The 72089-nt window shown below is 41.7% G+C and overlaps 1 protein-coding gene across 1 annotated transcript; it reads left to right on the forward strand.

Annotated features, from left to right (window-relative positions):
• The first annotated feature begins 22723 nt into the window (after positions 1–22723).
• Positions 22724–37645, forward strand: LOC134396709 (G-protein coupled receptor 54-like). Its single transcript, XM_063123258.1, has 5 exons — positions 22724–23102; positions 27433–27557; positions 27717–27852; positions 28571–28809; positions 37286–37645. The coding sequence occupies exons 1-5, from the start codon at positions 22802–22804 to the stop codon at positions 37643–37645; spliced, it is 1161 nt and encodes a 386-aa protein (XP_062979328.1). The 5' UTR covers positions 22724–22801.
• The last annotated feature ends 34444 nt before the right edge of the window (positions 37646–72089 follow it).

The raw sequence follows: 72089 nt of genomic DNA on the forward strand, positions 1-72089 counted from the left end.
TAACCAAGATAATTTTTTCTCCTTTAACAAATCTTCCATATCTTCTCTTGTATTTATATCTCTTAACCAATCCTTTAATTTCAATTTGTTTTTCTCTTTTAATATTTTACTTAATCTACCTTTCAGTTCCTCTGGGAAATTCCTCTGGGATATTACTGGTGATAAGGGAGAGTTGCTCGGAAGCAGCTTCCCTTTAAATTTACTCCAAATTTCCCATTGAGACCTCAGGAGTGGATTATCTATACTTTCAACCCATTTTCTCCCTCCTTCCTTAAAAAAGACATTTTCCAAGCTCATCTCCACATTACTTGTAGTTTTATCCTCCATCCAATATAGATCTCCTACTCCTATAATTGCTTCTACAATATGTCTTAATCTATTTGCTACATAGTATAATTTTATATTTGGGAGACCCAATCCTCCCTTTTTTTGGCTTAAATACCATTTATTCTTATTTACCCTCGCTTTCTTTCCTCTGTTACAATATTTATTAATAATATTTTGCCAACTTTTTATCTCAATTTCTGAAATTTTTATTGGTAACATCCTAAACACAAAATTAATTTTAGCTAAAATCTTCATTTTTATTAGTGCTATTCTTCCAAACCAAGATAGATTTAATCTTTTATATTTTTCCAATTTTTCTATTACCTCTTTCTTTAATCTCATTAAATTCTCCTTTTCTAAATTATCTAAGTTTTTTGTAATTTTAGTTCCCAAATATTTAATCTCCTCCTTAACTCTCATTTCTATTCCCTTATGTTACCATTCTTTTTCTTCCTTCTTAGTATAGTTAAACAAAATCATCTCTGGTTTGGACTAATTTATTCTTAACCCTGTAGCTTCTTCAAATTCTCTCAATTGAGATTTAATTCTATCTATTTTTCTTATTGGGTTCTTAATAGTCAGTAAGATATCATCCGCAAACATATTCAATTTTATTTCCCTTACCTCTCCAATTCCTTCTTTCCCTCCATCATCCCTTAATGCATTTGCCAATACTTCCATAACCATTACAAACAGGACCGGTGAGAGCGGACATCCTTGTCTTGTACCTCTGGCTAGTCGTATCTTTTCAGTGAGTCCATCGTTTACCACCACTACAGCTGTATTTTGGGAATATAACTGTTCTATTATAGTTTTAAATTTATTTCCAAATCCCATTTTATCTACAATAACCTTTAGTGCCTGCCAGCTCACACAATCAAAGGCCTTAAAAATATCCAATGCCAAAATTCCTGCCTTAATATTTGATTTCTTTATTGCATGTATTGCGTTTAAAATTCTTCCCACTAAACTATGCATCTGCCTTCCTGCCACAAATCCACATTGATCCTCTCCTATATATTCTGCTATAAATTTATTTAACCGTTTAGCTAAAATAGATGAAAAATTTTTAGCATCCTGATTTATTAATGAGATAGGTCTATATGAATCGGGAATAGTCAAATCTTTATCTGGTTTTGGAATTAATATTATCAATGAATGTTCCCATGATTCTGGTATCTTCTCTCCTAATAATATAGCATTATAAAGTTTCACTAATTTCGGAACTAAAAACTCTTTAAAAACTTTATAATATTCTGATCCTAAACCATCTGCTCTCGGTGATTTACCCACTTTCAAATTATCAATTACATCTTCAACTTCTCTTTGAGTTATTACCTTCTCCATTTGCTCTTTATGTACTGTTTTTATTCCCTTCTTTATATACCTTCCAATATATTCCTCCAGCTTCTCTTTTTGAATTTCTTTACCCTTATATAATTCCTGATAAAATTTCTGAAATTTTTTTATTTTGTCCTTCATTGTATAACAATAATTCCCTTGATTATCCTTCAATGCTTCTATCCCATTTCTCCCTTTTTCCTTTTGTGTGAGCCTGGCAAGCAATCTGGAATTCCTATTGCTATTTTCAAAATACTCCCTTTTCATATATATTAAATTTTTTTGAACCTCCTCTAAATTTAAATTTTCTAATTGTTTCTTCTTAGCTTGTATTTCTATTAATTTATATTTATTTTTACCCTGCCAATATTCTTCCTCCAAACTTCGAATTTCTGTCTCTAGCTTCTCCTGCTCTGCATATTGTTGTCTTTTTAAACTGCACATTTCTCTAATACAAATTCCTCTTACTACAGCCTTCATGGTGTCCCAAACGACTGACCCAACTGTTCCTCCCTTTTCATTAATTTCCCATGACTCTGACAATTCCTTCTGAATTTTTTCTACCACTTTATTATATTTCAATATTTTTGTATTCAATTTCCATCTATACGCCTCCTTGTAATTCTTCTTAATTGCAAATTCTAAACTTAACAATGCGTGATCAGTTACCTTTATTACCCCAAAACATAGTATACATTATTAAACCATCCTAAAACCATCCTAAAATGTCACTGGATAGGCCTGCTGGAATATATTAGTCTTTATAGCTTTCTTAAATGCTAAATGTTAAATATCAGGAAGGAGCACCAAAGTGGGAGCCCGAGGCCTCGCAGCGTCAAGCCGCTGCTGTCAAGACGGGGGCCTGGTCATCAGCACTGTCCTGAGCACTTATATCTCAATGGCAACGGTGCCAGAGGTGGGTATCCTCCACATTGTAGTGGCTGAGCTGTTCCTCTGCCTGCCTCTCTAACTTCTCCTTTTCCACCTCTCAGGTTTCAAGCCCACTGGGTGTTCCTGTGGAATGGCCTGTGGTTCCTGGGATATCCGTGGTGATATTACCTGTCATTGTCAGTGTGCCGGAATAGACTGGACTAATGCCCGGTGCTGCAAAATCGTTAATGGTCACTAAAGGCTCCTCAGCCGCCTGCTGGCTTTCTGGCTCCAGCTTCTGTGCTCAATAAAAAGGCATCTCTATTATCCTCAACTGTCTATTGCTTGAGTCTTTTCCTGGTACCCATCTCGAGTGGTAGCTCAGCTGTGCAGAGATTAGAAACTGGGGCTGCAAGGAAAAAGGCAAATGGTCAAGCACAAAGGTTTGAGTTCACTATGTGATCAGGCTAAGGCAGGAGTGGACAAGATAGCAGCAGCAGCAGCAGCAGCACTCTCAGCAGGAGCATAGGCCAGGGGTTTTGGGCAAAGGCAGTGCAGGCAGAGGTTGGGGAGAGAGACACCCAACCCAGCTGCCAGGATAACGCTGCAACATCTGTGCAGCGTTACCTGGTGGAGCCCATGGAGGACTGCTCCATTGACCCCCTGGCCTACTGGTCATCCTGCAGACAAATTTGGCCCGACCAGGCTCAGGTGGCCAGGGATTGACTCAGCTGCCCACTGATCAGCGTTCCAAGCAAGAGGGTATTATCCATGGCGGGCGACGTGGTGACAGCCCACCACTCTTGCTTGGATGCTGAGTTGGTGGAACAGCTGGTCTTTGTTAAAGTCAAATTGCCCCACCCTCAAGCCCTTGGGGGAGTAACAGGCACACACGCTTTCCTTTCCACCAATCCTTATTTTGGCAGGTTTTTCTCTTTAAGTCAGGCATCATCATCATCATCATCATCATCATCATCATCATCATCATTATTATTATTATTATTATTATTATTATTATTCAGTGCTTACAGTTCAGTAACTCAACTCTGAAGGAAGGAACCAAAAGGGATCATTTTCCCAGCGTTTTTGATTAAGGGGATGCTTTGCAATCTCTCTTTCCTATTAGAGACCGGCAGGCTCTTATTTCAACATCATCATCATCACCACCATCATCACCACCATCACCACTGTAATTACCATGGAGTAAGTTAACTTTAGAGGATCCTCCTAGTCTCCTAGCGTTTCTGATTAAGGGGATGCAAAAGCATCTCTCACCGTCTATGTTTCAAACTGCCAATGTGCCTGCATTGAGGGGCCAGTTTGTGTATTTCTTGCTTTGACTCAGGGCATGAGTCATGCATTGTTATGTAACATCAGCTGCATTTAGAATGTGCTGCTGCCATCATGAGTGAATCTTCTTCTACTACTTTATAAGACTCCAGCTTCTGTGCTCAATAAAAAGGCATCTCTAATGTCCTCAACTGTCTATTGCTTGGGTCTTTTCCTGGTACCCATCTGGAGTGGCAGCTCAGCAGGGTCCATGCTGCCACTCCAAACTATTCATAAGCATTTAACTCTCTCCACTTTGTGTGGGCCTCTCTGCATGACTCTGGCACAATAGCGTGACACAGTTCTACTTTGCCAGGAAAGCCATTTAACCACAAATCCATATCGTAGTAGGGGAGGGTGGGAGGGGCTTGATCAGGGTCATGAAGGACTCTTACTGCACCACAATTTGAATGGACCTGCCAAGACTTATAGTAGGAATCAGGTTGATCTATATGAGCACGCATTGTGTGGGGAGATGGGAAATAACCCACTGTGGTGGTATCCCACAGACATTATGCTAACCCAACATGGGTTGTTCTGGAAAATGGCCATCATGGGTTTCCATGTTGTGTGAACCTAGTGTCCGCACATTGTATGGAGATGGTTTAGATGTAATCCTGCAAAAAAACTGGGAAATACTATCTGTAATCTGGCTATTAGCGAGCCTGGGATTGATTCTCACATCCACCCTCTCTACAGCTACTTTTTCTCAATGCCGTGTGCCTCTTTTCTTTACACCCATAATCTCTTCACAATGACACAACTCTCTGAGAGACTGAAGGAGGCAACATGTATTTTCTATGCCTGTTATCCCATATACATGGAAGACAATCAAAACCACCGTTTCAGGTATAAGTTAAGGACATGCTTTGTCCTGGGAAAAATAGTATACCAATTTACCCATTCTACACAGAACACAATAACTGGAGCCCTTTTCACACATCCTTCCTCTTGCCTCCTGTGCCCCCCCCCCCAGCATAAAGAGCATACACATGTGCAAACTGTACATGCCCTGGGACCTTCCCTTCTGTCCTTGGTCATGTGGACAGGCCCTACATCTGGACAGTTTTAATGGTGTAGGTTTTTTCACAAGTTATGCTGAATGTGTGTAGGAGGAGGGGACAAGGACAGGATCTACACTGCCACTTTAAAATGGTATTGAAGTGCACCAACAACTGTTGGTACCCATTTACCTTTTTCAAAGTGTTATATCCTGGTTAGTATAGATCTAGTCTTAGATGGCGGACCAGTTCTGGACTGTACTACTTTGGAATGCAGCGGGGAAAGGGCTGAGTTCAATCTTTCTCCCTCATGTGCTACTTTTTTACAGGCCAGGAGCTTTCCTCCTGGAAAAATATGACCACCCTTCCCTGCAAGCTGAAGTGGTTCAGTCCAAACTCTCACCGTTACATGTAATGTGTAAAATGGCTCTCAGAGACAGGCCTGTACTGTTCACACATTTAGGCAGGTGTTATCTGATGCATCTTGTCAAATGAGGACCTTTGGAGTGAACTGGATTATAATTTTGAGCAATTATTTTAGCCCATGGCATCTTCCTGACACTTGCCACACAAAGAGCTACAATTGCATCGAACAGATTCTCCATTAGGGATGGGTTTTGCTCCTTTCCCAGTGCTTTGTGTTCCAGGCTGCAGCAGTTGCTGGAGGACCTCTTAGGCATAATGAGGCCCCTGTGATGAATGCTAGGGTGACCATATGACCGGATTTGCCTGGACTTGTTCGGGTTTTGATGGCAAATCCGGGAGGGGAGGGGAAATCCGGATTTATCTTCAAAGAGTAGCTCTAATGGGAATTAACAAAAATGCTTATAACTCTGTCATTTTTTAAGATAAAGACATGAAATTTGGCACAGTGGTAGCTCTTAGGAAGGGCTTTAGTCATACCAAATTTGAAACAGATCCGTTCATCCATTGATTTTTTAGGATTTTTTTTAAAAATTGAGATTTTAAAATTATTATTTTTTAAAATCATCATTTTTAAAGATAAAGAGATGAAACTTTGCACTGTGAAAGGATTTAGGTAGAGCTTTAGCCACACCAAATTTGAAAAAGATCCGTTAATCCATTGATTTTTTAGGATTTTTTTAAAAATTGAGGTTTTAAAATTATTATTTTTAAAATTGTCATTTTTATAGTTAAAGAGATGAAACTTTGTACCAGGATAGGATTTAGGTAGAGCTTTAGCCACACCAAATTTTAAAAAGATCCGTTCATCCGTTGGTTTTTTAGGATTTTTTTTAAAAATTGAGGCTTTAAAATTATTATTTTTAAAATCGTCATTTTTAAAGATAAGGAGATGAAACTTTGTACCATAAAAGGATTTAGATAGAGCTTTAGCCACACCAAATTTGAAACAGATCTGTTCATCCATTGATTTTTTAGGATTTTTTTAAAAAATGGGGTTTTAAAATTATTATTTTAAAAACTGTCATTTTTAAAGATAAAGAGCTGAAAGTTGGCACCATGATAGCTTTTAGGTAGAGCTTTAGCCATACCAAATTTGAAACAGATCTGGAGCCAGTAGCAAACCTTGTTAACAATAACAGCAGCTTGCAATGAGTGAAGATACAGTCAGAAAAGATATTTGCAGGAAGGGAAGAATGTAACACACAGAGTATAGCAAAAGCTTCAAAGTACAGCAAAACCTACAAAAGTAGGAGTGAGTGAAGTTAATTTCAGATACATTGAATCTCTCACTTGTTCTTTATTTCAGTGATTTTAACATTAAGATGTTATGTAGAACAGATTTGTCTTAAATGTGTGCTGTAAAATCAGACATGTGACCAAGGCTATGTTCGGGTGGGCACGCCCCCTTGGTGCTGGACACGCCCCCTTGGGGGCGACCATGTTGTCCTCCTTTTTGGTTTCCAAAATATGGTCACCCTAATTTTCCTCACCATTGCAATGTAACTGGGGTCAAGAACTTTTGTGATGGAAGAAGCCTGGCCTTGACTAAGCACTGAGGAGTCCATAACCTTTTAATTTTGGGGTTGTTGTTTTTTAATGACAGAAGAGTTATACATTTGCAGGTGAACATGTGCAAGCAATCTACTTTGCATTATTCATTTCATATTTGCCTTGCCGTTTAGATTCTCTCATTTTAGTCATTATAAAATGGAATCTTAATAAGAAACAAATAACTAAATTAGCTTTCAAACAGCAATCCAAATTGAAAGACTGAGACAAACCAAATGTACAATATATTAGTGGATTTCAAGAGAAACACCCCTGCCCCCCCCCCCCCAGTATGTCTATGCATTTAAGAACAATGCTTATTTTTCCATTTCTACCATAAGCCATTCTGCTGTACCTGCTGATTTGAGAGGCAGGTGTAGGGGGGTTTTCATGACCACAACACCAAATATTTCTAGCTAACAATTTAGCTCATTTACAAAACTGAATATCCAAATTTCTTTTTTTTTTTTTTTTTTTTTTTTTTTTTAATTTTTAAAATTTTATTCAACAACATATAACAACAACAAAACATCAAATAAAAAAACACTTGTTACATATACATAAAATTACCTTAATATCAAATATTCAAATTTTGCCTATTAAACATATTTATACTAAACATAACAGTGCTCCCCCCCCCCTCGGGATCTCATTCCTGTTTCCAAAAACTCATAGTTTCTTCTGTTGGTGGTTTCCCACTGCCTTTAGAAAATACAAACTCCAGGAACTTTTTCCATATACCCTCAAAATCATTTGTTTTTGCTATACCTTTTTTCATTTTAATATTACATGTCAATTTATCATTTATAGCAATGTCCCACACTTCTTTATACCATTCTTCAATACAATAGTCTCCTTGCATCTTCCAGTTCCTGGCTACAATCAGTCTCACAGCCGTCAACAGATTCGTTATTAGCTCTTTCGTTTCTTTATTACATTTAAGTTCTTCTTGCGGTGAAAGTAGTGCAATCCTTGGTGTGACTTCTACTTTAAATCCCACTATCTGCTCAATCTCATAAAAAACCATCTTCCACAACTTTTGCACATGTTTACAGTCCCACCACATATGTAAATACGTTCCTTTTTCACCACATCCCCTCCAACAATCTGCTGAAAGCTGATTATTAATCTTATTTAATCTGACCGGAGTTAAATACCACCTCCATACCAGTTTGTAGTAATTCTCCTTTATTCTTACTGACATATTTCTCAACACTCTCTGTCTCCATAATCCCTCCCATCTCTGCTGTCCTATCTGTATCTTCAAATCAGTCTCCCAAACCACTTTCCCACTGCTATCCCACACTCCTTTCTCAGTTAATATATTGTATAGTTGACTCATTAACCCTTTTATCCCTATATTTTGTCCCTTATCAATCCCTTTTTTTTCAATTAATTCCTCAAATTTCGTCTTCTCTCCACACTCTCTATTTTCTTTTACCCAATTTTTAGTCCATTGTTCCAATTGCCCATAGTTTAACCATGATAATTTCAAATCTTTTAAAACATCTTCCATCCTCTCTCTTGTATTCATCCCCTTTAACCATTCACTTAATCTCATTTTATTTTCCTCCTTTAAAACTTTACCTAATCTATTCTTTAAATTTTCAGGAAATTTCTTTAGCATTATCACTGGTGTTAAAGGGGAATTAATTGAAAGCAATTCCTTTTTATATTTATTCCAGAGTTCCCAATGGAACTTCAAAAAGTAATTATCTATTTCATTAAGCCAATTACCCTTCCCTTTTTCCTTAAAAAAAACATTCTGCAAATTTAGCTCAATATTATCTAATGTATTTTCTTCCATCCATTCTAAGTCCCCTACCCCTAGAATTGCTTCAGCAATGTGTCTTAACCTGTTTGCTATATAATAGTACTCAAGGTTCGGGAGACCCAATCCACCCTTCTTTTGATTTATATACCAATTAGATTTGTTAATTCTTGCTTTCTTCTCCGCATTGCAGTAATTATTTATAAGATTCTGCCAACTTTTTAACTCTAAATCTGAAATTCTTATTGGTAACATCCTGAAAATAAAATTGATCTTTGGCAAAATTTTCATCTTTATTAGAGCTATTCTTCCAAACCAAGAAAGATTCAGTTTCTTATACTTCTTTAGCTTTTCTATTACCTCTTTTTTCAATCCATTTAAATTTTCACTTTCCAAATCTTCTAAATTTTTAGTAATCTTAATACCCAAATATTTAATTTTTTCTTTACTATTCAAAACTGAAGCCTTCCCTTCCCATTCCTTCTCTTCCTTTTTAGTGTAATTAAATAACATCAACTCGGATTTTGCCCAATTTATTCTTAACCCCGTAACTTCTTCAAATTCTTTTAACTGCTGTCTAATTCTTTCCATTTTGCTTATCGGATCTCTAAAAGTCATCAATGTATCATCTGCAAACATATTCAACTTAATTTTCTTTCTAGTACCTATCCCCTCTATCTCCCCATCTTCTCTTATTGCATTTGCCAACAATTCCATCACCAATACAAACAGGACTGGCGAGAGTGGGCATCCTTGTCTTGTCCCTCTGGCTAGTCGTATCTTATCCGTTATTCCATCATTTACTACCACTACAGCTGTGTTTTTAGAGTATAACTGCTCTATTATTGCTCTGAATTTGTTACCAAATCCCATTTTGTTTAAAACCAACTTTAACGTTTGCCAACTCACACAGTCAAAAGCCTTAAAAATATCTAGCGCTAAAATACCCGCCTTATTCTTTGACTTTTTTATCCCCTGTATTGCATTTAAGACTCTCCCTATTAATGTATGCATCTGTCTGCCTGCTATAAAACCACATTGGTCTTCCCCTACATAATTTGCTATAAATTTATTTAATCTTTTGGCCAAAATAGTTGAAAAAATTTTAGCATCTTGATTTATTAACGAAATTGGTCTATATGAATCAGGGAGAGTCAAATCCTTATCTGGTTTCGGGATTAAAATTATTATAGAATGCTCCCATGACTCTGGAATCTTCTCCCCTTCCATTATTGCATTATATAATTTCAACAACTTTGGCACTATTAATGTTTTAAATTTCTTCTAATCTTTATTTGTTCAAACAGAATCTAGAGGTTACTTGTTAACAGTGATATGCACAGGACAGATACTTCTTTCCACAATGAAAAAATTAACTTGTGAAATTACTTAGCAGAAGATGGTCTGATGGCACCTAGGTACCCATAAACAACCACGAGTAAGGAATGACGAGTGCACAATAAATGCCTTGTGTAGAAAAGCTTGTATTCTAAACAGTGCTCACATAATTTTACTTTAACCCCAAACACTTTCAGCAGGAAAATCTGCCTTACACAGAATCAGTCTGTCCATCCAAGCCTCCGCCTCCCTCCTTTTTACACTATTTTAATTCTCTTTTTTATTTCATTCCTTCTTCCCCAGATGCCTGAGTTCATCCCAAGAAACACACGTCAATTAGAGATGTTCTCTGCCTAAAGAATAAGGTCCTGCCTTGCCCATTGGGTTGACACGGATGTTTTATCAGTCTTTTATATGAACAAAACGGTCCCAAGAGATTCATTATCGCTCAAGCACACAACCCGTCTACTCCATTCACCCGCTGCTGCACAGCTACGTCAACTGTGAGCGGAGATGTCTGCCTATCTTCTTTCATAATAAGACTTGGTAATTGTGTTTCTTGTCTGCCTTGAATGGAGATAAGTTACCTCTTCCCAGCTTCTGTCTCTTAATATGTAGGAATTTTTTCAGAGCCGTCTCATGCATGAATGTTAGCACAGACACTGTCCCAAAGTCTCCATGTTTCCAGTGCCCTTTCCTACAGTGAGTCCAGGGAAGTATTCCTGAGGCGGCCCAGTCCTGTCTAGTTAGTGGCCAAAGTAAAGCAAGCATTGGCTTCACTGGAGACAACAAAGTCAGACATAACTATGGGCAGAGAAGTGAGGGACCCCTCATGTGCTATCATAGGATCTATATCAAATCCCAGGATCATCCATAATGTATGTCACATATTCAAGGGCTAGGATTTTGTTTTTGGTTAAAGCAGGTCAAAATGTGATGAAGCATGTGTTAAAAAGGCCTTCACATATTCTATGGAAGGCCCATTTTACATCACACATAATCACAGTGAGTCAAGCAGGGGCCAAGCATAGAAGAGGAACAATATACTTTAACAGGTCCAGTGATCCTTCTCCTCCCACCCCCCCATTGCAGCCTATGGGGTGGAGGGGACGGCTGTTGAATGGTAATTATAAATATCCATCTTTATTGCCTTACGCAACAATAACAGATTTCAAATGGGTTTATGTCAGTCAAAATAAACTTAATATGGCTTGTATTTCAAGAAAATTAGAAAACCTATTAGCTGCCTTAAGTTAAGCTTAAGTCATTAATGTGGGGGTAAGATTAAATAAACAGTTTCTTTAAAAAAAGAAAAGAAAAAAGGCAAAAGCAAAAGGGTTGTTTTTTTCAACCTCCAGGAGCACCTTTCCGCCCTAAACACATACTTTTGAACAGTGAGGGCTAAATGACATGTGACCTGGGTTATGTGTAGTTTTCCTCAACGATACGGGTGTTTGTGTGTACGTGCATGTGTGCACAGACAAATAGATAGTTATGGAGGATTCAATCTGCCTTGAAGACCTATGTGGACAGGGAGGGAGGGCTTCTCGCTGCCAGAACTTGAAGCTATTCTGTCACCCTGCCCTATAAGGCAGGGCTAGACAAACTTTTTGGGCTTGTGGGCAATTTGCAATTTAGGAAACTGTCCTGGACACCACTACAAAATGGCTGCCATGTGAGGCATGGCTACTCACAAACGACAAATAACCTAGCCCAGAAGACTAGGCAGAGACTACAAGGCAGAGACTACAGTTCAAAAGTATGGGTCTGGGCCCCAGCACCCTAAACAACTCTGTTGAACCTACAATTTTCAGCACCAACTGAAACCTTTTGAAGAAGAAGAAGAAGAAGGAGGAGGAGGAGGAGGAGGAGGAGGAGGAGGAGGAGGAGGGGACCTCTGTGGGCACCAAGAACGATGTCTGGGGTGACACTGCGGCCTGTGGGCAACATGTTGTCTACCTCTCCTCTAGGGAATACTGGTGGGTTTGGAGGGGGCATGATTGCATGCTCCTAATCGTTGTGGAAAAAAATTCTGATTATTTAAGCTGGCAACAGCTTTATCAAAATAACATTCTATTATCTTTAATGTTATTTGGCAAAAACATTTTCAGCCACTCCTTGTGCCAATTACTCAGAGAAGACACAATATTAAGCCTGCTGGGGGTTGCAGAGGCTGTCTGTGAATTATCTTTAGCGTGCTAGAGGAGTCTAGTCAAATCTCTCCAGAGAGGCGTTCATGACAGCTGACGTGTTCGCCAACCCGTCTGGTGCTAGACTGCTGATTTTCTAATCATCCAATTTGCCAGCTTGATAATGTGTTTATTGCTGATTAGTTCTGACTCAGAGCTCTATCTCGCACTGTTGTCCTGCCTTGTTTACTGTTTTGCCCCATGACCCTCACACAACGTCGTCCCTTTCCTGCAGTCATCTCACCTCTTTTCCATTTTCTAGGGCAGGGAAAGTGCAGTATTTTTTCTCCATGTGGGATAAAACTTCCCTTCTATCCCCATATATTGCTGTCCTTGTGTTATATCGCAGAATGTCCCTTCTAGGGGATGTAATGGAAGTCAGGGGGCAGATCCGCACGTTGGCCCCAGAGCGCATTTATGCGACCCCAGGGCACCCCGAAAACGATAGTCTGTACTTGCCTGTAAAAAGAAACGAGGAAGACCCAGCTTCCTGCTCCCTGGCGGCTCGGAGAGCTCTTTTTGAAGAAGGCGGGGTAGAGAGCTTTTTCCGCTCTCCACCCAGCTCTCCGTCCCGGCCGGGGAGCAGGGACGGAGAGCTGGGTGGAGAGCGGAAAAAGCTCTCTACCCCGCCTTCTTCAAAAAGAGCTCTCCGAGCCGGCCGGGGAGCAGGAAGCTGGGTGGCGTCGGCGTCGGCGGCGTCATCGTCGGCGTCTCTTCCTCATTTCTTTTTACAGGCAAGTACAGACTATCATTTTCGGGGTGCCCTGGGGTCACATAAATGCGCTCTGGGGCCGACGTGCGGATCCGCCCAAGGTCCACCTGATGTCCCTGCAAGGCAGGCTCCTGGACCAAACGTCCTAGACTCCCAGGCATTGCAGGCAACCCGCCTCCCTAGCCCTGTCCACAACTGGGATGAGCCAGATGTTCCAGGAATAAAGCACAAACACACTTTAGGGACCAAAGCAAGTCTATTAACACCACTAAGACTAACATGTAAGGCCTTGGTCAGTAAAAGCTAAGCATAAGGGAAGAGGGAAGGTTGGGGAAGGGAGTGGGGGAAAAGGGGTGAGCGATGAAGCTTAGGGAAGGCAGCTAGCAATTACCCCAATAAAACCATCAGTCATTCCACCACCCAGCCGCAGTGGCGGCTGACCTTGTCCATAATACCCCAACACTTAAAACATAAGAAAAGCCTAACTAACTCCAAGCAGTCCCCCCCTGACTGCCTGGACTTGATCTTCCCTTGACATGCATGTCATCCAGTAAAGAAGATGGAGATTCTTTCATGCTAGACGTTTTATCCCTTTTCGGCCACCTGGCCCCATGATCCATGCCAACCAACCAATGCCCTTCCCAGGCCCCTGGTGACCCCTCCCGACGGGAGTGAGACCCACATTCTTTCCCACAGCTGAAACAAGTTAACTTTCCAGTCCCTTTGATAATCCCCAGGTGCTACAGTGGAAGTTAGAAGGGCCCGGCCGAGATGACCTTGGCAGGCGCTCCTACCTCTTTCCCTCCCACCCAAGCCTGGGACAGCAAAGCTTGAAGCACAATAAGATACACATTTGGGCAAACACAAAAAGGCAACATTAGATCAGACAGAACAAAACCCAAGTCCTTCACAGGGGGCACGTGTGTTAAAGGGCAGTCTTGCTGACAAAAGAGGAGGGTGGGGGCAGTTCTCCTCCAGTGCACCAAGTTGGTCGAATAGACTTTCACCGCTCCAACCCTACTCTCATTGCTCTATCATCCACCCATTTCAACTTCCCTCTTTATTTTCCCGCTGTATGAGTTGCCCAGCCAATGAAACGCTAAATCGCTAAACTTTAGACAATCAAACAAGAGTGGGGAAAGGGGTAAGTGCCCACAACCATCAGAATGTCCATCAACCACAAGAACCAATGAACTGGAGGGGGAAGGAGAAGGGGTGGGGTGGGGGCAGCGATGCCAGCACAGGTGAAAAGGTAAACAAGGCGAAATAGCACAACAACGCATGTACATGAAAGTGACCAGTGCTTGATGTGCGAATGAAACAGAGATGGAAATTGTGGATACATACCAGGAAAAAAAGTAGGTGTGATGGAGCTCTCTGTCGTCTGCTGTACTCTTTGGGAGGAGAGAGCCTGTTCTGTTGAGAGTTAGCTTGCCGACTTTACTTCAGGATGCAGACTACTTTACAAAAGAAAAGAAAGTCTGTGAGGTTTTGCGCAGCACATTTTATTAGGGTGTGCACCCAGGGATATATATTTTAAGGTGAACATTTATTGAATACTCAATCTTAAAAGACATTATTTTTATTTATCTAACAATCTAAAGAAACAAAAACTTAACTAAACTTTTTTAAAAAACAATTAACAACTAAACTTTACTTTAAAAAATGAGACACAAAATACTCCCCCACCCCCTGTACTGATAACCAGACATATACAAAGATACGGTCAGTTTTCATAATCTTTATCTTTAATGAGATAACCCAAATTGACCAAAACAGATGCAGGTTTCTTCATTTTCCTGTCCTAGAGAATGAGATGTCACTCATTTGGAGTATCATCAGACGAGGGGGAAATCACAATTACCTGCCGTCAATTCTCTGCCTCTGCTCCTGTCCCATGTTACTTCCTCTTTCTACCCAGAGAAGAAAGAAGAAGTAAACAAAGACCATGTTTTTATCATACCGCTTTTCCTGCACATAGCAGGAAATGGTGGCACGTTCAGGTTTTTTTTTTAAAAAAAAGTTGGATTAAAAGGATCCCTTTTGTGACACAAAACAGGCAAGAAGGAGCGGGAGGCAGATGTTGTCGTCTAAAGGATGTGCGAACATCCGTAAGTGGGCAGTAGCAAATGAGCGATAAAATGCTTGTCTGATGACACTCCAGGTGTTATGGATCTAAATTCCTCAGTCACATCACGTTTAACTATGATGAAGTCAAGGGCGCTAAGGAAGTTGAGACATGCAAGAGTGAGGCATCCCATGCCCCTTGTCCCCACCAGTGCCCGGCAACACTGCTGCAACCACCAGGCCATCATGAGGCGTGGGTGGCAGCACTGCTAGGGAAGCCTCATTTCCAAATGAGCTCACTGATGCTGGTCTTGGGTTATATGGAACTGAAAGCAGTAGAGAGAAAGAGAGAAAAGGGAAATCTCTTACCAGTTTCTCTTGCAGCATCGCCAGTGAGTTGCCCCATCTTCCCCACAGCTGTGGTGGGGAGGCAACCTGGAGCAATGCAGCAGCAGATACTGCTGCAAAGGCGCTTGCAGCTTGGCTAATGTCATGCTCACCATCACAGTGACCCGAATGTAGCATGTCTCCCAGCACTGCTGCTTGTTTCTGTCCCTTCATCCTGCAGGAGGAAGGAGCCCAGTCTGAGCTGGGAGCATCTATGAAACGACAGACTGGCTGGGGAGCATGCATGGCAGCCTTGCAAGACATTATGGTGTGCTTGGTCACACCCAGCACACCCCCTGTACATGCCTATGGTGAGGCTCCTATAGGATCAATGTGTTGCGATTAATATTGGAAGAATGGGTGCTTTCTTGAAGAGTTCAGCATAGACTCTTAGAGCTGAAAGAGATCTCAGAGATCATGTAGTTCAAGTCCCTGTTGATGCAGGAATCTGTTATTACAGCCTACCTGGTACAAGGCCATCCACATCTGCTTAAAAAATCTAACCAAGGAGAGTCCACCACTTTCTGAGGCAGTGTGTTTTGCAGCTGGGAGTGTCAGGAAATTCTTCCTAAATTCTTCCTAATTCAGAGGTGCAGAACTTCAGTCTTTGGGAACAAATATGGCCTTTAGGTTCCTCAGATGGCCAATGCTGGTATTTTAGGTGCTTAAACATGCCCCTTTTGCTTTTGACCCCACCCACCACTGGAACATAGCCTGCGAGAGCTTTTCCGAGATTGAATTTGGCCCTCGGCCTGAAGGAGGCTCAACACCCCTGAATTATATTGTAGATTGCAAGACCTGTTCTCTTGTACTTTATAAATTGTCATGCAGATTCCAGGTATCATACAAGCAAACAAAGAGTAACACCTTATCCACCCTACTGGGTGTCATATCATTAGGGAACACAAAAAGCAACAGGAGTATCCGTCTTCCATACAGAGAATTAGTTGGTCTTTGGCAAAGAGAAAGAAGTGTTTCCACATTTGCTACTGTGCTCAGCTGGTGCTTGGTACTTTTGGAGGTCATTTACTACAGGTCATTCCTATATGCAACACACATAGAAATGTGTGCATAGAAATGCTTAGGATGGGCTACGCCAACAAACTAGGCTGTTAGTGTCACACACCAAAACATGAAGCTATATCGATGGTGAAGGAAGTTGAACTCACATCTACAGCCGGTACACTAACACATATATTTTAGGACTGAGTGTTCATATGCAATGATCTGGATCTAGAAAAGTTGGTATCAAATAAACCCAGAGACTGAATACTCAGTGAGACATTGGAGAACTATTGTGGGTTAGTCGGTAGAGGATAAGGCTGTCAATGCTAAACATGAATGGGAAGGTGCTATTGGAGTCATGTTCTGCTTGTCGGCTTCCCATAGCATCCGGTTGCCCAATGTGTGAACAGAATGATGGATGTGTGACCTTGGTCTAGCCACTATCACTCAGCCTAGCCCAACTCAGAGGGTTGTTCTGAGGATAAAAAGAGATGGACCATGCATGTTCCTTACAGGAAGGAAAATACTTTACTTGGTGAGGTACAGTTGCATTACAATTGGACTCTTTAAATTGTGCCTAACATATAAAAACAATAGGTAAAGAGAACCAATCTAATTCTGGCCATAAATGTTTATTATGAGCATCTGTGGAAATCCTAACAGAGTACTTGTTTAGACATTAAATTAATTGGTGAGTAGGGAGGAAAAGTACTCCATGATAATATGATAAACATACTCTGGAGAGAGAGAGAGAGATAGAGATGAGGAAGGCGATAAAGCACTTTTATTTCTCCTATTTTGTTCTCTTTCCATCCCCTTCCATTCACCACATAACATCCTCTTTTCTGTCCTCATACTTCATTATCAATATGATTCTTTTTCATTATGCAGCTACGACACTTCTCTCCTTGTTGAAGTCCTTATGGTAGCATGTGTCACCATGGTGTTGGTACTAAGAGACCTATGAAAAGCTCTTCCTAATAGATCACAGGAATGAAGAAAACGCAGAAGGAGAGGATATCGACCAGCGCTCAAAGGAGATGAGACACTCTGTTCCCTGCAAATTATAGCTTGTGAAGAAAAGTAAATAAAGACATTTTTAGATTAGGAAGCCCAACTGCTCAGACCCTTGAGAAGTGAGAGATGCTCCTTCCTGGGAATGATTACTAAGCAGTTATAAATTCATTCCTTATTCATAAAACAGGAGATACATAGAAAAGAATAACACTCTCATAGTTAAGAGGCCTGAGAGCAGATGCCCCAGAAGTGAGCAGTGAAGGATAAACACTTGACAAAACAGATCTCACTTGAGGGATGGGCTATAAACTATTAAAAATGGTGGAGTCACAAATGTAAGAGCCAAAGCATGTAAAAGGTTTCCCACAGGTATTTGGGTATGATCTTTGAAGGATAGGGGGCCTGGCACAGAGGTGTCACTTATAATAAATTCATTCCTTAAGTCACAAACAGGCAACAATCCACATCCTTTGCATCTTGGGAAAGATCCTTCTCCACTCAATCATGTTATGCCAATGTACTATAGTGCATAGAGCAGTGATTCCCAAACCCCAAGGACACTGCCTGGAAACCCTAGTGCACTGCAAGAAGGGATGATGTTGCATCAACAAAAAGAAGCCACTCATTCTCCACTCGGCTGATTTTATTGTTAAGCACCATTTTTCTGGTGGACAAGAAGGATAGAAACCATCACCATCACCATCAGGGCTAGTCCTCCAGTGTGGTAGGATGAATCTCCCACCTCAGGAGACAGATTGGGAAGAGTGGTGGATCCTACGTATGAGCCACTAGGAACTCCAATGCTACTGCTACTGCTACCCTATGCACTCCAGACAGCCCTGCTGGCCACCCTCCTGCTGCAGCAAATGCTGCAGCACGAATGCAGTCATTGCTTCTCTTTGCTGCTGCTACTGCTGCCACCGCCACGGCCACTTGCCCTATGCCTCACCCTGAGTAAGGCATAGGCGGGTGGCTGCACCACAGAGCTGCGCTGGCTGCTCCCCTGCTGCAGCAAAGGCCACAGCAAGAGAGCGCCCAGCATGGCCACCCAGTCAAATGCCTTGTTCTGAGGGGTCCTTTTCAGAGTGAGGAACTGGTGGGGAGGTGATCTCCAGGGCCACCTCCTTGCCAATGCCTTGCTCTGAAAAAGGACCCCTCAAGGCAAGGCATTGTGTAAAGGCGGCAGGAGGCAGCTCACACCCTCCCCTGGCAGTTACATGATGCACTGGTATGTACTCACCCACCTCTGACAGTGGTGGGCAGTGGCTCTTGTTCCCCACTCCCAGCAATGGCACATGATGGCTTAGGCTCACCCATCCATGTAGCCTGGCAGTGATGCCCAGTGGTGGGCCGTCTTCCCACTCCTGCCAGCAGTGGGTGGTCTTGTGCTAGCTCTGATCATCATCACCATCATCATAATTATCCACATTGTCAGCATAATCTCTTCAAAGTGAGAAGACCCTGTTCAGTATTGACTCTCCCCCACTCTGGCAATATATTGGCAATTCTGAGAGAAGGAGTAAAGACACACTGGGATGTATATATCCCAGGCTTCCCCAACCTGGCACCATGTAGCTGTTTTGGACTTCAAGTCCCATCAACCCACTGCTAGCATGGCCAATGGTCAGGAATAGTGGGAGTAGTCCAACCAAAAGAACTGCGTGGTACCAGATTGGAGAGGGCTGATGTAGCATATCTGTGAGCTATCAGGCACACGGGAATCCTAGGAGCATCATTGCCAGGAAGCACTGGGAAAGAGGGAGGGTGAACATAAGAACATAACTCGAGCCCTGCTGGATCAAACCAAAAGCCTATCTCATCCAGCATTCTGTTCCCACAGTGATCACCCAGATGCCTATGGGCAGGGCTGGTGCCAGACTATTTTGCACCCTAGGCAAGGCAAGCTACTTGCACACCCACACCCACACCCACACACACCCACACACCCACACACCAAAAAATTGCCAATTTCGATTCACCTGTTCAGGAAGAGTTTCTGAACTATTATATTTTCCTTTTATTATGTTTTTTTCTTAGAACAGCTAATTTGTATAGAACTGTGACCCTTAAAGGGCAGTACTGCGCCCCTCTGAGGTCTGCACCCTAGGCAGCTGCCTAGTTGGACTAATGGTAATGCCAGCCCTGTCTATGGGAAGCTCACAAGCAGGACATAAATGCAGTAGCATCCTCCCACCTGTGTTCCCCAGTAACTCTGATACTGGAGGTAAAATGCAGCCATGAAGGAGAGTAGTCATTGATAGCCTTATTCTCAACAAATTTGTCAAAACTCCTTTTAAAGCTATCCAAATTTGTTGCCATCTTGTGATAGTGCATTCCATAGTTTATGCACTTTATATCTGTCCTGAATCTCCCACCAACCAGCTTCATGATAGAATGAGAAAAATCTCCCTCTATCTACATTCTCTACATCATGCATAATCATATGTTCCTCTATCTTGTCTTCCCTCACTTGCCGTACTTAAAACCTTCCCTCACAGAGATGTTGTTTCAGCTCCTTGATCATTTTGGTTGCCCTTTTCTGCTCTTTTCTAGCTTTACGATATCCATTTTGAAATATGTTGACTAGAACGGTACACAATATTCCAAGTGTGTTCTATACTAGAGATTTGTATAAAGGTATTCTGATACAGACAGCTTTATTTTTTATTTCTCATCTAATGATCCCCATTGTGGAATTTGCCATTTTCACATTGGGTTGATATTTTCATCAAGCTTTGCACCACAACCTCAAGTTCACTCCTTGTACACTTCTGTCCTAAATCAATGGTCACACAGCCACCTCTGATAAGGCAGAGGGCAATGGGGACAAGCCCTGCTTATGAAACTGTTGTCCCTACCTTATCTTTTTGGCAGTGGGTAAGGACTGTTTTAGAGAACCTCATGTGGTGCAGAGTGGTAAGCGGCAGTTACTGCAGCCGAAACTCTCCCCATGGCCTGAGTTCGATCCCAGCGGAAGCTGGTTCTCAGGCAGCCGGCTCAGGTCGACTCAGACTTCCATCCTTCCAAGGTTGGTAAAATGAGTACCCAGCTAGCTGGGGGAAAGGTAACTGGGACTGGGGAAGGCAATGGCAAACCACCCCGCTACAAAGTCTGCTAAGAAACATCAGCAAAAGCAGGCGTCCCTCCAGGAGTCAGCAATGACTCAAGTGCTTGCATGAGAGGTTCCTTTCCTTTCCTAAGGACTGTTAAAAATCTAAAGAGTTTTACAGTTGACAAAGTTTTCTTTGCCACAATATTTATTCTAATGTTTTATTGTTTATATTTGCTTCATTGGTATATTCTTGATGTTATTGTCTTATTATCTCTCTTTTGTATTTGAATCACTTGTAAATGTCTAGTATATGACAGAAATGTTTGTGTCACAGGGATTATTTTAGAGAGGAAGAAACTACTCATGGTAAATGTCACCTTTTCCTGGTAAATGATGGCAATGAGCATGAAATTTGACCATTTCCCAAGGACATTTGGTAGACAAGATTTCCCAGTGATGTCAGAATATTCTGTCATTTTCAGTGGTCTGTGATGGGTAAACGTTGATATTTACCAATCTTGCTTAAGATATCAAGTCTTAAAACATGATGAGTAAATGTCAGCATGTACTGAATTCAGCATTTACTGCTTTTCTCTCTCTCGCTGTCTGTCTTTATAAACACAACTTTAAAAGGGGGTCAGGGGAATACAGCCAGGAATTATTTTTATAATTTTGCTTTAAATGTGTTTTCCTGAGCTTTTAGGTATCCATTATTGTTATATGTTTTAAAATTAAGTTTTTGCTCAGTTTTGGTTTTTTCATACGGAAATGCTTAATCGTAACAGGAAGTTTTTGAAAGATAGATGTTGGAAAAGCAAAGCAAACTCACACTCTCATTTAAGGAATTCAAATATATAGTTTAAAAAAACCCAAAGAGGAAAACCAGGCAAGGAGTTTGTTGTTAGTGGGTTTATGTTTCTTCAGTTCAGCTTTACTGAAAGGGAGAGGTTGGCAATTCCTACCCACCTTGTTGGAAAGAAGTGGTAGAGAAAGGGGTTTAGAGACACACGTACCCAAAGTTATGCAAGAAAAGAGTGGCAAATACAGAATCCAGAGACAATGATGGAAAATAACCATGATGTTCCACTTCCCAAGAAGAATTTCAGAAAGAATCCAGGAACCCTGGTAGTTAGCCCCACATCTGCTATCTACTGTGTTTCTCCCCCGGCTCTCCAATTTCTTTATGGTGTTCCACTCTGTGGGGGGGGGGGGTTACAGGTGGGCCTGTAGGTGAGTGAGATGGTTTTCTGCCAAACACATGCACACCAGAAGGGACCTCTAAATCAGCTCCCAGAAGACTTTGCCAGCATGGCCAAGCATCAGCAATGGTGGGAGTTAAAGCAGGGCCGGCGCTACCATTAGGCCAACTAGGCAAATTATACAAATTAGCTGTTTTAAGAAAAAAGCATAATAAAAGGAAAATATAATAGTTCAGAAACTCTTCTTGAACAGCTGAATCGAAGTTGGCAGTTTTGGTGTGTGTGTGTGTGTGTGTGTGTGTGTGTGTGTGTGTGTGTGTGCAAGTAGCTTTCCTTGCCTAGGGCACAAAATAGCCTGGCACCAGCCCTGACTTAAAGTTCATAACATCTGGAGGGCTACTTTCTGCTCACCCATCCCTGGCTGTTCTAAATCATCTGCTGCTTCCTTTGTCCTGGGCTTGGCATCATCAAACCTCCCCCTCACACAGTTGTGGACAGCTGCAGCAGCATCCTTGGGAGCCAATCAGAGCTGCCTCTTCCGCCCTCTTCATTAAGTTCAGCTTGCCTTCTACTAGTAGCGTCTCTCCTGTGTTCAGAGAGCCCTGCATTAGTCAGGGTGAGGTCTGGGATGCTGCATCAAAAGAGGCAGGAGGAAAAGACAAGGGGCTAGCACAGGACCCCATCACCTCGTTCCCACTCCACGTATGTGTGACAGAAAAGGGGAGGGAGTTCTCTGCACGCTGTGGAATAAGTGAGGGGGAGTCTGTTCCAGCTGTACAACATGTAGGAAAAAAGATACCGGCAGAGAAAGATGGGTTCAACTCAGAGAGAGTTCACTGGCACAAAAGATGTGCTTATCCAGTCAGGCTACAAACCCTACCTCTGACAGCACCAGCATCACTAGGCAGAAACTGCCAGGAGCAGCTTCCTTCCAGATCCGGCTTAAGAGACCTGCAGTGCAAGGGGGCTTGTATCCTGCCCCCCCCCAAAAAAATTTGGCAGCAAACTGCCTTTCCTCCAGAGCTGTGCCTGCCCTGCACCACCTTGGCTAAGAAGAGAGTGTGGCTATCCCAAGGGCATCCGTGCCTGCTGCTGCTGTTGCACCTCCCTGCCACTTTCTCCCTTTAGTTCCAGAGAAGTGATCGTAAGACTTTACCGGCTACTTTGCTTAGAAGGACGGACTGCGCAGCTCTGGGAACATTGCCTCTGCTTCCACCCCGGAATGGATTCCGAGCCTTTGCCTTCAGAGGCCTGGCCCAGCTGGATCACAGAGCCCACCGGGCCCTGGCTGAGTGAGCTGGGCAGTGCCGAGCCCAGCGCAGGTGCCCTCCAGGTTGGAATGCAACAGTGGATCTTGAACAGCAGCCAACAGGAGGACATCTCGCCCCCATTTCTGACTGATGCCTGGCTCGTGCCTGTCTTTTACGCCCTCATCATGCTGCTTGGTCTGGTGGGGAACTCACTGGTCATCTATGTCATCAGCAAACACCGCCAGATGCGCACCGCCACTAACTTCTACATTGGTGAGTGAGCCACCCCATACCTACCTGCTCACTTGCTTGCTCCACAATCACCCGGGTCTTTGACAGTTGGCACATCTCCTCCTAGGAAGGGCTTGGAAAGATAAGAGTTGCAGTCCAACACATCTGGAGGCATCAGACTGGGGAAGGCTGGTCTATGTGCATCAAGAGAGTCAGATTCCTTCTAGTCTGGTGTTCTGTTGCCACAACGTGTAGCCCCCAATCATAATGTTTGTCCTGGACTCCCAACTATGTCAGATTGTGGCCATCAGGGCTGTTAATATATTATTGTCTTTCCCTAGCATGCACAACCATTTCCCACAGTTAATGCCAGTTGTTTGTAATGTAAATATGGAAGCAATGGCTATGGAAACTAATATGTTAGTGGATTTGTCAGGCATGCCTGTAATGTTGAATTTCTATGTGAGTATTCTGTTCTGCACATGGTTTGATGCTTCTGTATCCCTTGCCATCTTCTCTGTGCAGTGCAGTAAATAATGTGTTTTCTAATATTAGTCCATCATCTCTAAGATTTGCCCTGAATGCATTTACTGATTTCAGAGACAGCAGAATTAAACACACACACACACACACACACACACACACACACACACACACACACACCATCCTAAAAACAACAAATAAGTGGTTCTCAGCATATTTACCGGACTTGTAGTCTCTAGCCTGCCCAGCCCATAGGATCTAATTTGTTCTGATGCCCTCCAGTGCTGATATGCTATTAGAATTAGAGGATTTTAAACTCCTGTATGTTTTTCTGTCTGGTGAAAACAAGCACACTTGTTTCCTCTTTAAAAAAAAAAGTGAATTTGTTATTATCAAAATGTACATTTTCTTACTAGTTAGAAGTTACCATGAATTGGTACTTCTCTCAGTGCTTTTTATTCCCATATGTAACACGCATTTGCGTGATGTATATATGTATCCCCAAATACTACAACTCCCAGAATTCCAAAGCACTGGCATATATTATTAACATTATTAGATTTGGTACCACACAAACAGTGCAATCCTATACATAACGGTTCAGAAGGAAGGATCCTGAATTCAGTGGGGCTTATGCCCAGGTAAGTGGGTAGGCTGCAGTTCTCTGCAAACTTACCTGGGAGCAAGCCAAATTGAATACAATGGAACTTACTTCTGAGCAAACATGTCTAAGATTGCTCTGGTGTTTTTTGTTTTTTTTAAAGTAAGTATTTTACCCATTAAATAGGTGCTGATGTAAAGGAGGCTCCAGCTATACAGTGAGAACACAGCAACATTCATATTATGCTTTTGGAGTGTCATCACACAGGGGAAAATCACTTTTGCTTACTAACACTTCTCTGCACATGCATTTGTCCCTCATTACTTCCTCTTTTGAAAGAGGAAGTAAACAACGTGCACGTGGCCCATTCAGTGGGATGGTTTGATCCTGCTGCTTCTCTTGTGCACAGCAGGAGATAGTGGAAACGTCCATCTTTAAAACTAAGTCAGACTTATTGGGGTGTTTTTTTGTCATGCAAAGAAGACTAGGGGGGCGGGAGGCATGCTGGCAGCAGACGACATTGTGAGAGGGACCTGTGAAAATCCGTGAGTGCCCAGCAACGAGCGTGCAATAAAACGTTTGTCTGATGAAGCTCCTTGTAGCAAGAGGTTTCCCTCCCTTTAACTCTGTCTTGCAGGTACTACTGCACAGACATAAAATGGGCCACCCTCACTGAAACATGTTCTGAATCCCCATACAGCCCTGCTAGGATGCCGCTCCTAGGAAAGAACTTGAACTGAGCATCCTGCTCAGATTTCCTAAATGATGTATAAGAAACATCTGCAATCCACTTGTTGGAGCTGGTCAGAGATGCAAAACCGCAGCCTGAGCGGCTGTCATCATTAAGCTATTCAAAAAGGACAAATAACAGGAAGGTACCACAAGGTACCCCATGGTCAATTCCCTTGAGCTAGACAAGGGAGCCGCCAGCCCAAATAGCCCACCAGCCAGCATGCTTGCAGCTAGTCTGTGTATATAACCACAATGTGGTTGGTAGAAGCTCGCTGAAAAATCCCCATCCCCAACCTTTGGCAGAGCAGTGTCCATTTCTCTGGTTCTACACACACACAATTACGGCATATTTGTGCCAGCGCATCCCTACACACACTAGTAATTTAATGTCATGTCACAAAACAAAAGTGAGAGGGGATTGCAAAGCAGCTGGATACAGCTTTCAGTATATCAGGGGAGGGCAACCTCCAGCCCATGCACTTAATCTGGAGCACACTGGGACCCAATCTGGCCTATGGAGGATCGAGCACCTTCCGTGCTCCCTACTCCTTTCCAAAGACTCGCCCCCTGGGGGTGAGTGATGCAAAGGGGCATCCTTTTCCTACTTTCGATCAGAGATTGGAAATAAACTGGGCATTTCCCTGCACAACCTCCTGCGCCACTGGTGTCCCAAACTGGGACAAATGCCGCCCAGGAAGAAGGAACTTAACTCAGCCAGGGCTTGCAGGGGTCAGCTCCTGCAAGCCCCACTGAGAGCTTCATCACACCAGCGTTATACTATGCAATCACTGTGAATTGGGTGCAAAGGACTCCGAAGTTTCCCAGCTTATAATCTGCCTTTACTGTGAAGTACTACTCCCATGCATCCTGCTTTAATTGTGCTTCTTAGCCAAAAGAAGCGTCATATTTTAGCACCCCTTTAAGAGCGAACCTTTTGTTGTTCTCTGAGCGGCCACTGGGGGCGCAGGAGGATGACAAGAGCAGAGTCGCTCAGCCTCCTCCCCCTGCAGCTCCCAAGCCAGTGCCGCGCGGAGCCCTCCATGCTGAAGAGTAAGTATTCTGGCACTCAGGAAGGTGCTTACTTTCGAGTAAAGATGCGAACAGCTCAGTCCTATCCCTTGCCAGTCACAGAAATAGTAAGCTCTTTTCACGTTGCGTTTGCTAGTGTGTGGGGTGTGTGTGTGTGTGTGCTTACTCCCAAGTAAAAACGCACACAGAAAAAGCAGAGGGGCCCTGAGGGAGCGTCTCTCCCTTGTCACCCCCACCCTCCCTTCAGGTGTTGTGATGGGGATAACAACAACAACCGCCCAGAGAGCTTCGGCTATGGTGCGGTATATAAAGGTAACAAATAAATAAATAAATAAATAAATAAATAAAATAAACAACTACAGCTTTCATAAGCTTTGGGATAATTCGAGGGAAATGGGTAGGTGCGATGAAGGCTTGAGTCATTTTCTCTGTGCTGTGAGAGGTGTGATACTCTTATGCCTCTCTCTGCACAGAAAAAGGAAACGCGTTATTTATTTATTTTATTTATTTTATTCATTTATTTAATTACATTTATATACCGCCCCACAGCCGAAGCTCTCTGGGCGGTTTACAACATTTAAAAATAGTAAACATTAAAAGTATACAATTTAAAACACACACATACACACACACATAAAAACAGTATAAAAACAACAGTATCCATTTAAAAACAATTGTGGGGAAGGGACAGAAGATGGCGCCATCTTGTGGTGGTATAAATGAAACCTCTAGAACCCCTGGAGGGGAGGGGAGGGGAGGGGAGGGGAAGGAAAGTGTGTGTAAAGAGAGCACGTCATGATTGTGGGACGAAAGTGGAAACCGTGGTTGTTGTTTGTAGGAAAGAAGGAAAGCAAATCTGAACCTGCAGTTCTGGGAGAAGGAAACATATACATGCAGGAGGTCTGCAAAAGTTAGTTGAGGAGTAGAGGCAAAAGCAAACGGGTCTGAACCGGAACAAGGGCCCTGGTCTGGAGGACGCTCCTTTATTTGGGAGTGCGCAAGGAAGGGACTCCAACAGAAATGTTGTCATTCCAAAATGTGGGCTACAATACCCCATTTCAGCATCTAGTGAAACAGAATGATGGAGGACATCATTAAGAGTGACTTCTCACCTTGGTGAGTATTGATTCAAGCAGCTATATATGTGACCACTATTACAACCTCTCAGTCGGCCAAAACAGACATTATTTTAAATGTGTCTATCAGCTATGTTCTCCTCCCACCATTCTTACTCTAGAATAGGTGCAGGGAGCCCAATGCAGATAATAAAAGGCTCCATGCCCTTGCTAGTGTCCCAATCCAGACTGAAAAAAGAGAAGAAGAAGAAGAAACACAACATTGCCGCTAGACACACATTTAAAGTAATATCTGTTTTGGCCCATTGTTTTCTGCCAGGAGATCAGTGCACATTCCATTAATGAGAAGAACTTTAAGGCTTGACTCAGGGAGCATAGCTGACAGTATCAGCCAGAGCAAACCATCCTTACAGGAAGTCCCATGCTGACCTCACCTCTGTGTCTTTTGCAGCAAACCTGGCTACCACTGACATCATATTCCTCGTCTGCTGTGTACCATTCACTGCCACACTCTACCCACTGCCCAGCTGGGTGTTTGGGGACTTCATGTGCAAATTTGTCAACTATTTGCAGCAGGTGAGCTTGAATGGAGGAAGAACTTGGGTGAAATATTTTAGTGTAGAAGGAGAGGTGATGTGATGTGTTTGTTCTGGAACATGTGTTTATGTGAGCAGCTCATTGGCTCATTCATGTAGACTGCGGTTCCTTCACCAGTTGTCCTTTTCTTCTCTACAGGTGACAGTACAGGCTACGTGCATCACTCTGATGGCTATGAGTGTGGACCGCTGCTATGCTACATTGTACCCACTGCAATCGCTGCATTATCGAACCCCCCAGGTAGTCATGGCTGTCAGCTTTGCTATCTGGATTGGTGAGTGGGACCAGCAAAATTTATAAGTATAGAGCTATAGGAAAGAAGGTGGATGATTTAAATGTATTACCAGACAAACCTAAATCCTGAAATATCCAGCCTGTCCTTCCTGGGATTAGTCTCACAATTTAACATGTTTAGACTGTGATTATGTAGCCACTATTGATTAGGAATGATTCACATAACATGCTAAGTCATGGTTCACACGACACGCTAAGCCATAATGTTTAGCTCAAAATGCCTAGCAACCGTGGTTTGGCTTATTATCTGAACAGGGTCACATTTAATCTTAATCTATTGTGTGGGATAAAGGGAGAGCAATCAATTTAAAGCCATGAGGTAAAAATTATTAAGCAGGATGTTTAGCTCACATAATTTTACAAAGTTCAGGAAGGTGCTTTTTAAACAAAATGATGATGATGATGATGATGATGATGATGATGATGATGATAATAATAATAATAATAATAATAATAATAATATAATGTATTACTCACCTCTCCCTCTGGATCGAGGCGGGGAACACCAAACACAATATAATACATAAAATTAGTTAAAAGAGCATATAAAACCAATACAATATTAAGATAACTATCACAGCATCTTAACGATGCATAAAGTAAGAATGTAAAAGTGTCTGGGGTGATTATCTGTAATATTCATGATAGCATTACCTCACAGGGCTCTGACTTCTGTACCTTTGACCCCCCCCCCCCAGGTTCCTTCATTCTCTCATTACCCATGGCTGTGTACCATCGCACTGAGGTTGGCTACTGGTATGGCTTGCGCACCTACTGCATCGAAGCCTTCACCAGCAAGAGCCAGGAGCGCAGTTTCATCCTGTACACTTTCCTAGCCGTCTATCTGTTGCCCCTGCTCACCATCTGCCTGTGCTATTCCATAATGCTCAAGCGCATTGGCCGCCCCATGGTGGAGCCCATGGACCATGACTACCAGGTAAGGTGGTGGACAGAAATGGAAGGGTCTCACGCTATTCCTCCCATTGTTGGGCCTTCGTGACCCCAGCAGCCTACCTGGGCCAGATCTACACGGCGTTGCGAAGGTGCTTCAGTGAGCCTTTTTAAAAGACGTACCTAAAAGAAGCGCCTCTTTCTTTACTGTGTGTACTGTGAGCTAGGCAGCGCCGCCTGCGGAAGAATCTCTACCCCATTCAAAGACGCTGCTCTGGCCGCTTCCCCCTCGTGTGTTCTTCCATTCGAATAATCCCCCCTCCCACCCGGCGGCTCTTCTGGTGCGTCCCGGTGGCGGCGGCTCCTCCTGCAAAACACTTTTCTCCCTCGGTGTGTTTGTGTTTGCGTGCGCGTGTGCGAGCACACACCGAAGAGAGTCCCGGGGAGATGACACCGCGGGGGAGAGTGAGAGGCAGGAGCTGAACTCGTCTGCCGCGTGCATGCAAACGCAAATACAAACACACCGAGGGAGAAAAGTGTTTTGCAGGAGGAGCCGCCGCCGTCGGGTGGGAGGGGGGATTATTCGAATGGAAGAACACGCGAGGGGGAAGCGGCCAGAGCAGCGTCTTTGAATGGGGTAGAGATTCTTCCGCAGGCGGCGCTGCCTAGCTCACAGGACACACAGTAAAGAAAGAGGCGCTTCTTTTTGGTGCGTCTTTTAAAAAGGTGCACGGAAGCGCCTTCGCAACGACGTGTAGATCTGGCCCTGTAGATATTTCAGGCAAACTTTCAATTCAGGTGATCTGAAGAACCTCTAAACCATCCCCCAAATGCCTGGCAAAGCATTAATCACCTATTCTCCCACACATTGCCTAGGCATTGAATCAGCAATGTGTGGAACATAGGAATTCCTGTGTTAAAAGTAATTTTCCCTGCCGATCTAAGTGGCATTCAGGTTTGTCATTTTGTAAGAAATAATGTTAAAATTAACCACGTCGTATGTCTGAAGAATCCTGACTACATTGGTTGTGGTTCATAAAGGCACTAGACGTCATGCATTCGTATTTCATGGTTCAGTTTTAATTACAAATAAATTGTTATTTATGAATAATAAACGAATATTTAATGTTTAATCACACATAATACAGAGGATTTCTTTAATCCATGTGTTTTATTTTCAGTGCACATAGCGTTCTTAGGTATAACATACAATGCCTAGGGTATGCACATAATAGGCTATCAATGCCCCCGTCTATATGACAACGGGATTGCTCCTCATTAAATATAAGCCCGAATTGTTGTTGATTCGAATGTAGGTAAAGAGCGTCACACTGCAGCAGCAATACCGATTTATTTCCTGAATTTATTTTTTTTATAGTGAGTTATAAATGGCATTATCGCATACATGAAGCTACAGAGGAGAGAGGAGCGAAGCAATAAATTTTATATTTGGAGCTCCACAAGTTCATAGAACAGACAAACTGGGAGTGGGGAAAGGAATGAGGCTAAAGAGGGAAAGGAACAAGGCAGAAGAACATGTCTCCTCCCTCTGGCTGCCCATTTCCCCCTCTTTGTTTTTGTGGACTGCCCAGAGAGCGTCTGTGATTGGGCAGTATAGAAATACAATAAATAAAAAAATAAATTTGTTTTAAGTAGTTTTCTCTGCGGAGCTCCACAGAATCAGAGAATTCAAACTAAAAGGAATGAGGCAGCCAATTGGTGGGAAATCCTACCTTCAAAGTTAAAGGTAGGATTGTTGTCCTACCTTCAAAGCTCCGCCCACATGTCAAAATGCGAGTTAACTTCCCCAAAGACACATAACCATAATGCAGTGCAAACTTGGACGTGATCTAAAAGTCAGGTAAAACGGAAATGCAAAGATGCGCATTAGCGCATTAAAAACCCGGTGCCACGGCGAATAGACGGCTGCGTCATTTGACCTAAAATGCAATTATGCACATTTAAGTCGGGGTAAACAAGCCATATAGACAAGCCCAAGGGCTACTAGTCCTGATGGCTATGTGCTACCTCCAGTATCAGAGGCAGTATGTCTATGTACACCAGTTTCTGGGGAACATGGGTGGTAGGGTGCTGTTGCACCTGTGTCCTGCTTGAGGGTTCCTGTTGACAGCTGGTTGGCTACTGTGTGAACAGAATGCTGGACTAGATGGACCTTTGGTCTGATCCAACATGGCTCTTCTTATGTTCTTATGTTTTCATGTGTTCTCGCATTTCCTAAGCCTTGCTGATAGGATTCCGAGGATTTCTTTTTTAAAAAAAATATTTTTTTATTATTTTTTATTGATTAACGATACACTAATACAATATTACAATAACATCAACAACAAGAAAAAATAATAATAATAATACATAAATTGAATAACCTTATAACATTTCTAATTTGATATTTTAACATCATTCCATAACATAAAGTGCACCCCCCCACCCCTGGATCTATTCCTGTTTCCAAAATCTCATTGATTCTTCTGGAGGCGGTTTTCCACTCCCCTTAGATAATGCATATTCTAGGAACTGTTTCCAAATTCCCTCAAAATCGTTCGTTTTTTGTTATCCCTCTTCTTACTTTTATATTACATGTCAATTTATCATTTATAGCAATATCCCAAATCTCTTTATACCAATCCTCAACATGATAATCTCCTTGTACCTTCCAGTTCCTAGATATGATCAGCCTTGCTGCTGTCAGCAAATTCGTTATCAATTCTTTTGTTTCTTTATTACATTTTAAATCTCCATATAATGATAGCAATGCTACTGTAGGTGTCTCTTCAATCTCCACTCCCACTGTATCATTTATCTCTTTAAACACCATTTTCCACAATTTTTGAACAAATACACATTCCCACCACATATGTAAATACGTTCCTTTTTCTTTACATCCTCTCCAGGAATTTGCTGAATACAGCTTGTTTATTTTATTTAATCTCACCGGGGTTAGATACCACCTCCATAAAATCTTATAGTAATTCTTTTTTATCCTCACTGACATACTTCTCAACACTCTTTGTCTCCGTATTCCCTCCCAACTCTGTTGCCCTATTTGTATCTTCAAATCCGTTTCCCACATCATCTTGCCCATGTTTTCTGACTCCCCCTTCCCAACCAATATTCTATATATTTCACTCGTTAAACCTTTTATCATTTTATTTTCTCCTTTCTCAATTCCTCTCTTTACAATCATCTCCTCAAATTTCGTTAATTCTCTACACTCTCCGTTATTCTTTAACCATTTCTTCGTCCATTGCTCTAGTTGAAAATAATTTAACCATGTTAAATTCTTCTCCTTTAATACCTCTTCTAATTCTTCTCGAGTGTTCATCCTCCTTAACCAATTTTTTAGTTTCATTATATCCTTCTCTATTAATATTTTCCCTAATTTATCTTTTAAATTCCCTGGAAAATTTCCTAACATTATCACTGGTGTTATTGGGGAAATACCTGGAAGTAACTCCTTTTTATATACACGCCATATTTCCCAGTGATTTTTTAGAAGGGGGTTCTCTATTTCTTCCCCCCATTTTTATTATATTCTCTAAAAAATATGTTTTCCAATTTCCACTCTTTATCCATTCCTTTTCTATCCTCTAACCAACTTAAATCTTCCACTCCTAACATACCTTCTACTATGTGTCTTAATCTATTAGCTGCATAATATAATTTTATATTTGGGAGTCCTAATCCTCCTTTTTGTGTGTGTTAAATACTACCTTTTTTAATTTATTTTCGCTTTCCTGTTCCCATTACAATAATTATTTAAAATATTTTGCCAACTTTTTATCTCTTTTTCAGATATTCTTATTGGTAACATTCTAAATACAAAATTTACCTTTGGTAATATCTTCATTTTTACTAAAGCTATTCTTCCAAACCATGATAGATTTAATCTTTTATATTTTTCTAATTTATCTATAACTTCTTTTTTAAAATTGTTTAAGTTCTCCTTTTCTAAATCCTCTAAATCTTTTGTAATTTTAATTCCAAAATATTTAATCATCTCTTTAATTATCATATTCTTCTCCTTACTTTCCCAATCCTTCCCTTCCTTTTTAGTATAATTAAGCAACATCATCTCTGATTTTGTCCAGTTTATTCTCAATCCCGTAACTTCTTCAAAATCCCTCAGATGTTGCTTAATTCCTTCTGTTTTTTCTAGTGGGTTCTTAATTGTCAATAATGTGTCATCTGCAAACATATTAATTTTTTATTATTATTATTGCAACCTACTCCCTCTATATTATCATCTTCTCTTATCACATTTGCCAATAATTCTATAACCAATACAAATAGGACCAGTGAGAGTGGACATCCTTGTCTAGTCCCTCAGGCCAGTTGTATCTTTTCTATAACTCCATCATTTATCACCACTGAAGCTGTGTTTTGTGAATATAATTGTTTAATTAGAACTTTGAATCTATTTCCAAACCCCATTTTTTCTATTATCCTCTTTAGTGCTTGCCAGCTCATACAATCAAACGCCTTAAATATATCCAACGCTATTATTCCTGCTTTTGTCTTTATCTTTTTTACCTCTTGTACCATGTTTAAAACTCTTCCAACCAAGTTAGGCATTTGTCTACCCACCACAAAGCCACACTGATCCTCCCCAATATAATTGCCTATAAAAGTATTCATCCTCCTTGCCAATATAGCTGAGAAAATGTTTGCATCCTGATTTATTAATGAAATTGGTCTATAGGAATCTGGGACTGTTAAGTCCTTATCCGGGTTTGGAATTAATATAATTAATGATTGTTCCCACGATGGTGGTATCTTCTCTCCTTTTATTATTCCATTATATAATTTCATTAATTTTGGTACCAACATTTTTTTTAAATGTTTTATAATATTCAGATCCCAACCCATCTAACCCGGGGGATTTACCCCCTTACAATTTCTCAATAGCTTCCTCTATTTCTCTTTGAGATATATCCTTTTCCATTAAATCTTTGTCCTCTTCTATTAGACCCTTCTTTATATATTTATATATATCTCCATTTTCATCTTTAGTGTGTCCTTCTCTTTATATAATTCTTGGTAAAATTCCTGAAATATCTTTATTTTCTCTTTCATAATGCTACATGGTTTTCCTAATTTATCCTTCACTATCCCTATCGAGTTCTTTAACTTTTCCTTTTGTGTGAGCCTCGCTAGCACCTTTGAATTTTTATTACTATTCTCAAAATACTCTCTTTTCATATAAATCAAATTCTTCTGTACTTCTTCTAAGTTCTTATTTTCTCATTCTTTCTTTTTTGCTTGTAATTCTATCAATATTTGTTTTTTTCTGCTTTGCAAATACTCTTTTTCCAACTTCTTGATCCCTTCCTCTAAATATTTCTGTATTCCCTCTCGTTGCCTCCTTAAATTACACATTTCTCTAATACAGATCCCTCTAGTCACAGCCTTCATTGTATCCCATACAACTGATGGTGAACTTCCCCCATTTTCGTTTATTTCCCATATTTCCGACATTTCTTTCTGCATTTTTTCTACAATCATATTTTAAAATCCTAGCATTCATCTTCCATCTATTCGCTTCCCTATAATCTCTTTTTACTTTAAAATCAAGGCTTACCAATGCATGGTCAGTTACTTTAATTACCCTTAATTTCATATTACACACCTTTATTGCTAAATCTTTTGAGACAAAAATATGATCTATTCTAGAAAAAGTTTTATGAACTGGAGAATAATACATAAAGCCTGGTTCACCCCCTTCTGATTAAACGCCACCCATCCACATAATCCTTCTCTTTTATCATTTTATTTAAAATTGTAATATTATTTCTTATTTCAAACCTGGTAGGGTTGGACCTATCTACCCTATTATCCATAACCATATTAAAATCTCCAGCTAAGATAATATAACCTCTTTTTGTCTCTCATTTGGGGCATATACATTTTTTAAAGTATAATAATTACCTTCCAATTGTCCTTGTATCATAATATAGCTCCCTTTCTCATCCTTTTTACTCTTTTCTATATTAAATCCACTTTTCTTTGAAATTATTATAGCTACCCCATTTTTTTTGAAGTCCCCAGGGACTTTTCATAACATCCTGACCATTTTAAACGTATTTCATTCAAATGTTCCTTAGCTTGATGTGTTTCCTGTAGAAAGATAAAGTCAGCCCCTTCTTTATTTAATAATTGCTCAATTCTCCTCCTTTTAACAATTGCCCCCAAACCTTTGACATTGAGTGTTGAAATTCGTATCTTCTTGTCTATAGACTTTTAGTTTGAGTTCTTTTAGATCCCTTGTGCAAACCCACATTAATAACAAAAACATAATTTTTAACATATGACAACATATAAACATTTTTTAATACCCACCCCTCCCCTTTTCCCTCTCCAACCCCCTCCCTCCCCTTCCCTCTCCTCTCCTTACCCCCCCTCCATTGCTCCATGGGTGTAACACCCCGGTCATGGTCACCCAACCCTAAGGGGGGGTGATGAAGCCCACAGTTCTGATACGGTAAGCCCTTTACTCATTTGTTTTTATTTATTATTATTATCTCCCTTATATTTACGCTTCCCCCCCCCCCACTTGGGCCTGGACCATCTCCCTGTCCTTCTTCTTGCTGGGGTAAAATATCACTATCCAACCCCAGACTTCTCAGCAGCTCCAATCCCTGCTCCAGATGTTACTCTGTGCTGTTTTCCATCTCGCATAAATCTCAGGAACACCGGATAACCCAATGAGTAAGCAATGCCCACCCGCTTAAGCTTTGCCAAGATTGGTTTTACGCTTGTTCTCCAAAGGATAGTTTGCTGACAAAGATCGTTGTAGATTTGAACTGGCGTTTCTTGAAACTTCAGCGTTGTTATTGATCTCAATTTATTCATCAATTGCTCCTTCTTATAATAATTGCCAAATTTGACCAAAATATCTCTTGGCATAGCTCTTGATCTATTTCCATCTACTCTATGAATTCTGTCTATGTCCTGTTGATTTATATCCAAATCTGGAACCAGCTCTTTGAACCATCCTAGAATACTGGATCTCAAATTTTCTCCTTGTATTTCTGGAAGATTTAATTCGAATATTTCCCCGTCATTCTTGATCTTCCAAATGAATCAGCCTCTTCTCATACAGATCAAATTTAATATTTTGCTGAGTTAGCTATTGTTCATTCAAATCCACTTTTTTGATATTTGATTAATTTCTGTTTTAATCTCTTTAACATCTTTCTCAGCTTTCACAACTGAAGTATGTAGATTTTCCAATTTTAAAAAAACTTCTTCCTTAATAGATTTCATTTCTTGAAGCATTGCCTCATTATTACTTTTGATAAATTCTTTCAAATTGTTCTGCAGTTCATCAAGTGCTGATTTTGGCCCAATGCCAGCTTCTGCCGCCATCTTTTCGCTTTGCTGTTGTTCACTGTTTTGTTTATCTTCCAGACCATTTTCTTCCCCGTTACTATTACTGGGGATGTCAGCTTTAATCAATCTTGCTGCCGAATGATCTGAGGGGTGTGACTTCTCTCTCACGCAGGTGGGATTTCTGGATTTATTCTTCCTTTTTGGCATTTAATCTTCCGAGACTCTTCTAATTACTGGGCGGAAGTCGATCACATCAATAAATCATAACTTTTTGACTCTTCCTTCGTCTCAGTAATCCTTCCCCTCCAAGTTATTTACTACTTTTATCTTTATTACTTCTAGGTAGTGATTAGTTACTGTCTCTGCCTCCGGTAACGCTGTGATTTATAATATGAAAGTTCCCCTTTGGAGCTGCTACGTAAATTTTCAAAAGCGAAAGTAACCCTTCTGCAGCTCTCTGAGAAACATTTCAACTCATCCGCTTACACAGATATTTCACCGTTCATTATTAAAGACAGTACTCACATAATTGCCAATTAGGAAGAGAATTAGGAAGAGATAATTACACTTCTTGGCTTCCTTCTCTGGAACCGAGAAAAAGGCCTACCGCTCCATTGAACCGTCAGGCTCCGCCCCCAGCAGGTCGGATTCCGAGGATTTCTATTTAATGCCTATGTTCATTATGTAATACAATTTTTATTTGATCTTCTTCAAAATTTTACCTGACACTATTCAAAATAAATAAAATTCTTAGGTATTTTATAGAAAAAAGGTGGGTTTTATTTGTATATTCCCTGTAACATATATAGGTTCTGCAGAATAAATTAGGCAAGTAACCATTTGAAAATAATGGTTTATTTTGCGTTCTTTATTCTGTTCCCCAAAATTAGATTTTTTGAAGAATCAATTCATATGTATCTATCTATCCTTTGACCTCCTTCGATACTCTAAAGCCATAACCTCTAAAAAGGAGATGAAAACTGACACTCTCAGGTTGCCACCTTTTCCACTTAATACCCAGATTTTGTGATTGCACAGTAATTGCTTTCCTCATGAATCCAAATGTGCTGCTCTAGCCCACTAGATCCTCTTCCCCACCTAAACAGGAAGCAGATCTTGCTGCCATATAACCACATCACACTTTACACAGGATGTTTTTTTCTGTTCAATTCCAGCAGGTGCAACATCTGTCTGAACGCTCAGCTGCCATGAGGGCCAAGATTTCCAAGATGGTTGTGGTGATTGTGCTGCTGTTTGCCATTTGCTGGGGTCCTATCCAGTTCTACTTGCTATTTCAGGGCTTCTATCTCCACTTCCAGGCCAACTATGAGACTTATAAGATCAAGACATGGGCCAACTGCATGTCATATGCCAACTCTTCTCTCAATCCCATTGTCTATGCTTTCATGGGAGACAGTTTCCGTAAGTCCTTCAAGAAGGCCTTCCCCTTCCTGTTCCGCCAGCGTGTACGGGGCAATGGTGTGCACTCAGGTTCCCACAATGCAGAAATGAAATTTGTCACTGAAGACACCTAACTTGTCCATGACCTGGCTTCTGTGATGCAGCGCTCTGCTTGGTATGGTGTCCGAGGACATTGAGATGAATAAAACAAGATGGCTGCTAATCCATCAAGGGCCTTGCAGAGAGTGAATGGTGGTTATTTCTACACAGCCTACAAAGGCAAGAACATTACAGATTCTAGTTCAGAAACATTCAGAGATAATGAAGACTTGTAACTCCATATTGCAGACTTTAAACTTAAATTCTTCAAGAGCTTGAAGAGTAGTGTTTTACCTCAAGACTAGCGAGGCAAGCATGTCCATTTGTGTTTGTGGACTGCATACATTAGGGGTGCAGAATTTCTTTCAGTCTGAAGAACAAATTCAATTTCAGAGAAGCTTTCAGGGGCCGTATTTCAGTGGTGGGGTGGTGGTGGAAGCAAAAGTAGTATATCTAGAAGCTAACTCTTGTTTTAATTTTTACTTTGGGGTAGTTGCAGGGGCCTCAGTGCAGATTGGGACCCTAGTGTACAAACTTTTAAGATCCACTTTGGAACCCCCTGCACCTACTCTGGAGTAAAATGGAGGGAGGGGGAAGATGTAGCTGCTAGAAATAGATTTAAAATGATGACTGATTTTGTCCTCAGTGACACTACATCCTGCAGCCAAGTATTAGATCAGCGGTTTGCAACCTCAGGCAGTCCGGGGGGGGGGGGGGGCATTTTCCAGCCCCTGGATTCCCCCAGTGGCCACACTGGACCTGCAGCAGATTTGGTGGCTAACCTCTACGGACACTCAAAGTGGCCACAGTTAGCTTGAAAACAACCTAAAATTGATGCTTTTGACTCTCCATAGTGATTTGCTGCTGTAGTGATGAGGCAAACCACTGATTTATTTATTCTTTATTTTTATTTTTTCATGCTGCATTGCTGAATTTCAGCAGTGTAGTGGCGGCGTCAGGGCTGGCAGAGGATGCCCATATGGCATGGGGGAGGGCGCATATGTGGCCCTCAGGGTATGTATTACCCATTACTGTATTTGGTAGTGGCAACTTGCTTTGCAAATGTTTTATCGTACTGTGAGGATGGGAGAAATTGGAGGCAGAAAACAAGAAATGCCCCCCACCCCCATCTTGTCATCCTGATTAGAGAGTTTAGGCAGGCTGAGGGGGAAAACAGTAGGCAGAATTCTAACCTCACAGAGTTCTGAAGAACTGAGCATTCAACATGTTGCAGCTACGTTCTGTGCATCATTCTGAGTTCTCAAGAGCCACCTGCTGGTAGATGCTTTAGCCTGTAACCCTATACATGAGTAGATGGGAACACAGCAGAACGTCTGAGTACACATGCACAGGATCGTGCTGTACATGTCCAATTATCTTTACCTTGGAATGTACAAAAGGGGTCCAATCCAAAGTTAGCTGCTCAAAAAAAAAGAAACTGCTCATTTCAATCTTGTGTTAAGGTGTTGATAGCCAGCCTGTCTGCATTGCCATTGTTTTTGCAAGTACAATGTCTTGGGCTGCACATATGGAAATGGATTTGGCAGACCTGCAGGACTCCATGTACCACATATGCGCATATTGTATAGAAGGCAGTGTAATAGGGATCTGTTTTATGCTTTCCATGCTCGGAAGAGGACGAGTGGATTAGAGCCAATATTATCTTTACAAGAACAGGTTCTCAAGCTCTGTCACACTAAGCTCCCCAGGTCAGGCTCTAATGATTTTAAGCTCTCCACAAATAAGGCAAAAGGATGAGCTGACTGACAAAGGCAAATTAAGCTAATTGTTCTATTACGCCTCAGTACCAGCAATCAATCACACCTGGGAAGTCATTGGGTTGCATATAGATGAGGCTTCCCTTGGTTTCCCTGCCAGTATTAATTGTTTGAACTATTATTAACTGCAGCATGCAGGGCCCTCATACAGCAAAACTGAGAGGCTGAAGCAAGACCCACAGCAGATAATTTATCCATGGGTCTGGCTTCAGTCCTGGGCACACTTGCTTGGAGTAAGATCCATTGAATTGAGTGGTACTTACTTACGAGTAAACGTACATAGAACTGGCAGAGTTAGAAATGAGGATCATACATTCAGAAATCTAGGAATTTGTACCCTGTGGTGTAGGGTGACCATATGAAAAGGAGGAGAGGGCTCCTGTATCTTTAACAGTTGTATTGAAAAGGGAATTTCAGCAGGTGTCATTTGTATATATGGAGAACCTGGTGAAATTTCCAATTCATCACAACAGTTAAAGGTGCAGGTGCCCTGTCCTCTTTTAAATCCGGTCACTCTAGTATAGCTCCTGCAACTTTAACTGTTGTGATGAAGAGGGAATTTCACCAAGTTCTCCACATATACAAATGACACACACACACACACTCCCTACTGCCATCGAGATTTATTGTTCCCACCCCGTAGCTGCGACACCACAGAGTTTCGAGGGAACGAGCAACAAAACATCATCGTCAAGACACACACACCCTGTGAGGTAGTTAGGCTGGGAGATAGTGACTGGTCCGACGTCATCCAATGATCTTCCTGGCTGAGTAGGGATTCGAACCTGGGTCTCCCCAGTCCTAGTCAGACATTCTAACCACTGCACTGGTTCTCAAACATTTTCAAAGCTCATGCAATTCCCTCCCGGTTGCATCCCATGTCCTCTGTGCATATGACAAACTGCACTATTTCTACAAACATCCCTGAACACACAGCTCTGACAACAGAATAGCATGATGCAACTTTCAAGAGCACCATTTAGGTACAGCTGGGCGGGAGCAGAGGTTCTCCCTCCTGGTTTCAAATGTCCTTGTATGCTCATAATACATCAGGAGCACCTTCGTTTCCGGCTGTTATGAGGTATACACAAGGACCAACAACAATTGCTCTTAATATATACAATGCTTCTCCTCTCCCAGTTCACTTTGAATATATTTAAGAGCAAGATCAAAGCTTGATGCGAATCCTAGACTTGCTATTGAAGTCTCTCCCCAAACCCTGAAATGGCGCCCTTGGTGATTTCACAGTTTGCCTTCCATTAAACTGCCTGCCAGAACCACTGAGAGAGGAAAGGTGAGCTCCCATTAGCACATATGATTGCTGGCTTCTAGTTTCCAAGGCAACAAAAAGTAGACAAGGTTCAGGAACAATATGCCTCTCTTTTCTGATGACAGGGAAACTAGGCCAGGAAGACTGGGGGTGCCAAAGGAGAGGCAGGTACTTGAGCGTAAGAGTGTCAGTGGCTAACAGTGAAGGTAAGTGCCTTCCCAGAAGAGAGCAGCTCCTAGCTTTAGCCCTATTATTATGCAAGTGAAGGCAACAGACATTTTGTGAAGGTAGCAATTCAACTGGTGATGCTTCCATTCATGACAAAATTTGAATATAATCCAACCTGGTGTGGTAGAGAGGAAAGTTGTCTGAGACATGCTGGGGGCAGATGGGCTTAGAATTTTTTTGGGGGGATGGATTGCTAGTGTGTGGACCAAGAGAAGCTTTTCTGAAGGAGAACAAGGGCGGGCAATAGATCAGATTTGTGCCTCTGTTGTAATTTTCAACCCCCTCAGCTCTCACTTCCTTAATACTGAGTAAGTATTAAGGAACTTAATACCATAAAGCGATAACATAAAGTTATCGCTTTGGAAATTTCACCACACACATTGAACAATTGTTCCCAAATATGCTACTTAAGTTCTGTCATGTGACTATATGAAACCACTTCCCCAAGTGGTGGGACATTCCAAGGGCAGTGCTATAGGGCTTAGTTCACTTAGAGAACACTGGAGATTTACGACGTCTTTAAAACTTATTTTATTTCGATTTCTAGTGGGACATTGCAGTGTGGAGTGCTCCCATTCAAGGTTACAGCCTGCTGTGTCCTCTTGCTGGATGCTCCATTCCACCTCCAGTTCTCTGCCACCCCACTCCAGAAAACCACCATTCTTTGGCTACTGAGCATGCTCAGTCCTCATTAGATTTTGTTTTTGTTGCGTTCCTCCCGCCACCAGGTTTCTTCCTTAAATATTTTTTGTACAGCAAATCTTGGAGTTTCCCCAAGCATGCTGATACTTCCTTCTTGTTTCTCGGTGGCTTCATTTTGGCTAGAAACCTGTTGTCACTCAGCAGCTTAGTTCACTAGGAGTGATACAAGCAGAGCCTTTTTGGAAATATATAGACACACACACCCCTTTCAGGAGGTAGCATATACCCAGTGAGCAACATAGGCAGCACTCCCGGGGAAGGTTATATCCCCAGTTTGAGTTAACTCTGTTTACAAACTTTCACTTTCTCTATCCTTGGCTGCACGTAGGACCCCTGTACCCATACAAATGTTTTGTTCTGTAGCAGGGCTATAGTTCTGTTCCATCCCACCTTCACTCCTTGGATGACATTTGTTACCTAGCTCTAAGGGAAGAATATGTATGTTTTAAATACATACATAGGTACAACCCCTATTCAGTATGTGTTGAGCTATAGTGTGGAGGGAGTTGTGGGTGTGCATGTAAGCCCTGCACTTAGCATCCCTGTTCATCCGGTATCCAGATGGACATTCACACATTGAATGCAAAGGTCTGAAGAGGGCTGTGTAAATCTGGAAGGTGGGTGCACGGTGACACTGAGGTCGAGGCTTAGGTGCACAGGTGTGTTAGGGTTTGACCACACATCAAAGAGCCCTCAATGCACTCTTTTAGAGGACAACAATAAATAACACACACACACTGTTCAGCATACTTAGAGTAGTAGCAAAGATGTCAATCCGAAGCAGAAATAAAAGGAAGGGGGCAGGGAGAAGCCCAAAACAGAAACTATCATTACACAATCATAATGGCTTGAAACAGAGACAGAATATTCTAAGAGTGTTATCTGACTTCTAGGCTCTCTTAAAAGTGATACAAGAAGCGGCAATCACCATATGTGGCTGCTACCTACCTTCCAAGTAAACAGTGGACATCTGCTTTTAAGCTCTATAAAGACTTTTCCCTAATGCAGGAAAGAAACAGTCCCTAAATATCTGGATACTGTTCAATATTATAATGAGTAACAACCCATAACAAAAGTAATTGTACAAAGTAAGCAGAAAATGGTGAATTGAACAATTCTACACACAGAGCATATGTGTTACACATACATAAAATACAAATAACAGTAATTTTTACAGACGGGCGAAGGTGTGAACATAAATTGAACACAAGTTCTATACAAGCCAGATAAGGTCTTTTAGCCAAGCAAAGTATTTTTACAAGCACCCGATTCAGTCCTGTTTCGCCGTGTTTTAGTCTTCTTCAGAAAAACAAAATTGTGTTTATGACGATTTATTATTAATTACTGTCCTGCCCTCAAATGTATGGAATTTGATAATCTGCTCACATAGTCCAGATGAAAGACTATGGGCACACCTAAGTAGTCCTTTTTCAGTGGTATGTATTTAGTGTTATGATAAAAGGAAAAACAAATTAAACCAAGTCACAGCACCATTTCAGGGAGAAAAATATTTTATTCATTTATTTGTATTTTATTTCTAGGGAGTAAGCACACACCCACACACACACACTAGCAAACACAACTTGAAAAGAGCTTACTATTTCTGTGACTGGCAAGGGATAGGACCGAGCTGTTAGCATCTTTATTCTAGCACACAAAACAAGAAAAGCGGAGTATACACTACCCAAAACTCACTGTCACAGGTCAAACAGCACATGAAGCCACCATACTTTGGAGTTGGGTGGGTGGAGTCCAGCAAGTAAAACTGAACATAATCAACCATGTAGGTGCTGCTCAGCGAATGAGAGAGGTTTGCTCCCTGGCCCTCTCCCTGCTGCCCTGCTCAGAAAAGTCCCCTATTTCAAAAGCATGGAACTGTGAAGTGGTGAAAGACTGAAACCGCGGAATTACGAGATTGCACTATTGTGATACAGCGCAAAGTGAATAAACTCCAGAGAAGTGCCCTATATCTCATGCACTCAACAGTGAAGTGGTGAGAGAGTGAAACAGCACTATTTCTTAACAGCTCTATTGTGATATAATGCAATGTAAAACTAAAGAGCAGAGAAGGAAGGGGGAGTGGCAGGATATAGCACCAAGTTCCCTATTTCAGAAGCACGGAACTATGAAGTGGTGAATAGCTGAAACTGCAGCATTGTGAAATGCCGCTACTGCAAAACAGTGCAAAATAAATACAGAAAAGGCAAGGGGAAGCAGTAGTAACGACAGAGTGAAACAGTGCACTAGTGAGAATTAGTACTAACTGATGGGAATAGAAGCCTAAAACTGTGTCCAAAAAGTGTGCTACTGCCAATGGCAGAAGAAAAAGAATGGGGAGGAGGAGGTCATGGTCATGACACAGAAACATCCCTAAGTATGCCCAGTGTGCAGGATTTAATTCTGGGGAATGGAGCACACTGCACGTGAACCGCGTGGGAGCTGCATTAAGGAAAAAGACACAAGAAAATGACTTTCTGAAAATACAGTTTTTCAGGGGAAAGCTGTGGGGTTCCTGCAGAGTGACAGCAATGCCATGTGTTGCAAACAACCCTGATGTGCTCTCCCTCCACACTAAATCACCTATGTAAATTGGGCCCATGTGTGGGATCATGATTCCTGAACTATTCTGCTTCCATTATTTACTGCTTTATAGGTCAAAAGCAACATCTTGAGCATATCTTGGATGCAAATTGGTAGTCAGTGAAGCTAGTAAAGGGTCTGTGTAATGTTATCTGATCTACTGGATCGATAGTAACTGTAGAACAGGTGATAAAGCCAAGCAGACAGGAGCTGTCTTGTATAGCTGCAGGAGCTATACTAGAGTGACCAAATACAAAAGAGGCCAGGGCTCCTGCAGCTTTAACTGTTGTGATGAAGAGGGAATTTCACCAGGTGCTGCATGAAATCCCCTTTTCTATACAACTGCTAGAGATACAGGAGCCCTGTCCTCCTTTTCATATGGACACTCTAACACCCTGAGCACTGCAGGTATCTCTGCCTTCCTGTCCTTTGTGCAGCTTTTTGTTCTTTTGGGCCTGCCAAGATTAGTTCCATAAACTCCCTCCACTGGATTGCCCAATTTTTAGCAATACTGCCATTATCAAAAGTCCATAGGAAGTATTTACCTGGTGCTGGTGGCCATCTCTATTCTTTAAGGTAGTTTTTTTTTTTTTTTTTAGCTTTTTTGCTCTTTCGCATCTGACACTATGCTCTATCTTTGGTCTCTCACAAACAGGCTGACATCATCTTGCTTTTGTAACAACTTTTATTTAGCCTTCCAGTAGTTAATTGCAACAGTATGGAGTGAACCCACTAGCCTCTCTGATAGCCTGAGAGAATACACTTCTGGCTTATTCCGCATATTACAAGTAATCATGTCATTCCTCAGCCTTTTAGGAACACATTTTATCTTTATGAGTAACAGATATCTGTATAAATAGCTCCAAGATTTCTTAAGTAAGTTCCTTCCATGCACAAATATTCTTTGTGCTGATTATTCTACACTTTTCCTGCTCCAGGTTTCTTTTTTCAAAGCCAAAATTGAACAACTCATCCTTTTTCTATATTTTTCATTTCACCTTACCAATTGAGGTGAAGCAATTTTCCTCACATTTTCCTGTTATTACTGAAGTACCTGATATTTTTTAAGCATCCCTATCTTGCTGCAACTGGCTTTCAGAATAGATTTTCATCTTGCTGTTCTCATTTTCTCACTACATGCTTGTTGTAGGATCCATGTAGGGAACCTAAATTATCTCTCTCCCCCTTCACATTTCCTGTATATTCAACTTTTAATTTTCGGGTCATTAAAATGCATCTGGTATGACTAAAGCAGTTATGACACTTACACACGTTAAGAAATAGTTTAGAAAACCAGGGTTAATCTGTTTCTGCCACCTGTAGCATTGAGTAGAAAGCAAGATGCAAAGCTCTCCATGCACATGTAATCACACACACACAGAGCAAAAGCTGGATGGGTCACTGGAAGGGTTGGGAGGGTAACAACTCCTGATATATCTCTGTTACACTATTAGAGCTGTGTAGGCATGTTCCTATGTAATAAGGCATAGAACAATAAAATCTCCTCTCTGCCACTAACAGCCAGATCATACACAAAGTGCACATAGTAGTGGTTCGCTAGTTTGTGGTTGCAGCTGCTTGGGCAAGGATTCAGACCCTTTTCCAGCCCATGGGCCAAATTCCGTTTCAGAGAACTTTCTGGGGTGAATGGGGCTGAAGGCAGAAGGGGCAAAAATACCAACATGTTTTAGAGTGAAGCTCTTATTGCCAGTTACTAGGCCCTAGATGAGCCGTTTCAGCCTTTTAGGATGGGGGGGGGGGGGAACCGGACAAAATCCGGGAAACCACCCAACGATTGGGGAAATAGGGATGGGGCCAGGAGAAGAACCCCAGAGGGCCAGACTGAGACCCCAAGGGGGGCAAATATGGCTCCCAGGTCTGACGTTCTGCACCCCTGCATTTGGGGCTAGCATGGGCAGTCTTCATTAGTAGCAACCAAAGGCACTGGGCAGAGCCCATTCGCATTTTGAGAACTGTGAACTGGAAGGTATTTGGTAGAAGGGGCCTCAGTGATTATATTGTCAGCAGTCGCCCATTGGTTTGTGGCTGCCGAGGCCATTGCAATCTGGCCTACCTCTTGGGTCAGTTCTCAATCCTGGGAAGCCTGGATGGCAACTGGCACTGGCTTACATGTAGCTATGCATTTGCACCTTCTTACCCCCTCTGCAGCAAGGCAGGATCACGCCTTCACGTTTTATTGACACTTGCCCTAATCCACTGCCAGCAGTGTGATGCCACTGCCTCCCACATGCAACGGTTGTGGGCGTGAGTCATGTTGTAAGGACTGGGGGCAGTCTTGCAGTAGAAGAGTGCTGCAGTTACTGCATTCCCTGCTTTAACAAACTAACATGAAAACCCACTCTCAAAGGAGAAGTTTGCTGTTGCACAGAAAGAGCATTGCTGTATGGCAGGGTAGGCAGCCTGGGGCCCTCCAGATCTTTTGGACTACAACTGCCATCAACCCAGGCCAGCATGGTCAATGATATAGGATTATGATTGTTGTAGTCCAAAAGATCTGGAAGGCACCAGGCTGCTCTATAGGGACAAAGTAGCTTTACAGGGGTTTCCCGCCATTGCTGCTGCTGCTGCTTCTAAGGGCTACATCAGTGCTTCTGCATTTGAAGAGTACAGCATCTTTTAAAAACTAAAACAAGTAAAATAAAATTAACATACTGCAGAATAAATATTTTCAATGAGTGTGAGGAAAATAGGAACTGGCCTTATATCAGGTGAGAGTATTTGTCCATTTAGCAGAGTATTATTTCATTTCATTTCTATATCACCCCATAGTTGAAGCACTTTGGGCAGTTTACAACAATTCATATATACATACAACATAATAAAAATCGTCTAAAAATTTAACATAGAAAAATTAAAACAATGTAAACAGCTAAAAACAATTAATTAAAAAAATCTTAATAGAACTGTTCTAAAACAGCAGACATAGATGCCACATCCTATACCATTAAATACCCGAGAATAGAGGAAGGTCTTTACCTGGCGCCGAAAAGATAATGGTGTCAGTGCCAGGTAGGCCTCCTTCCATAGTCAGGGGTCCACCACTAAAAAGGCCCTCTCCGTTATTGCCATCTTCTGAGCCTCCCTTGGAGCAGCTGTCCAGGGTACCAAGCAGATGTCTATCATCACATCACCTGCTACCTGATCCTTTTAACTGGAGAAGTCAAGGACTGAGTTTAGGGACCTTCTGCATGCAAAGTATGTGTTCTAGCATTGAGTTGCAGCCCCCCCTTCTGGAAAATAATGTGCTGCTCATCACCAGTGACATTATGGGCATTATTCCAGCAGATTCCCCGATGCTAATAAAAATGCACATTGCATACAACCCTGCTGGAGTTGATATGTTTCAGGGTGGCAAGAAAGATGAGTAAGTCATATTTTCTTTGCAACAAAAAATCATGACATGAGAGCTGAGAAAGTGTGAGTTTCCAGCAACAGCAATGCTAACTTCAAGAATGATGCATGGATCCCATGCAACAGCTCAGTAATAACTGTGTAATTGTTGTGTGGAAATATGGTTTGGGAAGAACCTTGGACTCTTTCCCTAAAATCAAAATAGTTTTGTATCTTGCCTCTGATTTTGTGGCTTTTCTTGCCTGCCTAGTTCTTTTTTCTATTTGCCCTGTCAATAGAACTTTAATTACTCTCTCAGTTTGAAACCTAGTTTTTGAAGTCCATTGTTTTCATTCTGTTGTTCCCACCCTTTACTACTTTCAGAATTGTGAATAATTTCTGCCAACTTCTCTTGCTTAATTAATTCTTAACTGTTGGCCAAAGGCAGGTCAATAGATGACTCAACTTCTTCCTGTAGCTTTATAGAATAGAAATGTGTTTTAATAATATTTTGGATATTCTTTCTTGGTCACGAACTTTTGCAGCTTTGTATACACATGGGACTTCCACTTATGGCTATTGCCCATGAGAAGCCTACCGCTTATTTCCTCTGCCACAGCTGGCTTGTGAAAAGCTGGGGGAAGATTCATTTGGATAACGGGAACAACTTTGCATGCTTCTAGACACTAGGAGGCAATAGAGGAAGTCCTATTCTTCTCCCAAATCATGGTACACTGGGAAAGGATGCAGAAACTTTAGTGAGAACTTACCCAAATGATCTGGAAATTTCTCTGTCCTCTGAATTAAAACATTTTATTTATTTCTAAGATACTACAGAGAGATGTGATGGATTTGCATCACATCCAGATGAGGCAGTGGGCATTCTGAGCCGTGCCTGGGCACGGTAATGGACCAAGTGAGGGCCAATAAACTGAGACTCAATCCAGGCAAGATGGAGATAGTGAGTGAGTGGTTTGTCTGCTTGGCTAAGTGATGCTCAATCTGTTCTGAAGGGGGTTGCACTTCCCCTAAAGGATCAGGTTTGTAGTTTGGGATGCTCTTGGATCCAGAACTATTACTGGAGAGACTGATATACAAACTCCATTCTTATTTTTAAAGACTAGCTATTGTTATCCATGCTCTGATAACGTCTCATTTGATCCAGAAACTTTAGCTGGTCCAAAAATAAGGCAGCGAGATTATTAACAGGGACTGGACAACATGATCGTATTATACCAGTGCCCTTTCCATTTCCATTGGCTGCCAGTCCATTTCTGGGTCCAATTCAAAGTGCTGGTACTAACATTTAATGTCCTAAATGGCTTGGGGCCAGGCTACCTGAGGGATTGTCTCCTCGCATATACACCTGCCTGGACCCTAAGATCATTTTCAGCAGTACTTCTCCAGGAACCCTTGCCAAAGGAAGTGAGGTGCATGGCTACTAAGAAGAGGTTCTTTTCTGCTGTGGCAAACCAGTTGTGAAGTGAGCTTCCCAGAGAAATTCACCTGGCGCCTACTTTGTGCTTGTTTTGGTGCCAGGTGAAGACCTTTTTATCCTCCAAGCCATTTTAGTGTTTGTTTTTATCTGGTATTGCATTTTAAATTTTTGCACCATTGTTAGCTTCTGCTTAGTTTTTTTTAAAATTTTATATTGTCCTTTTAACCATGTATATTGTATTTTATAATCTGTCTTGTCTTGTAGTTTGTGGTTTTAATTGTTGTAAACCACCTAGAGAGCTTTGGCTGCTCCCGTGATAAAGTATTTGTGTTACTGCTTCACCAGGAGTAAAGTGGACTAAATGACCTACAGTTATCATCCTGTCGTTGCTCAATTTATTTTCGACAGTTTTCTCATAGGGCAATAAATTGTGAGTTGTCTTGGTGGTGAAGCAATTCCAATTCCACATCATCAAGAGCACAATCAAGGCAAGAAAGAGTCAATAAGCATTCCTACTAGACCACCTAGATTGTATGAACTGGTTCTCTCTCCTATGCTAAGGTATGTGGCCAAATGCGCCACATATAAAGTTCTGAATCCTGGCTGCTCATGCTCAATTGGCCTAAATAATCTGTTATGGCGTGATGTGCCCAGTATGCTGGAAGGCTGCTAAAAACCTGAGAGTCACTGAAACACATTCATGAACTGACAAATGACAGTGAGGAAGGCTAATGCCCTGAAAGGCGGCCCTGGTGCTACTACTAAAGTAATGCTACTGGATATTAATGGCTCTTTATAGGCATATTTTATATTGACTATCACATTGTGCTTTCAAAACAAGTCAGGAGGGAGACTAGCAAGTCATGGGCTATATTTGCTTCACAAACGAACATGTAAAGCTTACAAAATAACATGAAGGCTTCATGTTTCTCATGCAAGTTGTTTTACACAAATGTAATGAAAATTTAATGAGCAAGAAGATACATTTTTTGTATTCCTTTCCCAAATGGCACAGGGTGTCTTAGGAGAGTTGAACCGAAATCTGTAACAACAAAGCAAAAAAAAAAAAAGGGGGGGGAAGAATGATGTGCATTACTTTTATTCCATTCCATTCTATTCCAAAATGCAATACAGAAAAATTACCAGACAATTCCTGCAACAAATCAGTAAAATATCCTCCAAACACAAACACCACCTCATGAAGGAACCCAGTATGGGTTGGTTCCTGCAGCTGCATGCAGGATTTCTGAGCACGTTTTCTGGAAGAGATGAAGGGCTGATCTACACAAAAGGCTATTATTATTATTATTATTATTATTATTATTGTTATTATTATTATTATTATTAGGCTCACTCACATGGTACACTCCCATACCCATTCTGCCCTTATATCCTGGATTTCTTCATAAGACCTCTATTACATTTTTTTAAAAAATAATAATAATGTGTTGCAGTTTTCATGCAGTATATATTCTGGTGTGTGCTAACTTCGTGCTATTGTAACTTATCCTACTGGGAGTGGTTTCAGCCTGCAGAGCTGAAGGAGAAAACATGGTTTTGTCCTGCATTTGCTGACTGTCAACAAGGAGTACGCATCATCAGCCAATTTTTCACAGTCTTTTTTTTGATCCCTCCATATGGAACTCCGCAGCCGTGAATAATAACGGAAAAGGTGTGCACATGGGCTCTTTCAGACGTTAGCAGTTTTGTGGAGGGGAGATCACTACTCCATTTGAGTCTTCTCTAAACAATGGCTTGTTTAGAGAAGACTCAAATGGAGTAGTGATCTCCACAGAAGTTTGCAAGCCTTTTAAACGACATTGTGAACAACCAGGACATCTCCCATGACAACTATTGAAAATTCTGCCATGAAAAGAACCACTTTTAAAGTAGTAACATCTTAAAAAAACCCAGAATCTTCCACCACTAGATGGTGTTGTCTCAATTGAAGAGGTCAGAGGGGAAGTATTCAATTCAAACCATGTGGTCACCCATTCCAAAAAGCAGGAAGCACAAACATCCCGGGTACGCAATATGATTTCCCTGTAATGTAAATATGCTCAATGTCAATTCCACGGTGTTTTTTGCAGCGCATTTATAATAGATCCTTCCACAGCCTTCGCACATTGCTGCCACAATCCTTGACTGTGCAGGCAGAGAAGCAGCAACCACAGCTGCCATCAGCTTCAGGAGCAGCCACAGCAACTTTTGCTGTCCTTCCACTGGCGTGCCTCTCTTCTTCTTCCTCCTCCACTTTTTTTGCCTTGGAGGTGGTTCAGGCTGGGTGTTTCCAATTTAATGCCTCGCTTGATTGCTCCTCCCCTGCCATCGTCACTGGTCTGTGTTCTGCACGTGAACAGCAGTGGCGACGGCTGGAGCTGCCATAAAGGCAGGAGGATCAGGACCAACTTGCCATGTTTATCATATGGAGACAGTTAGCAAAGCCCTGCAACATCTGCTGACCATGAGCATACACAGATGAGAACCAGAGTCCCCAATTTCCCATTCAGAGTCCATGTGCACATAGATGTATGTTTATGTAGGCCCTCTGAGAAACTAAACTCAAAAAGTCTGTAATGGGCAGGGTTGGGACCCAGAAGATTCAATCCCTTTATTCCTATCTGCATTCTGTCTCCCCCAATGTAACATTTGTGCAATCTTTCAGCTGATGAATAATCTAAATATTAATCAATTACATCTACTTGTCTACGAACGGGCATAGTTGGCACACTAGTCTCAGCTGTGCAAATGCACTCTTGGCCACTTCTGACTGGCCTTTTGACTGACCCAAAGCACCCCTGACTTGTCTGGATTAAGCTTCAGTTTGTTTGCCCTCATCCAGAATGCCAGTTTCTTTGGAATTATTGATCTGGCCAGAGTCACACCTGCCTTAGTTACTTCCCATTTGGGCTACTGTAACATGCTCTACTTAGGGCTGCCTTCAAAAACTTATCAGAAATTTTAGCTGGTCCAGAATGCTGGTTACAGGGACTCCCTCGTTACAGCAGCTTCACTGGCTACCAGTCTGTTTCTAGGCAGAATTCAAAGCGCTTGTGATGACCAATAAAGACCTTTATGGCTTGGGACCAAGCTACCTGAAAGACCACTTTCTCCCATAAGAACTTGCTCGGTTCTTAAGATCTTCAGACCACTGCCTTCAGAAGCGTGTCTGATGGCAACCGAAGAGAGGGCCTTTTTGATGGCTGCTCCCAGGCTGTGAAGCTCCATCCCAAGGGAAGCTAACTGCACTCCCTCTCTGTTGTCCTTCTTCGAGCAGGCAAAGACCACTTTATTCGAGATGGCCTTTGGCCTATAAGTGGGTCTGTTAGGTTGGGTGCTCTTTTTAATTTTATTTTTTCCCTTTTCTTCCTATAATCATTATGTTTTTATTGTATTTTAATGTATTGTTTTAATTAATTTTAAATATGCCTATAATTTGTCTTGAGTGCAATTTTTTGTAGAAAGGTGGGGTACAAATCAAATCAAATCAATATTTCTCTCTTTGTTTCTTAGATCATGCACACACATATTGGGCCAATTCACACAATCAAACAAGCAATGGTGGCTTAAATAACCCACAGTGGCTTGTTTAAATCAGCCACTCATGCTGGCATGTACAGGTGTTATCTGAACCCAGGCAACATGACTTGTTTGAGAGGCAAACAACCCTCAACTCAACAACAGGCCATGGATTATTTGAGGGATCTTTACCCCTCAAGCTAAGCCATGCTGCCCAGGTTTGGACAACACAAGAAGCTATACATAGGCAAGAATTTGGGTAATGACACCTGGCAACAACAGGCCATGGATTATTTGAGGGATCTTTACCCCTCAAGCTAAGCCATGCTGCCCAGGTTTGGACAACACAAGAAGCTATACATAGGCAAGAATTTGGGTAATGACACCTGGCACTCGCCCAGGATTAAAATAAGCCAGGGTAGCTTGTTTTGATCATGCAAACTGGGTCATTGTGGCAGGTACTCTTTGGGGAAGTGCATTGCCTCCTGCACGATGAGAGAGAAGGAGGCATATTTATTTTAAAATGTAATCTGCCAGTTCTGATTTTTTTAAAGTACTTGCATTAAAACATCTGCTGTTCTATTAATCAGCAGCACGTGTTACCCATCAATCAAAGGTGTTTAATCAATTAGTCTAGCTGAGTAATTACCAAAACACTGCAGCACTAGCATGTATAAGTGAAATATTGTTCTGCCTCCCTCTTCTAGGAACATTCAGTGATGTGAATGCTCCACCATTGTCAGGTCATTTCTGAATATGCTCTTTTGAAAAGTGCTATGCACAACTGAAAGTGCATGTGGCTGTCTTCTCTGAAGTGACCATTATACTCAGTGTAACTTGCCTGTCTTTTAGGGGTGTGCCATCGACCCACATCCATTTTTTACCATATAGCCTGAGGCCAATCCAGTAACTAGAGTTATGATGCCGAAAGCCCTAGGAAGAAGTAAAAGCAGAGATCATTTCAATGTCTGCTCCCCTGCCCAAGTCCTGAATCCATTAAGAACGTTAGTGAAGTTTGCTCAAGTCAGCCTTGGGAATGAATTTTCATTGCCCACCTCAAAGAACAGGGAAGCTTTTGAAGTGCTTTCTCCGGCTCATATGAAATATCAGAACCAGCCAGAGCTCTAAAAGTGTTATCCAAGGTGCTAAAACCTATCCTGAAAATACTTTCAGCTCCTTGGGATAGCTCTTTTTAAAGATCTGGTTCGTTCTGACTGAAACCCAGAATGGAATCACAGCTCCACTGAACTGCCAAATACCATTTGAATGAAAGTGTTATAGTGCAATACACGCATAATACCATCATGCAATAGAAATATTACAATATGATAAAAACAACAACACTTTTCCAGTCACTGTCCTTTTAGCAAGGTGGTTAATGGAGGTGACTGGAAAGGTTCTTTACATTATTTTTAATTAGTAGTATACAGTTATAAGCAATATCCCCCTATAATGTGACAATATCTTCTTTAAAGCAAACTATGCCTCTTAAAAAAGACTGAATAGTGCTAATGGCATCTACGTCTATGGAGAGAGAGAGTTATTCTTCCATCCTCAAGCTTTCTCCAGTAAGAAGACAGAAGGAGCACTGAGAAAACCCGGGAGGATTAAAAGTGGATGACAACATGGTGTTGCTGTCCCATAAAATGTGGATGAACCATAATAAATCCACAATTAATCCTTGCCTGGAAGCAGTCACATACATGTGTAATAATTGGGAAGAGGGAGAAAAATAATTTTGCTGCAGGGTGATAGCTAATCTACTAACCCCTCCCCTTAAAGTACAAATACCCCTCTCTCAATGATATAGAGCACTCAAGAGAGGCAATATACACAGCTTCAAATGATTTCAAGGCAATAAAAGCAAAAACTTCACAAACATTGCTACAGGGGAATTGTAGCATAGACTTAGTGAGGGTTAGTTCTTCTATAAAAGTATAGAAGACCGTTATGGTATGTATGGGACAGTCAAGCCAGGGTCATCTTAAGTAGGGTGACCATATGAAAAGGAGGACAGGTCTCCTGTATCTTTAACAGTTGTACTGAAAGGGGAATTTCAGCAGGTGTCATTTGTATACATGCAGCACCTGCTGAAATTCCCTCTTCCTCACAACAATTAAAGCTGTCCTCTTTTGTGTCTGGTCCCTTTAGTATAGCTCCTGCAGCTTTAACAGTAAAAATACAGGACTAATAAATTAACTATTTGCTGCTCTTTCATGATGCTCTGCCTAATATTCGGTCTGGCTATAATCAACCTCTAAAACAGTGAACTAGTTAAATAAACAAAGAAAAACTAAGAAAAGGGATGAGAGAGTTGAGAGTGCATGCTACTCATCACATTACTGGCAAAACCCAGAAAGTGAACGTGTCACATCCCATGTAGCAATCGCAACCATAATGACACTGCTTCTTTCTGGGAGACCTGCATTTTCATTGGAACAAGAGAATGCTCAGAAGGCAAAATGTCCCTGTGATAGAATTGCTGCCTTGAAGGAAAGTGTCAGGATTCCAAGCAACATAGGACAAATAATTGTACGTCACTGCATGAAAAAAACTATATGAAGACCCCAGGATGTCATCCCATCAGTAAAGGCCAGTTGATGGCCATAATCCAGCGCAGAATTAAGTAGTTTTAAGTTTGCTTATCATTACACGATTTGGAAACTAAAAGACAAGACACACAAGGGGAGTGGAGGGGAAAAGAGGAGGGAGATCAGTTTTTCAAGGCCAGCATATAAGGAGGCCTCTAAGTGGACTTTGGGCCAGGCTGGTCTTCCCTTGCTGGTGTTCTTGTTTGAATGAGGCTCCTGTTCATTAGGCCAATGGAGGGGAGGGGAACGTTCTTTCCTTTTCCTTCTACAGTCCCAGGGGGCAACTGGTGGAGCTGAATGTTCTTCTTGGCAGGGAGGGAGAAGTGAGCTTCCTGCAACTGCACCTTCTCTGGCCAATGGATAGGCCAGGTTGATCTCCCTCCGGGTTTCGTGTTATTCCTAGGAAGCAGTGAGTGCAATATCCCAGAGGCCTTCAGTCTCCTGGCTGATGGCAGAAGCCAGTGTGTGCATAAATATGGCTGATGGATCATTTTAAATCTGGATATGTTTAGGAATATAAGAACAGACCTGGTGGCTCAGACAAAGGCGTGCTTCACACGTAACAAGAAGCTAACCTTGATGAATATCCTGGCGGGGCTTCTTGTTGTGGTGGCAGCCACCATTTTGAACACTGGGGCATGCAGTAGCTTCCCATTACATGCGTATCTGGAGAGGGTGAGTTGTTGGAGTGGTTGACAACCTAAAACAGCCCACAAGTTCTGGGTATTTTGTCAACCACCCCATCAACCCACCCTTGCAGGGTTCATACGAAACGAGAACTTGTGCCAGGGGCTTGGATTGTCAACTTGGTGCCCATGGATGCTGCAATCCACCATGGTGGGCTGCAGTGATCATGCAAACCAGGTCAAAGTGGTCACCTAGTCCAGTATCCCACAGTAGTCATCCAGATGCCTCCAGCAAGCCGACAACCAAAGAATGAAGGCAACAGGTAACAAAGCTAACTCTCTTCACTGGGGAAGGGATTTGGAGCTCTTGACTAGATCAAAAGTCAAAATATAAAAATGTGAAGCCAAAATTTGAGTTAAGTCTGAGAAGGCTGAGAAGGGAAAGGATGACACATGGTACATAAGAGGATATGTACTTACATCACCACTTAAGTGTTATACCAGTTGCTGGGGAACTTGGGTGGGAGGGCCCTGCTTGTACGTTTCCTGTAGGCAGTTGGTTGGCCAAAGCGTGAACAGAATGCTGGACTGGATGGATTCTTGATCCGATACAGAATGGCTCTTCTTACATTCTTATAGTGGTAAGTATAAAAACTGATCAATAGCTGGAGTTAAATGAGCAGAGAAAAGCTATGATGGTCAGGAATTGGCCTAGAGGAATGATAACCTTTTGTCTTGCATCATAAATTGTGTAAGAATAGATCTAGAAGGGAGCTGGTAGGAGGGGCAGTGTTGCACTTTGTTACAGGATAGTTATGAAGGGCTCACCTGTTCAGTTGCCTTGTCACCCTTGACCATTGCCATTTGTGCACCGAAGCCATGGCAGACATTCATTGCCCCATCCCAGGTATGGTTATGAATGGAGTAGTAGTAGCATTTGGCCTGGAAATTCTGCCAGCCGTTTGGGCAATAAGGAGTAACTGCAATGCATAGAGCCCTGGGGTAAGATAACATGGTATTGAAAGGATTCTATACTCCAAGAATGGATGTGTGCCACCAGCCCCATATGCTAGTATAGCCAGCTCTTCAAAACCAATTCAACTTCTACTGGACTTTCCATATTGTTTGTTCAGTGGTATCACTGTGGATTTTCATTCATTCATTCAAACTCAATGTGATGCTTTAGGCTGCTACATCAGGATGTGTATTAACATAGAACTAAGCCCTGTCGTTCTCCATTCCATTAGGCTGCACAGCTGCCCACATCATCTTCCCCCTACTAAGCTGGCTACTGGTCCTCTGCTGTACATGCCACACCTACAAATTTGAACCAGCCTGAGAAAACCAAGACAGGTATTCTCTTCACCTCACCCATGAAAACCAAATCTTTATTGGCACCTTTAGGCAGCTGACCCCGCTTTAATTTCATGTGTACATAACAATCCTGAGAAAGTACAGCTTTGGGCTTGGTCCTCAGCATTGCCAAATAAGCAGAAGTGGCTCCATCTGCTACCCACAGCAATAGGCTGTGATTCTGTGTGTGAAAGAAAGATGATGTGCACTTTACAACATAGATGGGGAACAAACCCTATTCATGACTATTTCAGAATGGGCTGAGTCTTCTCCATTTTCTACCTAATGTATTATTTCTACTCAATATTAATATATTTTAAGTGTTTCCATGAAAAGTGCCTGAAGGGAGGTGGATTTTTTTAAAATTAACAAATCTAAAAAATAGTACATCATACATCCCAAAAGAGTAACGAGCTATTTATATTCTTTTTAAAAATTATTATTATTATTAGCAATATGATACATAGTATATAAACAATCACTAAGACAACACATACTATAATCAATAAGATATCACTTCTCTGGGGTACTAAATTTAAGTATATACATTTTCACATTCGTATATTACACATTATATGTTTTGTATGCAGAATCCCAAAAAGAGTTTATATTCTAAAACTAGACATGCAACCACCATGTAATTGCAACTGGTATCACGTATAGTTCAGTTCTGAGAAGTAACCCAGTTTGAGCCCACACAAAACAAACCTCACTGAAAGATGGGACTCAGAGCAGGAATTCCCCATAAGACGCCAGCTGCTGGGTGGGTCCTCCATCGGTCTTGTGACTGATGGAACCCGCACCTAGCACAACATCCAGATGTCTGCCGCCATCACTTCTGAGACGTTCTCCCAATCCATCTGCTCAACTCAGCTCTTTGACCTCATCTGTTTCTTGCTGCTATCATCGTACATTGCTTAGTACAATGTCTTCCAAATATGTGATAGCTGAGGTCCATTTCAAGGTGAGCAGGGGTGGGGAATAAAATTGAAGACGTGCTTCACATCTATATCTGAAAAGGTTTATTATTTTAGAGTGTATCTGAGTGGAAATTTCCTTTGATGAGGGGACCCCACCTGTTGTGCTTCTGTATGAGTCACTGTTCTGGGCTTGCTTAGAGCTGGTAATTCTGCTGCATCTCTGTAGTGAGTGTTTGGATGATCCAATCATAGGCAATGAAGAGAGATATGACAGCATGACTCTCCCATCCCCCAGTGGCAGTTGACTGGAAGATGGCAAAGGAGCAACTAAAATGATCAAGGGGCTGGAGCATCTCCCATCTGAGGGGAAGTTTCAACAGCTGGGATTGTTTAGCTTGGAAAAAAGGAGGCTGAGGGGGAGACCTGATAGAGGTGTACAAAATTATGCATGCTGTGAAGAATGTGGATAGGGAGACATTTCTCTCCCTCCCCACTAATACTAGAACCTGGGGTCATCCCACGGAACTGATAGGTGGGAGATTCAGGATCAATAAGAGGAAATACTTCTTCACACAGCGCAAAGGTAAACTATGAAATTCACTACACAAGATAGTTGAATTGGCCCCCAATTTGGATGGTTTTAAAAAGGGAGTAGACAAATTCACAGGCGGGATGTTGCTGTTGCATCTGTGCCCAGCTTGTGGGTTCCTGGTCGATGGTTAGCCACTGTGTGAGCAGAATGCTATACTAGATGGACTCTTGGTCTGATCCAGCATGGATCTTTTTATGTTCTTATAGTGGGAAGGCTACTCTGTGGGCAAATACTGTGAGCACACAGGAGCCTCTCATCATTTTATTAATTTATTTGTGGCCCATTAGCAAGTTCTGTTGTGGAATCTATTTAGGAAATGAAAGGAAACAGGCACAATGGCATTTCATAAAGATGTGGTCCACATCTTCTGTTTAACTTACCTTTCAAAATGATCAGCACAAAAGCAGTTGTGGCTGTTACTAAGGAAGTGCACACCAAGAGGTAAAGGATGACAATGGATGCTCTCCGAGAGCTGTACCCCTTATCATCAGCAGACACAACGTGTGAGGGCACACCTGTAAATAACCAACAACAAGTGAAGATTATAGAACAGGATAAGTGGTATCAGGAAGCAGGTCAAATGTGACTTATACATATATGAAAGTCAAGAGGCATGTGTACAAGAGAAGGCAAATGAATATATTTTAATATGTGATCAGGAGTAAATGCAGCCCCAGTTCCCTCACTGATGTTGCTGTAAGAAGGGGACTCTGCAGGATCTGAGTTCAAAGAGGAAGTGGGACGGTGAGGATATGGTGCTTTGGTCCCAAACCTGATGGTCTGGTGCCTCAGCCCATCAACTTCCACGTCTTCTAATCCCAGGAATTCTGGGCCTAAGGAGTTGAGCATGGAGAGAAGCATGAGTCCTAGTTTAGGACCTTTAGTACAGACTTCCAAAACCTGGTGCCCACCAGGTGTAACTGTAACTCTCATCATTCACAGCTGGCATGCCACTGACTGTACTGGTGGGGGATGATGAGGGTTGTAGTCTGACACATCTGGAGGTTATCAAGTTAGGGAATGCTGCTGTAGTAGGCAGTGTGATGTAAGATGGGCAGTGAGGAGTTTGAGTTATGTTCTTAGGTCCTGGAGAATGGGCCTAGTAGATAGATCTGAGTGGACAGTTGTGCTGAGAGTAAGGCCTTTAATTTTGGAAGCAAATGCAGTGAAGTGTTTGAGGTGGTTAAGCATGCTTGGTTGAGAATTTGTGTCACAGCTCTTTCCCAGCATTTGATCCAGCTGGGAAGAAGTAAGGTGTAGTTACATAATTATGCATGGCACAATCTTTTACAAGGATCGAGTTTTGACTTAAACAATATTTCTTTTGGTCACAGCATCTAAAATATGATTTTATGAAAGAAAGAAAAAACCCAAAACTCTATAGCACATTTAATTATGTCACAGCTTCTCTGAACAAGACTAAACAATTCTAAAAAGCACACAACTGCATAAAAGGTCAATTATTTTATACAACACAAGCAAAAGTTTTTTTTAAAGACAGATAAGTCAACTTAGTTGTTTTTTACAGGTCTGATAGTTTTATACAAAATCAGTAGATGGATTCTTTATAAGACAGATAAATTAACCGAGTTGTTTTCACAAGTCTGATTACAGGCATCCGGTGTTTATCCTGTTTCATCATATACTAGACTTCATCAGAAAAAAATAGTTCCATTATCGCCATGAACGAGCAATGCTGTGGAAGTATAAGGGTTTGCAGACTTTAAATAGTCACTCCGTACTGTTTTTAGTTAAAGCCCTCCAAGAGTGTTTTTTTCCTCAATATCTGGCAAGTGATCCAAATGACAAGTACTGTAGACAGGTCATCAAAAACAGCAAGTACTGTAGACAGGTCTTCCCTGTGACCAGATGTCCTGTTAGATATCCTCTTAGTATTACTCAAGAACATGCCTCTCCTACTCTTTTCCTGAAAGCTAACTAATCAGCAGCAGCCAGTCATTTATTCTCTCATAAAACATAGCATCCTATTGGTCTAAAGAAATAATGACATCCAGGAAGTTGTCAAGATGGCATAATCACAAGATGGTGTTATCATGGGCTACATCAACCTACTTTTCCGGTAACACTGTAAATGATGTTGCAGCTACATAAAAGAGGTTCTAGTGGGGCCTTTCTTGGGGATGATAGGATGAGCTCTCACAAGCATTTCCACATTGCATGTTAGGGTTGTTTTCCTATTCCCCAAGCCACAAAAACATGATTTCTAGATTTCAGAGCCAAGAATTTTTTGTGCTGTTAGGAATTTCTTACCTGGCCCAGCTTTTACTGTTGGATTTGCACCTACTTGTTGCAATCTCAGCAAATGTGGAGGCATCACATTCTCGTAATCCCTTTCCGAATTTTCAAGATTTCCATCAGAAACTAGAGGGAAAAAACAGTTGTTAAGCTCTGGTGTAAAAATGGAAGCCCCATTTAATTAATGGTAGCACATGGTGAGAACTATAGCAATTCTTCAGATTGCAATGGCTGGAAAAATTACAGCCACAATTGTAGAAATCACTTCTATGGCTGCATACAACCTGGTTAACACTAAACAACTTATTTGTACCCAAAGTTTTCAGCAGCAACAGAAACTTATTTTACAGAAGGCAAACTCTTTTTCTCTCTCCCTAACACCTCCTTGGCCCGCCAGCTCATCACCCCCTATCTTTTTCTCTCACTCTGGATCACCACTCATAGATGCAGTCTTAGGGCCTCTCTCTCTGGGCTTCTCTACATGAGCAATTTATTTCACACTCATGATTGGCCACTCACTGAAGCTTCTGGGTCCTTTACCTGATGCTGTTGACCTTCAGGAGGTCTCCCACACTATCCCTGGAAATTTCGCTTTAAAAAAGATCAGAGATAATGAGCTACTTAAAATTATTACGGGATATCCCTAGTGTGTAAAGTCAGAATTGTGCTATGATACAGCCACTAGATGATGCTGTTTCATTGCACGTTATGGAGCATTGCCAAGAAGGAAAGTTTTCAATTACAAATCATTGCTGGCCACCTAAAGGAGCCGTAGTAAACACAGAAAGACCCCAGAAGAAATGGTGCAGTTTTTCCCCTTAATGTAGAGTTGCTCAATCTCTCTCTCTCTCTCTCTCTCTCTCTCTCTCTCTCTCTCTCTCTCTCTCACACACACACACACACACACACACACACACACACACACACACCATGTATCCACCATGAATACATACACACATGTCCCTCCCTTCTCTTTAATTTCAGGATCCCTCCAAATTCTCACTTTAACCCCTTCTCTATCCCGCTCTTGTTGACAAGAGGAAAGAGGAACCTAAACGTTATTGCAATGATGTAAATCAATGGAAACATGTATATATGAACAATGTAAAAAGACCCAGGAGAAAACAATACAGCACATGACATATGAGTATCTTATACTGTATTGTACTTGTGGCAGTGAAGCCCTACCATGCAGAGCCATGTGTCTGCCTAGACTGGAGAATGAGAAGTATGTGTGTAAGCAGAGAGAGAGAGAGAGAGAGAGAGAGATTTGGTTTAAGCCCAATCCTAAACATGTTTACTTAGAAGTAAGTCTCACTGAGTTCATCAGGGCTAGCCTAGTGCCCATGTGATCATGCATAGGATAATTTTAATTTTAAGTTTTAATGAACTATTAGTATTTATATTAAATTTTGTTATATTTTTGGATATGCATAATTTTCCTTTAACTTATTTTGTTTTTGTGGTTGTAAATGGTTAAGGATAGATCCGGATTATTGGTGTTAACTTTTGCACAGCTACATGAACTCAGTTGGCTTTTCTTCAAAGTCAACATGCATAGGATTATGTTGTAAGTCTCTCTTGAAATGTACATGCAAGAGAGTGCCAGAAGTACAGGAGAAAAGGATGGGAGAAAGAAAAAGGTATGTCAGAAAAAGCATGTGTTGGGTGGGGAGAGAAAGACAGAAGAAATTCGCAAACTACTCATTAGCTAGTGGGTCAGGGGTAGAGAGTCCTATGCTTTGGAATTTACCAGCCAGAATATTGACTGAAGTCTTTTAGTATTTAACTATATAAGTATAGAACATTATAAAGATTAAACGGAGATGATGCTTCCTAATATACAACATCTTGGGCCTTGGTTTTTCTACTCATATTATAGTTGATCCAAAGAGGCCTACATTTCAGAAGGGGTGGATGAAGAGGAAGAGGAGGAAGTAACTGTGGAGATAGTGTAAAAAAAACACCCTACAGCTTAATCTAGACCATCCATCTAATATCTACTAATCTAGTCAGTCACTGCTGGCTGCAGTTGCTTCTAGACATTTTTATCACACAATTACCTTGCGTCATTGACAGACTTTTACAAGGGTCCGGGCATCTGTGCCATCTTCCATTTGTAACCCTCTCATGTTTTCTCACCACTTCCATCTTTTTATATTCACCACAGAAAATCCATTACAGAAGGAAATAAGGAATAGCTGCACAGCATTTTTGGAGTAGTGATGGCCACCAATTTGGATGGTTTTAAAAAGGGCTTGGATAAATTCCTGGAGGAGGTAGTTATCAGTGGCTTCTAGTCCTGATGGTTATGTGCTACCTCCAGTATCAGAGGGAGTAAGCTTATATACACCAGTTGTTGTTTTGCTGTTGCACCTGTGTCCTGCTTGTGGGTTTGTGGCTGACAGTTGGTTGGCCATTGTATGAACAGAGTGCTGGACTAGATGGACCCTTGGTCTGATTCAGCAGGGCTCTTCTTGTGTTCTTATGCTAGTGGTGGAAGACCTGGAAGCAGCCTGGGTAAAATTGACAAGTTGGATACAAGCACACCCACCCACAGCTGCTTTTATGTATATAAAAAGGACTTGTATCTTCTACCCTCCAGCTTCCATCTTTCTGCTGCTTTTTCAGCACTACTCCCGCTCCATTCATTATTACTTCTCTCTTGTCTGGCATGCCTTATCAAAGTATATTAAGTGTATGAATAATATATTGACAGAGGTACAGACAGAGCATTGCAGCTACTATGAAACTAACCCTTGATATTATGATATAGATTAGACAGAGAGTGTGGCCCAGCATGACAGAGAATTCCATGGTTTTGAACCCATATGATGTTTAGAACCTGATCCAGTCCGGCTTTTCCTTTCCTTTCCTTTTTTTACATCCACCACCCACCCACAATAGGTTGGAGTCAACAGTTACAAAGCATAACATTAACGGCATCTTCTTTTCCATCCAGAGCCCAAGATGAAAATGGCAGGATGGGAAACACAGAGTGGTATAAGGATAAGGAATGGAGGGGTGGCTAGTTATATTATCAGGTTGCAGTTACCAGCCCCAGAGAACTGCAGTGATCTGTCCATAAACAGTGTGGTTCTTTTAGGAAAGGCACTGGTCAGGAAGTCAGGAGAGACTGGGGACAGCTTAGGACAATAAGTCAGAAAAAGAGGAAGAGAATGCTCCCCCAAAAGCAGAAGATAATGTTGCAAGGAGGTCAACCAAGAAAGCGGATGAGAATAGATGGTAATAAAGAGAACAGATTGTAATAGGCCAGCATTCACGCCGGTCTATTACCAATCCAGACCATAATCCTCACGGCCACAGTCAGGTTGCCCTGTTACTGAAAGTCCAAAAGGCCCCTCTTGATGCAATGTCTTCATACAAACATTGTGAAGGATTTAGTGGGGTGTGTTGTGCCACCAAAGACAGCTCTTGTTCTGCCCATAGTGGGCCTAATCCTTCTCCCTCTAATCTGGGATTGGTCTCACTTTTCAAATACTGCTTCTTTCATTGCAGTGAATATCCAATGTGATCCAGCAAACTGTGGTCAAGGTAGAGAAAAGCCGCCGTCATGGTTCTCTCCCCCACCCCCGGTCCACAGCCTAGTTCCTACCTGTCCTCTGATGTGCCATTGTCATTGTTCTTCTCCGCTGGTGAAGTTCAGCTCCAGTGCTTCAGAACAGTTTGGTCATTTAGCATTCCTTCTAAATGGGGGCTTGGCTCTTTCCCCAAAGGCAGCCACTGAGTTATAAGGAGCGGAGCTTAACGGCTGTGTCTTGCAAAACCCTCACGAGGACTTCCTGTAGCTCACAAACCACAGGCAGCCAGGCTCCCACACCACGACCCTGTCGTCAGCCAGTTCCGTTTTTTTACCTGGGAAATGAGAGGTGCTGAGGGTTCAGGGAGGGCAGGGGGGAAAGGAAATGCATTCTAGGAAGCCATGATGAATGCTAGGGCTAACCGGTTTCAACATAAGTTGGGTCAGTAAGGGCAAGGAAGAGGAAAGGAAGAGCAGGGCTATGGCATATCAGATAGTTAGAATAACAGATCCTTGACATTGTATACCACACTGAGAGCCAATGTGGTGCAATGGTTAGAGTGCCCAGAGGTCTGAGTTCTAGTCCTCACTCGGCCATGAAGTTCACTGGGTGACTTTGGGCCAGTCACTCACTCTCAGCCCAACCTACCTCACAAAGTTGTTGTGAGAATAAAATGAAGGGGAGGATTATTATGTTCGCCACCTTGGGTTCCTTAAGGAGGAGAAAAGGTGGGATATAAATGCAATAAATAAATAAAAGCAGGTTTACACCTTGATGCTTGCATAAATAAGGCTTTTTCAGCCACCATTTATGCAGCAGGGGGATTATGTAATTTCTGGAACCTCCATTGTCGTGCACAATGGAGGTGCAGGTTGAGGGCAGACATCTGCTGAGGGCTGTCGGACGCTTGCTGAGCTGCCAAGGAAGCTTGCGCAGCATGCGGACAAGTTGAGCCTGGGTGAGTTTGCTCATTACACAGCTAGAAAGGAGGTGTCGGGCGCTTGGGAGGCTATGAGCAAGTGAACCGGCCTATGTAGGGGAAGCCTGGAACCAAGTGATTTCAGCACAGTGGGACTGGCTAGAGGCATTGCCCTGAGGGCTTGATGCTCAGGACTCTTAGAGGATTTAAACAAAGGGGTCAAAGAGAACCAAACCAAACAAACAAAAGAGGGGAGAATAGCCATGCCAGACAGTGAATTCAATAGGATGGATATTGATGGACCCAAATCCATTCACCTGATTACATTTCTCGAAGATGGTTCTTGTTTGTATGCATTCTGGGACAAAGAAAGAGTGCAGATCCATCCCTCTACTGTCAGCCGAGGCTATCAGCCTCTTCAGTTGTGTTGTGTGACTGTACTGGAAGACAATAGAATAATTCCAAGTAGCAGATGAAAGCAGCTCAACCAAGCCCTTTTCAACCTCACCTTTAAAGACTTAATTTATAGTGACATTTATGAGCGTTATATCCCATACAGCAGGGGTAAGTGATGTGGTGACTGCAGGCACAAATGTGACCCCAGATATCTTTCTTGGCACACTGCAAGGTGCTCTACTCCTCCCAAATTTGTTTTTACATCATCACATTTTGCAATGAAATAGTTTTCTGTTGTTGCTGAAAATGGTGAGTTCGAGTTCAGACTCAGATCCCACCTCTACTTTGTACTCAGTCTTTTGGGCAAGTTACTTCTCCTTTCCCATGCCTCCCATGGCAGTCATTCTGTGGTGTCCAGGAGAGTTTCTCAAATAGCCCAATGTGTCCTTGGCTTAAAAGGATTGCCTAATCCTGCCGTACAGGTTACGCTGTAAATTTCTGTGCATTGGTTCTAATTCATACAAAACCCTTGTTTCTTCTTGATAAATGAATGGACCCAGATTCCCCTGCCCATCTCCTAAAACTCACCAATACAACACATCTGTAAATTGATCTGTTTATTTTAAAAGCAGATAGCAGACAGCTCTTTTACTTCCCATCATTTATTTTATTGACTGTGCTTGGTTGCCAATGGGTCATTAGGGCCACTGGTGATGAGCTAAGGGCTAGTCTTTATAATTAAAGACTTTTGGCCCAACATGGGCCACAGGGAACTAGAATGAGTGGGTCCTTTTGCTGGCACAACTGTAATTCAGAAAAGAGTAGTGGTGGTGGCGGCAGCTGAGAAAGTGAAATGATTAAGAAATGTAAAAGAAATGCTAGAACACCTGTTCAAATTTCTAGCTTCCAGGATCAGATTTTTAGACACCATTGCCATATGAAGCTGGGGAGAAAACATTTCAAATGTTCCCTGTGTCAGCAGCACCACATTTTGGAACACAAATGCAATCACATTCTTGTCCCCCACTCCTTCCGCCCCCAGTCCTGATTGTAAAATGAGGGACCAAATATAGAGAATAGCTTGTGATATTATCACTTTATACCAGCTTTAAAATCATTACACTGGCTGCCAATTAGTTTCTGGGCGAAGTATAAAGTGTTGGTTATTACCTTTAAAGCCCTACATGGTTTGGGTCCAGGTTACCTGTGGGACCGCCTGCCACGACACAGGCTCTGACCACCAGGTCTGGCCGTGGCTACTTCCTGCTCAAGCCAAGCACCACCGCTTGATACGCCTGAGTTATATGTGCTGAGGTGAATTATTGTCAGAGTGGGTGCTAAATGTATAAACTTCAGATGATATATGCCAAACAGACACGTGGGATTTTTGTGGTAGTTAAAACAAAATAATTAAAATTTATTTTAAAAAGTTCACAAGCTTTATTTCAAAATAAAACATTTAAAAACCTTTTTGAAACCTTTCATCCAATCCTTTCACCCATTCACATACACGCTTTCCTTTCTCTCACATAATCACTCTTGAGCTTTCTTTATTATCAGTATTGTTTAATATACATCAACTATGTGCACACCACACTCCAAAGACACCACTCTCTACACTGAACCTCAAATTCTCCAGAACCCAAGTACTCTACACACCAAGAGCTAAAGCACTAAAGGCTAAAGACTCTAAGAGTACCTAAAAGTCTCTCTCAATCCCTTCAGTCATTCCCTTATATATCACTCTTCCCCCCTCCTCAGACATTCTAACTCCACCTGCTCAGGTCAACATTCTAAGCACCACAGACTTACCAATTGCAGACATGCATTAGAGAATTGACTTGTGGGGTATAATGCCACACCGCCTTCTCCCATACAATCCACCTGGCACACTTAGGACCTCTGGGAAGAATTTACTCTAATCAGTCAGAACTAGGCTGACAACTGTTACTCAGAGGACCTTCTCTTCTGCCGCTCCCAGTTTGTGGAATGGCCTGCTGGGAGAGATTCATCAACTTAATGGTCTTTTCAAATTCAAGAAGTAAATAAAGACAGATCACTTCCGGAAGGCCTACCCAGTCAAATTTTAAGATGTCTGGCTGCTATTTTAATAATGTATTAGTTTTATATATTTTAATCAGTTTTATGCATTTTATAATATTTTTGTATTCTATGTTGTTCCCTGCCTCAATCCACAGGGAGAGGTGGGTAAGAAATAAATTTATTATTGTTATTTTTTATAGTGAGCAATTGGACTGTTTGAACTTTGAATGGCGGATTAAGATCACATAATTTTCCTTTGCCTGATTCATACACACAAAATTATGTTCAAAAACTGGTAAGGAGGGCAAGTGTAAACCATAGCTTGCCCATTTGGAAGAAGGAAGTAATTCATTACTTGGAAGGGAAATGGGAACGCGCAGTCCTATGGTTTGGTCCTCCAATCTGGTCTTCTTTCAGCAATACATGTGAACTGATCCCCCCTGTGTCAATCAAGATAAAATGAACGGTGGTGAAGAACAAAACCTTTATTTATTTATTACATTTTTATACCGCCCAATAGCCGAAGAATTGCTTAACATACTCCTAAATAACCAGCTCTGAGAAGAATCATGGCAAATTTTCTGAGGACTGCAGAAAAAGAAAGCACAAAGCTTCTTTGTATATACTTTTAAGGTAGAGCATAGGATGGGTGTAAAAGAAGAGATAATTACCTACTGAATTCCAAGGTTAGCAAAAGAGAACGGGGGATGGAACAAAGCATGAGTGACTACTCTATGCAGGGGTCTGGTGAAAGAAAAGGAAGCTACTCCCTGCAGATTTACAAGGCCATAAAATAATAGACATAACGTAACAGTCTCAATTTCTTGTTATCCATTAATTCTCTCATGAAAACAGAGGACTCTTGAGAAAATACAAGTTGATTCAATGCTTCTTTGCTTTATGTCTCATTTCCAGAAGCAATGATAGTCTTATATATGAGGACTTCAAGATTTTCTTCTCCTTTTGAACAAATCTAATGAGAAAAAGTATTTGTATTCTTGATCCTTGGAAACGCCATGAATCACCAGGTTTCACTTGTGATCTCAGCCAGTTCTGTATACTACAGTGGAAACTGGGAACTTCCTTATTCTTCTTCTATATAGTGCAGTACTGTGTCTTGCTGAGTCCAGCTCATGTGCTGACAAGGAAAAGATTGTAGAGCAGAAACCATTTAAAAGAATTTGCTAATTCTTTTATTCATTCAATCATTCAATCATATATCCTGCTTCCTAACTGCATTCTCAAATCCCCCCCAATTTTTTTTATTTATTTAAGAGATTTCGATACCACCCTTCAACCAGGGTTTCACAGTGATTTGTAAAAAACATACATGAGAAAAAGATCATATCATCATAAGAAAATACATTACAATCACAAAGCAATGATTAAGACAATTCTTTAACAGTTTTTAAAGCTCTAGGAGAATAAAAAGGCCTTTGGCACAAAAGAAATAGTACTCAGTGGAGAGAAAAATCCCCAAATGGGGTGCCACAGACAATAAAGTCTTATTTATTTATATTATTATTTCTATACTGCCCCATAGTCAAAGCTCTCTTCCCAGTCATGTGGCGGCACCCACAGGAAATCCTCTAAAGCTACCTTCACTATGTGGGTTCCAAATGATGTGTGCTTGAAGCCAGTGGAGCTTTTCATAGACAGGCAAGACATTGTCCTCAGCTATCAGTCCCAGTGAATAACCTAGCAGCCATATTCCGAAGTAGAGCTTCTGGGTAGTCTTCAAAGGCAGCTCCATTTTACAACACATTACAGTAGTCTAACCTGGAGGTTATCAGAACATCTGTAACTGTGATTGGGCTATCTACCCAAAAGAAGCTGCAGTTGGCACAGCCACGTCAGCTGGTGGAAGATGCTAAGTGCCACTAAGGTACCTGCAAAGAGTGTCCCCAAATTGCAAACCTGCTTCTTTAGGCAGAATGCAGTCCTATCCAGAATATGTCAAACATCATCTTGAACCAACCAATCACTGGCCTTCAGAACCTCCATCTTGTCAGGATGGAGGTTCAATTTATTGGCCCTCACCAATTCCAAGCACCACTGCCATATAGAAAATATTACTGTAAAAGCCCTACACTTTAACCCTTTTGTGTGAGGTTGGCATCCACAGCAGGAAAACCATCCCCCTTAGCTTAACTATTTGGCAGGAAGACTCATATGAGGAGAGATATTGGACCCAAGCCATGGAGTGCTTTATAAGTTAGAACTAGCAGCCTGAATAATGTATAGTATAAGCAGACACAGGTGAGACTCACAAAATAGTGCATTTAAAAACCAAACACACTGAATTTGATTCACTCATCTTGATGCCCCAGCCCCTATTTTGGTAAAAGAAAGCAGAGATGGGACTTCCTTAGCAAACAAAACATGGCTTTATCCCTCGCCAGATGCACAAACGTGCTGTGACCTGCTATACATAACAGACCATAGAAGGGATATGAATGCAGATAAGAAATATGCATTGGAATATTACAGCCATGATGTGCCAGAAAACTTGTTTCCCACAGAAAGCAGCTTTTTCGAATTAGAGACAAAAACACAAAGTTGCCAGCTTCCTTATCACATGCCCCTCTGTAGACGAGGCTGAAGTTGGTTCCCAATTCCTCGTTCCCACAAAAGCTTAAAATAGAGCCGATTGTACAGCCTCAACAAGGAACTGAACGTTGTGTCGAGCCTTTTTTGGCTGAGGAGCGGGGTATAAGTATGATAAATAATAATAATAATAATAATAATAATAATAATAATAATACATCCACATCTCCAGGAGAGTCTTGTATGAGATTGCATAGAATGGCATCCAACTTAACACATCATCTCCAACAAACTAAGTACCTTTCTAAGCATCTTTGAGGACTAAATTTGCCTAAAGTTGCACATATGTTTTTAAATTTTCTACTGGTTTTAGCTTAATGGTTTAATATGTTTTAGCTGTGTAGAACATTGTTTAATACTGTTTGAGTTTATATAGGGTGTTATACAAATGTTTTAATAAATAAAAAAATAAATAAAAAAATAAAATGTTGGAAGTTCCAGTACCAGCAATATTATGCTCCACCTGGAATATCAATGAGTATGCAGCTGAATATCTCAGCCATTTAAAATCTGTTGAATAGCTGCTTATAATCAGACGTAAAACCATTACTTTTTGTCATCAGATATGGCAGAGCACCTTTTAAACTGAAACCCGGGGAAAAGCCAATAGGAGCTAGGAAGCATTTGGTTCAGGTTAAACCATCCCCAGGGGATGAAAATGTTCTCGATTGCCCAAATACAGAAGGGAAGGGGGGAAATCCTAACTTCAAGTATAACCTGATGGGATCTTAGCTAGCAGTGACCAACCAAGAAAAAAATATCTTGGGGGTGTGGTGGACAGCTCACTGAAAATGTCAACCCAGTGTGCAGCTGCTGTAGAAAGGGCAAACTCCATGTGAGGCAAAATTAGAAAAGAAATTGAGAATAAAACTGCAAGTATCATACTGCCTTTATACAAATCTACGGTATGTAGGGTGACCATATATAAAGGAGGACAGAGCTCCTGTATCTCTAAAAGATGTATAGGAAAGGGAATTTTAGAAGGTGTCATTTGTATGCTGGTGAAATTCCCTCTTCATCACAACAGTTAAAGCTGCAGGACCCTTGCCCTCTTTTGTACCTGGTCACTCTAGTATAGAAAATACTGTGTACAATTCTGGTCATATTTAAAAAAAGATAATGTAGAGCTGGAAAAAGTGCAGAAAATTGTAACTAAAATGATCAAGGAGCTGGAGCATCTACCCTATGAGGGATTGTTTAGCTGGGGAAAAAGGAGGTTAAGGGGAGACATGATAAAGGCATACAAAATTATGTACAGTGTGGAGAATGCAGATAGGGAGACATTTTTCTCCCTCTCTCAAAATACTAGAACCCGGGGTCATCCCATGAAACTGATTGGTGGGAGATCCAAAGGAAGTACTTCTTCACACAGCACGTAGTTAAATTATGGGATTCACTACCACAAGATGTAGCAATGACCACCAATTTGGATGATTTTAAAAGAGGGTTGGAGAAATCCATAGAGAAGACTATCAAGGGTTATTGGTCTTAATGGCTCTAGCCTACCTATAGTATCAGAGGCAGTATTCCTAGACACACCAGTTGCTGGGGAACCATGGGCGGGAGGATGCTGTTGCACACATTTGGCATCTGGTTGGCCATAGTGTGAACAGAACGTTGGACTAGATGGACGCTTGTATTCTTATGACAGTGGCCGCTGGGGGGAGCCAAAGCACACACACTACGTCTCTATCAGCCGGAAGCGCAGCTTAGGTCTTTGGTCTTAAACCTCACGAGCGCTCCATAATACAAATTTCATAAAGCGTGG

Source organism: Elgaria multicarinata, chromosome 3, assembly GCF_023053635.1.
Source record: "Elgaria multicarinata webbii isolate HBS135686 ecotype San Diego chromosome 3, rElgMul1.1.pri, whole genome shotgun sequence".
Classification (NCBI taxonomy): Eukaryota; Metazoa; Chordata; class Lepidosauria; order Squamata; family Anguidae; genus Elgaria; species Elgaria multicarinata.

Coding starts and splice junctions, on each gene's coding strand:
- LOC134396709 (XM_063123258.1), top strand. CDS start 22,802: ATGGATTCCGAGCCTTTGCCTTCAGAGGCCTGGCCCAGCTGGATCACA. Junction 27,853..28,570: donor CAGCTTTGCTATCTGGATTG/GTGAGTGGGACC, acceptor CCCCCCCCCCAG/GTTCCTTCATTCTCTCATTA. Junction 28,810..37,285: donor CCATGGACCATGACTACCAG/GTAAGGTGGTGG, acceptor GTTCAATTCCAG/CAGGTGCAACATCTGTCTGA.